Source organism: Onychostruthus taczanowskii, unplaced genomic scaffold, assembly GCF_017590055.1.
Source record: "Onychostruthus taczanowskii isolate IOZ18803 unplaced genomic scaffold, ASM1759005v1 scaffold20, whole genome shotgun sequence".
In the NCBI taxonomy this organism is placed as follows: domain Eukaryota; kingdom Metazoa; phylum Chordata; class Aves; order Passeriformes; family Passeridae; genus Onychostruthus; species Onychostruthus taczanowskii.
This window is the reverse complement of record NW_024499240.1, coordinates 4,464,913-4,536,323: the sequence shown is the minus strand read 5'-3', so window position 1 is coordinate 4,536,323 and position 71,411 is coordinate 4,464,913. Positions and strand designations below refer to the sequence as shown.

General features: G+C 43.5%; 3 protein-coding genes across 3 annotated transcripts; 1 reads left to right on the top strand and 2 right to left on the bottom strand.

The window, feature by feature from the left end:
- Positions 1–10,447: 10,447 nt before the first annotated feature.
- On the top strand, positions 10,448–12,021 carry DLX2 (distal-less homeobox 2). The gene is made up of 3 exons (XM_041403482.1): positions 10,448–10,820; positions 11,019–11,206; positions 11,476–12,021. The coding sequence occupies exons 1-3, from the start codon at positions 10,496–10,498 to the stop codon at positions 11,788–11,790; spliced, it is 828 nt and encodes a 275-aa protein (XP_041259416.1). The 5' UTR covers positions 10,448–10,495; the 3' UTR covers positions 11,791–12,021.
- An 8,381-nt stretch (positions 12,022–20,402) lies between these two features.
- Positions 20,403–22,467, bottom strand: DLX1 (distal-less homeobox 1). Its single transcript, XM_041403435.1, has 3 exons — positions 21,882–22,467; positions 21,174–21,373; positions 20,403–20,808 (listed from the first exon to the last, which is right to left on the bottom strand). Exons 1-3 carry the CDS (start codon positions 22,192–22,194, stop codon positions 20,554–20,556), a joined length of 768 nt encoding a protein of 255 aa, XP_041259369.1. The 5' UTR covers positions 22,195–22,467; the 3' UTR covers positions 20,403–20,553.
- A 3,512-nt stretch (positions 22,468–25,979) lies between these two features.
- Positions 25,980–69,720, bottom strand: METAP1D (methionyl aminopeptidase type 1D, mitochondrial). The gene is made up of 11 exons (XM_041403638.1): positions 69,360–69,720; positions 57,011–57,202; positions 47,438–47,604; positions 44,789–44,938; positions 41,278–41,426; positions 40,562–40,604; positions 36,648–36,811; positions 28,050–28,147; positions 27,368–27,415; positions 26,408–26,486; positions 25,980–26,274 (listed from the first exon to the last, which is right to left on the bottom strand). Exons 1-11 carry the CDS (start codon positions 69,718–69,720, stop codon positions 26,196–26,198), a joined length of 1,530 nt encoding a protein of 509 aa, XP_041259572.1. The 3' UTR covers positions 25,980–26,195.
- Positions 69,721–71,411: the final 1,691 nt, after the last annotated feature.

Sequence of the window (71,411 nt, the reverse complement as noted above, 5' to 3'; positions counted from 1 at the left end):
AATTAAGTTTTTCAAGCTCAAGTGAAGTACTAATTCAGGAAAAAAGCCATGAGAGGGAGGTATTTAAGGCAACATTTATGAATCTACAGTGCAGCCAACTGGGCACATTTAGAAAACACCAATCTATTAACCACCTTGTTACAACAGTAACAAGTTTGTTCAAGAGATAATGCCATGCTCCAGTGAAACACACCAGACACATTTGGTAATTGCATGGTTTTGAAATTTCAATTTCATGCAAAAGGAAGTTCAGGCATTGTTTTTCTCCTTCAGGCAATAGTGGAAATTCCTGATGCAAGTAGGGAATTGCCCAGGGATACTTCTTTTAATGAACACAGTGTGTATATTAAGTCCAAATACGACCTTCAGAAAACCTCCTGAAGGAACTGCATTAAGTGTACAAGATGGTTGCTATTCCCTCTGCAGGTTCTGTAGAAGATTGGCACAGATTTCCTGATATTACCCTTAAGTACAGCTTAAAGGTACTTGAAAAAATTGTTAAAACTATTTTTCACATTTTTCATGAAGACTGTTTTGGTTTATACTGACTCAAATTTCAATTATCCGTTTTCAATAATGCATACTGGAAGGGAGTAAGGATGCAAGAGGATAACCACAGTTATTGTAAAAGAGAGTTTTCTGCCAGCTTTCATAAGTATATAGGCATGTTTTTCACCTTCAGATACATCACCGTGGAAAAAGACCAGGTTTCCTGAATCTCCTGTTAAAATTGCCAATGCAAGCCCCACATTTGTGTATGTGGATGAACTGTGTATTGTTATATACACTGTGCAATTAAGTAACACATATGTTGCACATTTGTTCTTCACTGTGGTTTTAAATACAACTGCATCCTTGACAACTTCCGTGATAATGTGGCCCACACTTACAGTGCAAACAAAAACAAAACAAAACAAAAGAAAAAACAAACCACCATATCCCCACCAAAAAAATTGTATAAGAAAAAAATCCTGTTGCTGTGCTCATTCTAAGATTAACTAAAATTCAAGAGATTATGCATGACTGACTTCCTGGTTTAACAATAGGCATTAGACTTGTGTCCAAAACACCATGTTTACTCCATCAGGTGAGCTGCTGTCAAAAGAAAAAAAAAAAAGCATGAGAAGCAACAGGAGAACAGCTAGCTGTCAGACATATCACCTGAAAAAATAAAGGTCCAATTTATTTACCTACCTACAATACACTTAAACAACTGCTGGGGAGCATATGAAACAGGCAAGGCAAAAAGGGCAGAAGCTGGCACAGCAGCCTTACTTACCTTTGCTGTCAGTTCACTAAATCATCAATGACAATGTATTTGTTGCAGCTTGGTATTTCTTTGAAGAACTGCTAGTTACAATGCAAAGTTATTATTAAATATCTGCAGAACTCTAAGAACCTTAACTAACTAACTAACTAGGTCACGTAAACCAGAGATCAACAAAAACACGTTTTCTTTTAAAAGAGAGATACTCCCACAAACTCTTTACTTATCTCTATCCAGTTCTCCCCAGAACAGTGAGGACACTTTTGGAATCCAAAAGTATTCAATGTCTTCTTCACACATAACAAAACAGTTTAATAATAGTAAAGTAAGCTCTGGTTCAGCTTAACAGCAGCTCTCTGCACTTTAAAACACATTGGTCCCCCACCTCGTTTGAGAAACGACACTGTTCTCTCCTTCTCATTCCCCTCCCCAGCCTCCCAAGCATTGGTATAATAAAAGAATTTAACATGTACAGGTATGTTAGGTAAGGACCAACTGGCAGCCACAACTAGCTAACAGTTAGAGGAATGCTTCCTGTCATACCTATTTTACCATCCCAGAGTTTGCCAGGAGAGGTCTGGTTTCATTGATGGATTAATGAAAGACAGCATTTCCTTCTCAGACCCCCTAGGGGGCTGGAGTCTGCCTGCCAACACAGCTGTATTGTCACAAATCTAGTGGAAACGTGCCATCTCCTGGGAGAAAAATTTTTGTCCTGACAACATGGCTATGAACATACCTTCCTATCTGTCTCTGCTCCTGGGTTTTTATCAAGACTGGACCAGCTAACCTGAAGGCAAATCACCTGGACATGTGAGGACACACACATTTCCTCAGGTCAGAGACAGCAATATGCTAATCCCCATTACCACAGCAAGCTGAGAGCTGCTATACTCCAACCACTGCACCTTTGCAAACAAAGACACACACAAAGCTGAAACACAAAGCTGAAAGAGTCATGCCATCGTGGCCATACTGTACATAGAGGGCTTGAGATGACATTTCTTATTGCTGCCTACTCCTAACCATTTACAGGGACAAATGAGTAGAATGAGATGGGGAACATAACCTGAATCCACCTAGGGAAGTATTCCACCTCCTGCCTCATTCCTGCCAGGGAATGAGAAAATGAGAAAATTCAACCTCTGGGCAGCTAGCTCTCTCTGAAAAGTTGCACTAATTTCCCCCTTCCAGGAAGGTATGTGTATGCAGGACACAAAAAAAAAAAAAAGACAGCAACCAAGGGGACACAAAGAGTGTTATGAAGCAAGCATGCAATCCTTATACTGTATAATTTATGTCTAAAGGGCAATTATTCCTCCAATATGTGCTGTCTCACATTGTCCAAGAGCAACTGCTCACAGTTCTTCAATCAGAGCATAAAAAAATCCCGTTTGTAAGGTAGCCTTTTCCTTTGCTGCAGCGCACTTGGTAATGCAGCTCATTCTTCCAAGCACACAGATCTATACAAGATTCTTGACTGTTAGCACTGCAGGCTCCTTAGAAACCTGACCACTCAAAGCTTAAACAGCCCAGTCACCCATGCATCAATTCCCAGCTCACAGGTACCTTGCACACACTGTATTGCAACTGCAGCCTTTTGGTTCCAAAAGCACTGTGAAAGTTTTATCTACTTGGTAACCAGCTTTCATCACTGCAATGCTTCGCATCAATCAATGAAAGAGTTGAATAACTAGATCCAAGTCAGGATTTGCAGTCTCTGGACACTATGAGTCCCATTGTTTTGAACAGGGCTAACAACATAGCTACATATAGCTAATATGTAGCTATAAAGAATTCCTCAGGAAAGCATCAGCTTACACGTAACAGCACAGTCTTAGTAAAAGATGAAGTCCAAGCCCTAACACAGAGTTCCTTACGCTTTGTACTTTTTAGAGAATTATAGAATGGTTTGGGTTGGAAGTGACCTTAAAGATGATCTAGTCCTAACACTCCTGCTGTGGACAGGGACTTTCCACTAGGCCAGGTTGGACAAGACTTAGCAGGCTGTGCTAAGTCCTGTTCAACCTGGCCTTGAACACTTGCAGGAGTGGGGCACATATCCTTGTGCAGGATCAGCTGCAGTCTGATTCATCACATACTGTACATTCAGAGTTTTGGGACACATATACTATTCAGAAGCCAGGATGTAAGTTTTACTGCTGTAGCTATTCTCTGCACCAGCTTCCCTCTTGGATGCATTTACTGTGCAGAACACCTCCCTTCTGCTTAAATTAAACCATATCTAAAGTAATCTATCCTAAGAGCCCACAAACACTACTTCTACTTTCATCCCTTAATTTGATGCCACCAATGTTGTTCAGACAAGTTCTTAGATAAGTATGCCACTTTACTTTCTTGGTCAACACTCAAACCTCCTGTAGCAGGCTTTTAAAAGTGAACAGAAAACTATCTTTCTGAATAAATTCTCATTCTAATTTCAGCAACCAAACTGCACTCACATGTAATGAATAACTGTTTAGAAAAACAGTCCACACCCAATCTTTGGAAGTTAAAAGAGAACTCAGACCTAAGCAAGCAAACCAAGAAAAGCAATTCCTTTTTTCCTGTTCTCCTTCCATCAGACTGGATGTTAATTGGTTGCCCTGACAAATAAGCATTGGAAATATAAAAACAAACGCTAAAACCTACAACATAGAAAATAGCATATTTAAGACGAGTCTCGAGCTTTGTACTACAGAATAAATGGCCTGTCAGGATGCATCAGCATGGAACAGTGGGGACACCCTGCGGCCACTTACATTCTCTACACGTTAATGTTCACATTATTCTTAATCCGTTTTTCAACGACTTTTGCAAATTACATGCAAAGACACATAACGACTGAGTCACGAGAGGACCTGAAGGCAATAGATTTGTCTTAGTTAACTTCCCACCTACCACTTTATCTCTGCAGTTGCCCTGCTCTCTCAATTTTCAAGATCTTTTCTTCTTAGATATTTTCTTAGCTTCTAAGCTGGAAAAAAAAATTTAAGCAGCTTGAGCTCCCTAGGTGACAACACTAACCCCTGACAGACATGCATACAGGTAAAAAGCAACATTCTAATTTAATTTATTTAGATTTACAGCAGTGTTCATAAACGGCATGTACTTCTCAGATCTAGGCATTCTGCCAACAGGAAAAATACTGTGAGATGAAATACACGTGCAAATCACCTGCCAATATTGCAAGTGAAGCAACCACAAGAAAACAAAAGGCCAGTAACTCTTGTGAACCTGAACACAGTTCCTTTCACCCCTTTCCTTCCAAGGAGGAGCAGCTTCAAGATAGATGTGTATGCAGATTATGAGACTGAGCACTCCTCACAGACAATTCACTGCCCAAAACTCTGGCTGTTTCCATATTTACACAACGGACTTCAGCTACACAGCCTGAAGAAAAGGTCCCCCAGCCAGTTCATGAGACAGCTGTGGCTTCACCAGTCAAGGTCATAGCAACACACTCACTTCTGATCACGTTTACTTCACCACTTTAAAAATTAAAAAAAAAAAAAAAAAGTGCAAATTAACCTCAAAGCCAATTAATTTTTAAGTTTTGTATGTGCATATTTTTTCACTACTGGAAAGAAGATTTTCTTTTAAATTTTCTTTAAATTTCCAAGTTTGAGCAATTAATCATTTCTGCTTAAGATGCCTACAAAGGCATCTGGCCAAATCCCAGAGCATATTATTCCCATGAAGAGGCTCTGCAGTTTGCATGGTTCACAATGTGAGTCAATTTAGTGCAGCATTCCAAATGGGAATGTAGCAATCTAGGACTTGTCCCAAGTACTTTGCAGCTGTATAATCCATTTACAAGATTTGTTCTTGTACATATCTTCTTTAATGCAAAACACACATCTCATCCTTCCAAGCAAGACATTCATGTTTTCCTTCAGGAACAGACTATTATTTGCCAGTCATAGGAGGTGTCAGCTCAAACAAGATCCTGCAGAAGAAAGCACACTCCACACTTCAGACAGTTCATTGGCACTACTAATCAAAATTCATCCAGTACACTGAGGTGATTTAGCATTTCTGAGCTCCAAACACCATTGTCCACTAAATTGAACCCTTCAAATAATCACATTTAAGCTAACACCAAAGCTGTCTAGGTTATTCTCAGTGTGGGAGTTTGCTTAAACTGTGTTTAGACTGCACAGGTAAAGGTTGTACATACGTTACAGTCAAGGAAAAATAAAATGTTCTCTACTACCTGTGCAAAACAAGAGCTCAAAATGATACAACTGATCAACTCAGTTTAAATCTGCTCCCACAAAATACGCCTCTCAGCTTCTCTCACACTTGCCATCTACAGCAATATTAGAAATTATCTAATGATTCATCTTGAAAGCATTTTTCATGCATGCTCTTACTAAAGACTTTTGTTTCATCTAAATATTCACACACAAAACCCTTTCAACAAAGATTTTCCTATTGGCTGAACCTGAGTGTGCTCAAATCCACTATAAAGTGGGCTGACAAGCACTTGCCCTGTACCACTTGCCTAGCCTCTGGCCAGTTAATATTCCCACAGAACACTAGTGAAACTTAGTTTCTAGCTATTCTACCAATCTCATTCTATTAAGTGAAAAAAAAAACACTTGACAAAACCACCATGAAAAAGCACATAGTTTTTGGGTTTTGTCAGTAGTATTACTTACAATACATCTGGTAAAGAAAGAAAAAACGGAAAGCCCCAGAGATGATCGGAACCTGTCCAAGGGCCCTACTGCAGAACACGGTGGAATGTCAGTCTTAAAGGAGGCAAGAGGGACTGTCTGGGCCTGCTCTGCTTTATTCCCAAAACCCACAAGGACTGCCGCTCTTCTGCCTTCACATTCTGCACACAGACCTTCCTTCCCACACCAAGCATCTGCAGCAATTATTAGAACCAAGAATGTGCTGATATTAGACATTCACCCCAATGCATCAGGCTGTGCACTTCCTCAACATTGTACAAGGAAACAACTGAGAAACACCTGTGCTAAATAACACCAGACTAATCCACTATTAAAAGTCACAGTTTGTGCTCCAGTCTGCTAAGGTTTCTGCTGAAGAAAGGTGCTGAGCTGCCAGTGAATCATCACCGAGAAAGATAATCTGAGACCAAGACAGCTTAATAAACAACTCTGAAAGGATTTTACAGAACCCATGTCTCATGTCACACTTGCATAAGCTGTTTACAACAAGGGGCTAAGAAAGGAATCCTCAGGGAGCCACACAAGGGGGCACATTCTTCTCAGAAGAGTTGTGTGATTTTTGGAACGAAGTAATCTGATGTACAGATGAATGAGACAATAAACAGTTTTTAGAGAGGAAAATGATAATGCTGGATTGTGAAACTAAGCACAGCAGGTAGCAAGCTTACAGAAGGGTGTTGAAGAGATTCGTACAATTCCCAAAAGCTGATACACTTAATCCCTGAGAAAAGCAAGACTGAAGTGTTACCATCACTCTCGAGTGTGATACCAGATTTCATAGGTGCAGTGCAAGCATAAACCCTCCTCGTGGCTTCATCTGGCACATGATTTATATTACTCATCAATTATTAAGGCAAATACTCAGGACTACACCATGCATTAAATCACTATAAATCCACTGAAAAGCATTTTCCTTAGCCATGGAAAGAAATCCATACTTGTTAACATGCCACTGCAGTAGAGACTACTGTCCAACTACTTCTGTGCAATATTATCAGAAATAATAGGCCTGTCTCAGGATTCACCACATTTCTGCTGAAGTGAAATGGTTTGGCCAAATGTGGATCCTAATGGGTAAAACAGAATTTAAAAATACAGCAGATTAAAAATTAACCTCATTCTTAATGTTAAGTGCTGTTCTCTTCAGGTGAAACTTGAGATAAAACACTGTGTAACAACTTGTTGCATTGATCCTTATGTTAAATCTATACCACATATATAGAGCCAGAATACCAGCCCTAAAGTGTTTTCACATTTTTCTCAGATGAAGCCTATTTCAGGAAGAGAATCATAGGAATAATAGTTAATAAAAAAAATTAAATAAAATATACCAGCCTAGAGTTACCATAGTAATTTCTATTAATCATATACAACTGCCTTTTTAAAAAAATAATAAAAAAATAATACAAGCTGATCAGTTGGAGATGATGATTTTGAAGACTGATGGTCCTCTCTTGTGTTTATGCACACTGTGTTTACCATACTTCATAAACTAAATATGTCCACAGTCAGCATGAGGATGCTTCTAAAACAAACAAGTCAACAACAACAAAGCCAGCTCAATTGTTTTGTTGCCTCTAGCAGTGAGTGCTGTATTTTCATATAAACTTCATGACCAAAACTTTTCACCACTGAACTGCTCTGCAGCAAGAAGGCAAGCATCCTTCTCCCACGTGCAACTGAATGACCAGTGTGTGTAAGATGTATATTTTGTATCATGCAAACTCACGGGATATAAACAATAACACATGATCTATTACACCAAAACCAAGCAGCATTGCCGAGTATTAACAGCAGGTACACAAAACACTCCTACTCTCCTCCGATTTTTCCCTCACTCCCCAGTCTCTCTGTGTCTCTTCTAATTACCCAGCCATGTAGCATTCACAATCCTCAAAGCAAGGACAAAAAAAGACAGAATTCAAATTATTAGCTCTACATGAGAACATGAAAACACATAAACACTGGGCCAGCCTAATGCCATTATTTTTTTTAACTCCTGATAATACTATGACTGATTCAGAGAAGTGTGCTGTAAAACATTCATGGCAGTCAAGTTTTCTCTCACCTAAAACAAGCCTTTCTCCTTCCTTCCTGCTGCCTGATGTCATCTCTCCCTTAATCATGCTTTTATTTATACAAGTTGGTGTTTAAAACAACCATGTCACAAGAGAAGTTCAAGTAAGTTAGAAATAACAAAATCAGATCTACAAGATCAGCCGTGTGAATAAATGCAAAGTAAATAAAGGCAAAATAAATGGCAGCAAGTCTGTGCCTCCACATAGCAAAGCAAACTGCAGAAGCAAAGCTGTAAGACTTTGGAGCAGCTATCATTTGACAATTCACTTAAACTTGTGAGCCCTCCAACAACTTATGAGGAACAACAAGCACAAGAAAGACTGTTCATATAAGCTGAGGCAAACAAAACAAAATCACGCCCTTTATTTTTTGTACAGATCACCATGTACGTGCTATATAGTACTATTTAATTTCATTAAAAAATAAAAATTGCCACATAGCAAGACAAATTCCCAAGTAAGTCCTTTGCTTTATTAAGCCCTCAGTATGAGATGAAGTGTCCTTTCACCTCTGTATTTTTTAAACTATCTCACACACTTCAAAACCTGACTAATGAAGGGTAGCCAATTGCTCTGCTTCTTGCTGATAGCCACCAAAAGCTGTCTGCCCCCTCTCGTGCCAACCAGCGGCTTTTTCAGACTGCCGGCCTTCAGCCAAAGATGGACAGAAACAGCCCTACAAAGATGTCTTGGGATCACACTACCGATTGCAGAAACCGGTTTTCTTTTGCATTAAGCACCAGCTATACCTGGGAGAGTCAGCAGCACGAGAGCGGGCACCGAGCTCTCTCCGTGACCGCCGCTGCTCCGGCCCCTCCGGGCCCCGCTGGCCAGCGGGGCCGGCCGCCAGGTTCCGGAGTTATCACGCCGGGTTCTGGGCACGTCGGTTCCCGCGGAGGCCGCGCCCGGGCTCACCGCCGCCTCAGCCGAGCGCCCCATCTCCCGCAGCCCCACTCACGGGCCCACCTGCCGCTGGCAGACGACCAGGGCCAGCCCCGCGCACCTGCGCTCGCCGCAGCGCCGCCACCCCGCAGGCACAGACTCCAGAATCGGGCTCCAGCCACAGTCCTCCTCAAAGCGGCCGAGACCGGGGCGAGGCCGGCCCGGGGCGGGAGCGGGATGCCCGGGGCACGCGCGGGCTCGTGAGGCAGGGCGAGCTCAGGGCGCGCGGGGATAGCCAGGTACGCCGCGTACCCCGCCCGTGCAAACAACACGACGGCCGACGGCCGCTATTTTTTTTTTTCTTTTTTGTTACCTTTTAACCAGCTTTTGGTGGTAACATTTGCAGCCTCCCTCGCAACAGGGCCGCCTCCCTCCCTGTCCGCGCTGAGCACACGTGAGACTCCCGCAAGGACGCGGCCGCACCGCGCCGGGCAGCCCCGGCAGCGCGGGGTGCTTCTCCCAGCGAAAGGAACGCGCTCCCTGGCAGGCGGCCCGGCTCCGCGGCGGGACAGTCGAGCGAGGAAAATAACATACAAGAGCAAAAATCAGTTCCGAAGCGCCACTCAGCGCACCTGAGACACCATTCCGGCTGCTGCCCCGCGGCGCTGCCCCCGGCAGAGGGCGGCCAAGGGTAACGCCGCCGTGCCCGACTGACAGCCGGCCCCGACGGCCTCGGTGCCACCGCCAGCGGAGACAGGCGGCTGCTCGCGGGTGCCGGGCACCGCCGGCCCCGCCGTCGTGCCTGGGCTGCGACAGGCGCCGCTGGGGGCTGCCGCGTGGAAGGACGTCAGCAGCTGCCGTACAAAATACGCGTGCTAGGCGAAATGTCGCCCCACCGCGTGTAATGTTACGGAGATTTCACTGGCAAGCTCTGACACTCTCGCACAGAGAGCGGGTTACTGACCTCCCGCGATGTGCGCGCTCTCCCGGGGCCACAATAAATGAGAGGGACCCCAAACGCGGCCGCCCATCTCCACCCGCAGTCAGGCGCGCCCGCGTGGGGATGCCGCTTAGGGGGAGACCGATGCGCGGATCTTTGCCCGGGGTTGCCGGCCAGGCGGGGGCACACACCAGAGACGCAGCACGGCAGAAGCGGCCGGGTGAGCCGCGGCCCCGAGCCCTCGCTGGCGCGGATCGGACTGGCCCCTCCAACCAAAGGCGCAGCAGCCTGAGCCATACGACGGGGAAGGTCCCGGTCCCCGGCGACCCCGCGGCCGCTCGTCCCCACGCCCGGCGCCGCTCCCGTCCCGCACTCCGCGGGGCGCCGGCGCGGGCGGGCTCCACATTGGCTGTTGCTAGGTGACGTACGCCGCGCCACGTGACCGGTGTTAAATGCCGTCCCGGCGGCGCGCGGCGCGCAGAGTCCGTCCCGCTGGCGGCGGCGGGAGTGCGGCTGCACCGCCCCGGCGGAGCGCGGCGAGCATGGTGGCGCGGCTCTGACCGCCTGTCCCCGGTGGGGACGGCCGCGGGGCGGCGACCCGTGCCCCGGCAGGCGGGGGCGCGGGATGACGGGGGTGCTGGAGAGTCTGATGCCGGACATGCACACCAGCCAGATCTCCGCCGGCAGCTACCACCAGCACGGCGGCCTGCACAAGCCGCAGGAGTCCCCCACGCTGCCCGTCTCCACGGCCACCGACAGCAGCTACTACACCAACCAGCAGCACGGGGCAGCGGGCGGGCCGCCCTACGGCCCCGTGAGCTCCTACCCCTACGCGGGCGGCGGCACCGCCCCCTACTCTGCCAAGGCCGCCTACGACGTGGGTTACGGGGGCGCCTACGGCTCCTACGGGCCCTACGGCAGCAGGGCCTCCCCAGCCAACAATGACTCTGGTACGTCCGAGCCCCGCGAGGGGGACGGCTCGGTGAGCCTGGCGAGGAGGCGATCGGGGCTCTGGACACGGGGTGGGCCGGGAGAGCGCTCGTTCCCGGTGGGTCGCCCCGACGGGGAGGGCGGTGATGCCGAGCTGCGAGCAGGGCCCGAGGTGGCGGGAGCGCCTCGCCTCACTGGGGTTGCCGTTTCTGCCGCAGCAGAGAAGGAAGACTGCGAGCCGGAGATCAGGATCGTGAACGGGAAACCGAAGAAAGTGCGGAAGCCCCGGACCATCTACTCCAGCTTCCAGCTGGCGGCTCTGCAGCGGCGCTTCCAGAAAACCCAGTACCTCGCCTTGCCCGAGAGAGCGGAGCTGGCGGCCTCCCTCGGCCTCACCCAGACGCAGGTAAGGCTTCCGCCGCGGGGCCCCGGGCACGTCCCGCCCCGCCGGGGCCTGTCGCCCTCCGCGGAGTCGGGTGCAGCGTGGGAGGAAGGCCGGCCCATGGCGCCTCGACGGCCCGGGGTGGGAGTGCAGGCGGAGCGGCAGCGCCGCTGAGGCAGCGCCGGGGGCGCTCGGGGCTGCAAAAGCTGCGCGTCCCTGCCCCGTCGCGGGCGGTCTGGGCGCCGAGAAGGCGCCGCAGAGGCAGCGGCCGCCTGACGCCCCTTTCCCCGCAGGTAAAGATCTGGTTTCAGAACCGCCGCTCCAAGTTCAAGAAGATGTGGAAAAGCGGAGAGATCCCAGCGGAGCCGCCTCCCCGCCGCAGTTCTTCACCACCGTCTCCCTCCTCGCCCCCCGCCTGGGACTTCGCTCCGCACACACGTACCGCGGGCGGCGCCGGCACCGCAAGCCCCAGCCCCGCCGCCGCCTTCCTCGGTAGTTACTCGTGGTACCCGCCGGCCCCCGGCGGCCCGGCGCCCCTGCCGGCGGCCGCTCCCCTCCCGCAGCCGACGCAGCCCCCGCATCACCACGGCAGCGGCAATATCTTCTAGGCGCTGCAGCAGAGACTTGAGCCCGCGGGCCGCACCGGCAGCCGCGGGGCACCGACGTGCAGCACTGGTGTTTTGCTGAAGCCTGGCTCCGGCCTCGGCCATCCCGGCGGAGAGGAACTGCTCCGCGCCCCGTGCCGCCCCGTTGCCGCCGGCGGCGGGGCCCGTGTGCATTCGGCCCCGTGGAGTTCTCCCTCCCTCCCGCCGTGAAAACAACCACGCTGCGAAACAAGTACTCACCTCCCTCCCTCCTCTCCGTCTATCTTCCTCCTCTTCCCCGGCGTTTTCATCAAACCATCGGTGCAGAACTCTGGTTAACTTTTTATTTTTTTAAAGTTGACAGGTGCCTTTGCGGATAACCTCACTTTGATGTTGGGGATTAAAAAATAAAACGATTAAAAAAAAAAGATAAATAATTTTTATATGTAGATTTAAAACAGAAGCCTCCCGTGTTTAAGGTATCCGTTTTAGCCGTGAACGAAGCCGTCCGGCGGGGGCGGGGGCCGGTCGCAGGCGGCGGTGCCGGCACGGCTCCCGCCCGTGCGCTGCCTCCGGGCTGGTTCGTGCCCCGACGGGGCTTCCCCGCGTTCGGCGCCAGCCGCAGCGAGCCCTCCTCTCCACCCCTCCCCGCTCTTTCCCCGCCGGCAACCCAGCCACTGACATGCCCCTGATCTGTTTGATGTCTAGCGTCGTGAAAAAAAAAAAAAAAACCACTGTATTTTTGGTTATTTATTATGGAAAACTTATACACTCGTTAATGTTTCTTTTACAATAAGCAGAGAGTATTTAAATAAATTATTGTTTCCATGGTGCCCACGCTGAGTTTTTGGGTGATGGGGAAATTTGAGGGTGTCGATTCGGACCCGGGCGTTCGCTGGGAGGAAGAGACGCGTCCCCTCCACCCCCTCCCCGTTGTAACAGTTGCCGCAAGCCTGCAACTTCCCTCCTCCTTCCCCTCTTTCCCGTCTACAATAAAATCTCGCCCCTGACAGTCTTCTTGGCGAGGCCATGAGTCACTCAGCGCTGCCTGCAGCAGCCCAGAGCTGCCCCCCTTCCCCCTCTCCCGCCTGCTGGCGCCAGCGACATTTCACCCGGGACAAACTGCTGCCGTTTCACAGCTTCCCATGGCTGTCCGGAGGGGTTTGGGGCAGGGCCGTGCCCGGGATTCATAGCAGTCCTGGAGCTGCTTCTCGGGCGCAGCCCTGACCCAGAGGCATTTCGCCTTTTCCCTCTGGGAATGGCAACCAGGCCGGTAACCTGCATGGGGTCTTTGCTTGGGCCAGAGCTGGTGGCTGCCCCAAGCCCCTCTGGGGTACTTCAAGCGCTGGAGGCACGGACGGGACTCTCTGAGATGTGCTCCTTGAGGACAGGACCCCTCAACATGTTCCCCTTTAGGATGCAGCCCTTCAGCTTCATCCCACCTAGCTGAAATCCTCTGGGATGTACCTCGTAAGGGCAGCATCCCTCCAGGCTGAACCCCTTTCCAGGCAGCACCCCCTCCAAGTCTTACTTCATGGGATGTATCCCTCGAGGGCTGGACCCCTCCAGGATGTAACCCTCTGGAACGCTCCTTTGCCCCTCTCTGAGCTGAACCCTCACTTTGATGATCTTCGCTGCACCCTTCGGGGCCGCCCCTCTCGGGATGCCCCCTCCCGGCTGTGCCCCCCCAGGCTGTAACCCCGAGGGCATACCCTGCGGGCTGCATCCCTGGAGGCACTGTTGCTGGAGACGCAAAAGCGGGTGAAAGAAGGGTTCTCTGGCCTTCATCACCAAGAGGACCCCGCCATTCTTGGAGAGGGCACGGAGAGAGAGAGCCGTGATGAAGATCCCATTGCAGACAAGAAGGTTCAGGCCAGCTTGCCTGGGCTCGGGGATGGCCAGCCTGGCCGAGGCTCTTCCGAGAGGCCTTGGCATGAGGAGCCCGGGCGGGGCCGTGGGAGGCGGAGGGGGGCGGCCTCACAAGGAGACACGTCGGGAGGAGGGGGGAAAGAAGGGGGAAAAGAAGGAGGGGGAAAGAAGGGGAGAAAGCGGGAGGGCAGATTGCTTCTGAGAGCTTGGGGAAAGCTTGGGGGCAAGGGGAGGCGGGGGTCGAAGGAGGAGTGAAGAAAAGCGAAGAATGACGGGGGCACGTTGGAAGACGAGAGTCGGGTGCAAAGAAAGCGAGAGGAGGGAGTGGGAGAAACAAAGGGGAAAGAGGCAGCTGCCCTCCAGCGCCGGCGCTGACCCGGCGGCGAGGACGGGGACGAGAGTCCAGAGCCGTCCCAAGAAACAGCGGGGTCGACTCACCCCATATCTTTCCCCTCCTTCACCCTCCTGCCGGCCGCGGGCCACTGGTGGCAGTGGCCTCAGTCGCCCGCTCGGACCGGGGAGAAGAAACTTCCCCACTGGCGGACGGCGAAGCGCTGGGGCGGCGAGCACGGAGCGGGGCGGCACGCGTGGCGAGCAGCAGCGCGGAGCCCCACGCCCCCGTGGTCCAGCAGGAGCTGTGTTCCCGGCAGCGCGGTGTTTCCGCGGGCTACGAAGGGGGGGCGGAAGGGGAGGAAATGGGATGCACCCCTTTGGCAGGTGACAAGTTTTGCTAAATCGGTCGTCCGGGATGCACGAGGAAGCCGTGGGCGCGGGCCACGGTCGGGACGGAGATGATTCCCGTTCCCTCCCTGTCCCTCTGCCCCACCGCTTTCACAGGCGCTTCTCGCAATTAAATAAAGTTCCCCCCAAACATCTGCGCCCCGGTCTCTCCTGGCCCAGTGTCTCCAGTCCGATGTAGCATTGTGGCTCTGGGTGTTGCTCGGTTCCGTGGGGTCTGGCAGGACGCCGACAGCTACGTGGGGTCCCTGGGACAGGGACTGCCCAACAGGGGAACGCTATCATCGGTCGGGGAGCAGAGCACACCACACCCAGTACGGGAGCCTCCGTGCTTTCTTTCTGTTATTTAGTATTTTTTTAATATATTGATTACTATTTATTTGTTGTCTGCTGGTAGCAGTCCTCTTTGGGCTGTCCTCACATGGTGTATGTGATGGGGTTTTTCGTCCTTCAGCATCCCCGTATGTCCCAGAGCCCTCCCAGGGTCCGCATTTCCCCCGCTGTTCGCATGCCAGAAGCGGCTCACACCGTGCGGGGGCCGGCGGCGGCAGCGGACGCAGAGGCGCAGTACTGCAGCTCCCGCGAGCACCGCAGATGCATATGTATAGAGACATGCGTGTGTTTGTAACCTGTTTTCTTCTGCTCTTTTCCTGTCCCATGGGACGGGGCAAGCACCGCTGAGAACCATAATCCCTCTCACAAGTTGCACCGGGATCGGCCTCCCGAAGCCGGCCAAAGTCGCGGGGAGCAGGGTACCCGGGGGGAGAGATGTCCCGACCTCCGCAGCACTCCGGGAAGGACTGATGAGGGGAGGAGGGAGCCTGGGGGTGGGGGGGCTGGGACCAATCCACCCCACGTCCCAGAGCCGAGCTTCCCCCTTCCGCCCCCCGTCGGGCCTGGTCCCGGCTGCGGGCCGGGGGAACGGCTGAGCGGGGCCGGTCCCGGGGGGGCGACCGGGGTAAGTGACGGTTCCGCGACCAGCCTGGTTCGGGATGGCGGCACGGCAGCCTCTCGGCCGAGGGGGCACCCTCTGCCCCCCCGGAGCACGGGCGGGGCTGGCCGGGCTCGTACCGTGGGGAGGCAATTTACTCATTTGCCCGGTGAAAAGAGAAAGCACGAGAAATTCAATTAAAGCGGCTCTGGCAAAAGGAGTTATTTGAGGCATGAATGTCTCCCCTAAAGCTGCAGCAATCATGTGGCATTAGACACTTCCGGAATCCTATAGCCAACTTGAAAAATCCCAGACCCCTTTTTTCCCTAATTTTTGCTCTGATCTGTAATTTTATCCACATTTGCACTAGTTTGAGCATTCTGGCTCTCCCATCTGAAAGCCTGCAATTACTATATAATTCTTCGCAATTTCACATGTCCTAATATGGACTGTAATTTTTGCGCAAGACAATTTCCTGCTATTTCAAGCATCAACATTGTCAAAGTTGTATGTACATAATAAATGGGAATATCAATGCATAGTTTTTAGCATAACATCTTGACTCCTCGATAATTATATCCGTTCGGAGCCTACGCAGAATTAGCCTGAATTGCATGGTAACTGCTGCTGCTTTAAAATTTTTAAAAATTACTCATAATTTTCCCAAAGATTACCAAGATCTCGAGTGCACAATGTCATCAGCGTAATGAAGAGTAAACATTTATGCTAATAATCTGCAATTTTTTTCATCAGCTATAAAGACAGAGGCTATATAGCAGAAAATTTCAGTCATATTCTGCAAGAGCAGAGCTGCAAAAAGGCTGCTGCGCTCAGAGGCATGTGCATCTCTGGGGGATCTCAATCCACATTTGCACTCTCAGGATATTATTATTGTGCTCGGCTTCTTTTTTTTTTTTTTTTTTTTTTTCTCTCTTTCTTTCTCCCTCCCCGATCCTCTCCCTCTCTCTCACACTCTCTCGTTCTTCTAACTTTCGTAGCAAAAAGCCGCCTTCGGTCCTTTGGTTTGTTGTAAAGCAAAGACTTGTGCCCAGAGCCTCAGGGACTGAGGCGGAAGGTAAGGGTGGCGACACAGGCTCCTTTCTCCCGGGGGTAGGTGAGTGTACGGGGCGCGGGCCGGGAGAGGGGGGAAATACCGGCGGCGGCTCCGCAGACCCAGTCTCTCCGCAAAACCGCCCGCCGGCGGCGCCGGGGCGAGGAAGGGAGCGGGGCGGCGGGCCGGGAGACGGGGGTGCCGCGCACAGCCGAGCCGCGCCGCGCCGGAGCATCCCGCGGGCCGAGCCGCGCCGAACCGCGGAGCGCAGCGCGGGCGGAGCGGCGCGGGGCACTCGCCACTCGGGACCGCCGCGCTGCCGGGGGCTGCCGGCGCCGGCGGGCGCTCGTTTTCGGCCGTGGTTTCGTGGTGTGCGTTTGTCGGTGCCTTGCGAAGGGGAGCGTTACTGCCCGGTGCCGAGCCGGGAGGCGGGGGGGGGACGGCGCCGGTGCAGAGGGGGACATGGCACTTTTTCACTGGCATGAGAGTGGCGGTGGCGGCAGGAGCGGGGTTAGGAGGGCGGCAGCGGGAGAGCGGAGCGGGGATTTCTTATCCCCCTCTGTCAAACGAAGGGAGCAAATTCCGAATGCAAACGGGCTTGGGCTCTGATATTTGATTTTTTTCTAGTTTCAGGGGCAGCTCTGTGCTCTGCAATTAGATTGACACATGTACAACATCCCCGGCTATTCAAGGGGGTTCGCAGGGACACTCCAAGGGGATTTTTTTTTTCCTTTTTCTTTTTGGGTGGAAGATATTAAAGAGGTATCTGTTGTTTGGCAATTTTGCTAAGTCTGTCTTCATTACTTCAACATTGTGCATTTGCTAATTTGGAAGCCCCTTCCTATTGACAGCTCTGCTCCATACACCTGCAAGCAATTTGCAGAGCTCCAATATAGGAGAATTGCAGAGATGGCAGCTCGCACCTATTTTATTTTTTTTTTTCTTCGCTTTTCTCAATGCACAGCAAATTTGGCTTTCAGTGCGTTATCTCTTTTGTTAATGCAAAAAGATTCCCTGGGCGAAAAAATTGCTCATAATTACCAGAGAGATGGGGAAACTGCATTAGAATAAATAAACCTGAAATTACTGTAATTATGTTGTGTTTGATGGGCTCGGCTTGTAATCAAGAAGAGAATACAGTGAAATGATGCTGACCCTCTTGGGTTTGCAGCTGTACGCGCACTTTGAGGTCTTTTTTTGCAGAAAAGAGTCATTTTGATCATCATTAAGCTGTGTGTAACCTATTTCAGAAGTGTTTGAAAATGAGGGGCACTTTTTTTTTTTTTTCCCCAACAAGGAAAAATATATCCCAAAATTACATTTTGCCATTTACGAGCACATCCATAAGGTTGTATTTGCCGGGTGACAATTGGTAAAGGTATAATATTCAAAATCAGGGCTTAATCATTGTAATGAGGTATTGTTTCAATATAAGCACCTTTGGATTATTCATAGTTTAATTAATATCCTCATTATGAAAATCTTCGAATCAGATATTTGATGAACTACTTGTCAGCAACAAGGCAGAATTAATTAGGCCTGTATTGAGATTAACATTTTCAAATGTACAATTATAATAGTCTCTAACTCAAGACCGCCTCGCTGTGAGAAAACTGATAATTTCTCTATTTGAACTGTTAGCAAGACGTTATTGAATTAGGAGACGCTAATATATCTTTAAAGCCCTTCGAGCTGCTTGACCACCCCTCTTTGGCCCGGTCAAAGGCGTTCGGTCCCCGGCAGAGCCGCCGCAGGAGCTGTGTGGGTCCTGGGGCGCTGCGGGGCCGCGGAGCCCTCCGGCTCGCTCGGGACTTCGGGCCGCTGGGGACCAGACTCGGGCCGTGGCACTGCGGGAAATGCGGGAAATGCGGGAAATGCGGGAAGAGCTGCGGAGCGTTTGCCGTGTCGGATCCACACCCCCGCGGGTGCGCGCTCGGGCGGCTGCTGCGCCGCCGCGCATCGGGGAGTGGGTGCGTATCGCGGGGCGAGTGAGCGTGGCCCCCGGGGGCTGCACAGCCGATCCCCCGCGGAGCCTGCGCGCAGAGGTGCGCACGGGCAGCCGGCCGAGCCCAGCCGCTGCGGGCTCCCTCCGCTCTGCAGCGCGTTACCCTCCCCAGCGTAGCCGCGGGCTGTGCCGGGGCTGCGCCAGCCCGGGGAGCGGGCACGGCTCAGTCCAGGGCTGGATGACCGCGGCGGTACCGGCGCAGCTTCGCCTCCCGTGGGATGCGGGGGCAGGCAGCCGGCTCGGCTGTTGGGACGGGGGCCGGGGCTCTCCCGGCTTGACCACATGCCCATCCCCGTCCCGGCAGCTGTGCCCGTTTCCCCCCGGCTCCGAGCGGCCCCTCCGCCGAGGGTCCCCCGATCCATCGCGACGGCTGCCGCCGCCTAACTGGGCCGGCTGGGCCCACGGGGGACAGGCTGTCCTGTCGGGGCCGCGTCGCTCCTCCGTGTCGCCTCTCGGTTACGGCCACCGCCGTCCCCTCTCGGTTACGGCCATCCCGCTGCCGGCCGCGTTGCGGGACAGGGAGCACGCGCGTCTCTTTTTCCAAACCATAATTTTACTGTCTTAAAGAAACTTTATAACTTATGTACAAAGATTTGTGTGGGTTTTTTTCCATTTCCTCCCCCAGATACAAAGCAATAAGTTAACATTCTCAATATAAAACTAAACTTTGACATATAGAACACTAAACACAGCCGAGCTCAGTTTATCACATTTTCCGAATTCACAAGTAAAATGTCAAGATCTCAGTACACAAAGCATCATGTTTTACAGCCACACGAAACAGAACAGAAATAATAATAATAATAATAATAATAATAATTAAAAAGGCTAAATTTGTGCAACATGTTTACAGAACAATAATAATAATAATAATTAAGAATAAAATATGTACAGCGAGTAGCTCCTGCACGTCGATTTGTGCATTTCAACTTCGGGCCGACTTTGCGCGGGGAGGCCACGCCGGGACCCCGCCCTCCCGTGGGTCCCCCCCGCCGCCCTCCGGGCTGTCGTGCCGTCCTCTGCGCCTTGCTTCACCTCAGCAAAGCGCCGGCAGCTGCTGCAATTCCACTTCAGAGTACCAAACAATGTGCATTTATTTCCTTTGTTAAATACTTGAGAAATGCAAATCATTCGGACCAAAATTTTCCACATCAGCGAAGTATAAAAGTTACTGTAAAAGTTAAAATCGCATCCTTCCCTCGTGGTGATTTACTCGGGGAGAAGGAGGGGGGAACGGGACGACGGACAGTCTGTGGTTTTGTTTAAACTGTGCGTCCAAGCAGTACACTCAGCGAGCTGAGTTTGTTCCTAGCACTCTCATAGTGGTAATTTAAAACAATAAATAAACCCCCTGTCTTCCCCTTTTAACAACAACAAAAAATATACAGATGGATAGTGAAAGGTACAGAAAATGTCGCGGGAAGGAAGCTCTGGTATATTGTACAGATTCCTTCCCGCTTGCAGTTTAAAAGACGGTCAGATCGGGGTAGTAAATAAATGACCTACATTTCAACAGACACAGACAGACAGACAGGACAGAGAGGGCTTCCCCGCCCCCCAGACATCTTTTTCTGATTGTCCCACAAAGCCGCGGCCGGCGCTCGCTCTGCTCCCAGGCTGTTGTGCGGTGCTCGGGGCCGCTCCGTCAGCTGTCAGCGGTGGGAACCGGCCCGCATCACATCTGTGCTCTCCTGCACCGAGCTACCGTGCAGCGTCCTAATGGCTGGATGGGCAAGAGACCTCCTGTTTGTTTGTTTGCTTGGGTTTCTTTTGTGGGTTTTTTTTTTAATTTTAATTCTCCCCCTCTTTCCCCCCCTTTTTTTTTTTTTTTTTTTCTTTTTTTTTTTTTTGGGTTTTTTTTTTAATTTTAATTCTCCCCCTCTTTCCCCCCCTTTTTTTTTTTTTTTTTTTCTTTTTTTTTTTTTTGGGTTTTTTTTTTAATTTTAATTCTCCCCCTCTTTCCCCCCCTTTTTTTTTTTTTTTTTTTCTTTTTTTTTTTTTTGGGTTTTTTTTTTAATTTTAATTCTCTCCCTCTTTCCCCCTCTTTTTTTTTTTTTTTTCTTTCCTTTTATTTGACTTAGTGTCTTTTTTTTGTTTTGTTTTGGTTTTTTTGTTGTTTTTTTTTTTTCCTGTAATAATTTTAATTCTTTTCGGGACCGATAGTGCTTGCGTTAGGGGAAAATGTATATATAATCACATCAGTTGCGGCTGCTGCATAGCTTCTTGGTGGGCCGAAGGGTACCACGACGTGTAGCTGGGGATGTAGGTGCCCGGGGTCCCCGACGAGGCCTTACCGGAGGCGGAGGTGGTATTCCACACTGGAGGCACGGGTGGCGAGCTGCCCGAGAGAGCCCTGCCGTTGGTCAAGGCGCTGCTCTCCAGGGCGGCCCCTCCTTGCTTCATAAGCTTCTTGAATTTGGAGCGCTTGTTCTGAAACCAAATCTTCACCTGCAAAGGGGAGCGGAGCAGGGTTCAGAATCCCTCGGTACGGTCCAGCATCCCTCCATCCCTCCCAGGGCACGACGGACCCCCGCATCCGGCGGTCCCCCAGCTTCTCTCCCTCATTTCCCCCCCACTGCTGTGTTACTTTGTGACGCCAAGCCACCCAGCAGGAGCCCCCGGGCCCACTGCAGCGGCCTTTGCGGGGGCTTCCACAGCACCGGGAGCGCCCCGCGGCGGGACGGGTGCCGGCGCCGCCCGGGCCCCGCTGCACGGGGCTGTGACCCGTGCGCGTTAACGCGCGTGGCCTCCCACGCTCACGGTGGGGACACGGAGGGGACACCAGAGAGGGGCCGACTCAGTCGGAGCTGTACCTGGGTCTGGGTGAGTCCCAGAGAAGCTGCGAGCTCGGCTCTTTCGGGGAGAGCCAGGTACTGAGTCTGCTGGAACCTCCTGTTCAAAGCCTGTAGCTGCAAACTGGAGTAAATAGTCCTGGGTTTGCGGATTTTTTTCCCTTTCCCATTAAAACGAACTTCCCCTCCTTCTACCACAGTGCTTTTCTCCGATTCGGCCCCTACAAACAACAAACGATGCAGAATAAATAATAATAATAGCAGAGATAGCAATAATAGCAGTAACAGTAATAGCAGCAGCAGCAGTAACAATAACAACAGCAACATCGACAATAACAATAATGAGAAGGAAGAAAAGTGAAGCTCGAGTAACGCTAACAAAGGCTCCGGACGATTATGGCAGCCCAGGCTTCTTCCCAGCGAAAGTTTGCTATTTTTACAGGCTGCAGTTTAGGTTTAATTATCCTTAATTGCATACATTGTTTATAGCGCTACGCAATAAATAATTACGAAGACTAATACGTGCACATCTGGGTTGGTTTCTTTTCCAGCCAAGCATTGTGTGCTCTGTGTATTGCTCCCCTGTGATTCTCAGCCTATCTTGACTAATATTTTGTAATTTAATTTAATTTTTTTCCCCCGATAGATTTTTTTTAATACAACACCCTCCCTCCCTCCTTGCCTTCCCTCCTCCCCTCCCCCCCCCTCCCCAAAGCCGAGTGCACCTACCTGTCTCCTCTAACCGGGTCTGAGTCAGGCTGGAGCTGTTGGGGTAGGACTGCACTGAACTGATGTAGGGGTTGGTCGAGTGGCTGCTGACCGAGTTCACATAGGGGTAGCCCAGCGGTCGGGAGAAGGACGAAGCTGTGCTGTACGAGCTGTCAGGCTGAGAGTGGCCCGCGGAGTGTAAACAGTGCATGGAATAGTGTCCGTGGGACATGGGAGAAGGAGACATTTGCTGGCTGGGCGGCCCAAACTCCATAAAGACAGCCTTCCCTGAGACGGGGCTATTTAGACTCTCTGGCATGGTAGTCATGGTCATTTCTTGTCGCTTGGTCTGTGTGTGTGTTCTCTCTTCAGCTTGCCTTTTTGGGGTCTGTTGTGTTTCTCAGGACAGGAAAGAACCCAATTTAAGCGAAACAGGGTTTTTCACTTTCCATTCATAAGAAAATGGAGTTTGTCCCTTTGAAAAGTCTAAGCATGATGCTGTAGATCTACACAAACTCGCCTAAAAGCTTTGACTCAGCCAAGTCTATGAATATTCATGAGACGGCGGAGCTGATTGGTCCGCCGTCTTGCATAATCGCTTTGGATTGGTCCGAGGCGCTCGGGGCTCGCCCGGACCCCGGTGAGCGCGGAGAGCCGGGCTGGCAGCGCCGCGCTTGCCCGAGGCCCGGGAACCCGCTCCCATGGCAGGCCGCCCGCTCCCGCCGCCGGCCACCGAAGGCGCCGATCCGGACTTTGGCGGAAGGCACCGCAACCCCCCTCCGCCCTTCTCCGCCCCTCGCCGCGAAGGATGCGCGGAGGGGACAGCAGCCGCGCTCGGCCGGCCTCGGCGGGCTGCACGGGTTTTGCAGCTGCCCGCCCCGCTCCGGCAGACGGCGGCGGGACCCGCGGACAAAGCGAGCGGCCCCCGCCCGCCGGGCCCCGCGCTCCCCGGGAGCGAGGGGCTCTCGGGCCCGGCCCGCGGGGCCCAGCGCCGTCCGCAGCTCCAGATCGCGCCGCCCGGCTACTGCCGTTTTCGCTTTAAAGGGAAAAAAAGCCATCCAACCAACCAAAGTCCCCCTGAAAGGGCCCAACGGCGCATTCGAGCTTAAAATGAAAACTTCCACGTGCGTGAGCAGTAAATGAGGTGGGACTTAGGAGATCCTCCCCAGAAAGCCTACGATGAATCCCAAATTACTTTGCTAGATAATTAGAAAGTGTTGATAATTATTTCTTTCATAATTCTGCGGTGTGACTGTAACAGGAAAATGATCTTGTGAAAGTTCACACGTGCAGATGTATTAGTTACTGATTCATTTGATTAAATGCTAGTCTCAAGTGCTCTGATCCACAGCTGAAGGCGGCCCCATTAGCATAACACTGATGTTTAATTTTCATACGCATAATTAGCCATATATTTAACACTAATAGCAACATGCAGCCTTCCAGCATTAAACAGCCTGGGATTTGATCTGGCCTGGGCTGAACTTTCCCGGTTACACCTAGGCTGTCTAGGGTGCGCAGTTATCACTGCACTACATCTATGTAATCAAGCACATTTTGGCAAAGGGAGAACACCAATAAAAATGAACATTCAAAACAAATCGCAGCGTTGATGTCGTTAGAGGTACTAGCGCCGGCAGCGGGGCTTGGGCACCCGCGGCGGAGCGCGCACAGTGTTCAGGCTCCTTCGGGCAGCGACGGCCCTTGGAGCAGCCGACCCCTGACTGTGCAAAGCTGGCACAACCGAGCCCCTCTGCTCCCTTTTTTTTTTTTTTTTTTCTCTCTCTCCTTTCATTAGTGGCTCTGTCGGTTTTAATTGCCCGTTTCCTCACGACGCTTTTACCTCCTTGCCCCCCCGCCCCTTTTTTTCCCCCTCGATGTTTTGGGTTACTTTTTTTTTGTTGTTGTTGTTTTTTTTTTTTTTTTTTTTTTTTTTTTTTAATTTGCTCGCAATGCGCTAAGTTCATTCTCACTAACTCTCCGAGGCTTGGCGCAGAAGGGGCAGGGACGGTGTTTCCGTACTCACACGGTGCCCCCCGCCAGCCAGCTCTGCCCTCCTGGCCATGGAAGTGACCACCCGAGGCGGGTCAGCGAGCGTGGCCGGGCAGGGAACAGGGCGCCCGGGCAGCTCCGGCACCTTCGCCGGCCTCAGCCTGACAACTGCAGAGAGCCGCTCCGCGTCCGCCGGGACTGCCGTCTTCTCCGATCGGCCGCACACAAGCAGTCCCGGGGCGAGCCACAGTTCCCCCACCCTCGCCAAAACCCCGCGGTCGGTGAGGCTCTGCTCGCCCCCGTCCTGCAGAGCAGGGCCCCCGCCCCTCGGTGGTCCCGGTGAGCGCGGCTTCGGCGGGCGCCGAGGGGCCACGGCCGCAGGGCGTCCTGACCCCGCGGGAGCGACTGCCACGTCGGGGCTCTCATCGTGCTGGCCCGGCAACACCTTCTGCATGATGGGCTTGTGCGAGGCCCTGGCTGTCCCCGAACAGCCGAGACATCTCTTCAGTCTCGTTCGTAATTAGGATTACAAAGGTGCTCTATCAATGCCTCCGCCTGGCCGCCAGCGCTCCGCAGCGGCCGGTAAAACTCGCAGTCCCAGCAGAGTCACCGGCGGGACTTCAGAGCGCAATGATTACCAGGAGCTGCCGGCAGTCCCCCTGCGATGGGCTGCGGGGGGTTCCCTGCTCCCGGTTGCCCCGTTCCCGCTTCATCCCACGCCGCGGTAAGAGCAGGACAGGGGCAAAGGGCAGAGGATGGTGAGAAACACGGCACCTGCGGTGCCATCCAGGGGCTCCCGGCGCGGCCAAAATCCACGGGAGGCACCTCTAGTGCGCCTCCCGGGACGCACCGGACACCCTGCTGCTCCCAGTGCCCCTCAGAACCGGCAGCGCGGCTGAGCGATGGAACGTAAGGGAGCAAAATACATGCCCCTCCAGGCAATGCTGTCCTTCGCACTGTTTAATCTCTGCGTATTTGTAAACTTGGCTGCATTGTTTGTTTTGCAGGTTTTATGGCCTTCCAAGCTCCTCTCGGGGAGGATGAAGCTGAGTGGCTGCCCCGCAGTGTTAGCTGTATTCAGGGAGGGGGTCCCTGCTTTTTGAAAAGCTGCTGTTAGAAACTATTAGAGCTGAGAGCTCACTGTACTTGAACGGAAGTAAACAGCAGAGTAGAGCTGTAAGACAGCAGCTTACTTCTGTCCAGGACCACTGAGGGAGCCAGTGCTGAGCCACTCTGGTTGCCCGAATGTGCAACCGGCCAGCCCTCAGCATGCGACCTTCTCTGCCTGCAATGAGGGCCAAGTCACTTGTACCAAACAGCACAGCACCACTGTTGCCATAGGCCTGGGGAACTTCTGGAAGTCCTTTAATTATCTCCAAGGCTACCCCACATTTTACAGTCCCAGGTCCTGCTCTGGTAGCCTCCAAATATCAGTGCGAGACTTGTTTGGTCCCACGGGGCGGTCAGCAACTGGCTAAAGTGCAAACCAACCCCTGCATGCCTGGCAGGCCCAGAACAGGACTGCAGAGAGCACAGGGCTGAGTGAGACCGCAGCTCATGAGGTCCGTCGGTTCCAAACTCTGTGCAGGAGTCAGGACTCATCTTCCAGACTGCAAACTCCTCTGCTTCCATAAAATGCTTAAACTGTAGAGTACCTCTCCCTTAACCAACATGGGCACCACAGAGCAGTGATTACCCCAAACTGGCTAATTTTTCAAGCAGGGCAATTATTGATCCCTAGAGAGATGTGCTTTGCATCTCATTTTTAATCACTTTTTGTGCTGTGTAAAAAGAGGCAAGAAGCAGGGGATTGCTGCTGGGAATGATGCTGGGAAGAGTCTGCTCCCTCTGCCTGACACTCTCAGGAAACTTTTTTCCATCCTAGTAGAAGTTACAGCCTGGGAAACAGCACTGTGCTAATCACAATGAAGACAAATTGACTCCATGCCTCAGCTATAAAGGGAAAATGCCATGTTTCTCTGTCCTCTCAACTGCTTAAAGACTGTATCATCTGATATCTATTTGCCCCACATAGGATTTGGAAGAAAGGGGTGCCACTTTCTGCCCCTAACCCCAAATAACCCAAACCCTTTGCCACTTGCAGACTGGGCATGGCTGCTCCTAGGGTCACAAAAAAAACCTAAAGACTTTTATTAAATACTCACCAGGTAATACACAGAAAGAACTATGTCCAGAGCCAACCCCTCAAATTGCTTTTTCTGTCCCCTGGAGTGACTTATGCAACAGCCATTCCCCTCAGAAATTATAGAAACCTCTTCTCTGTCCCGAGTAAAACTTGAAATCCCAGAAGTACAGCAAGTCTCTCCACTCCTTGCTCCATCTTTAGGCTTCTTCCACCAGTTTAGTGAGGATTTCTGCTCCCTCTGAGGTAATCACCAGGGTATGCTCAAATTGTGCCGATCTGAAATTCACATTTAGCAGTCATGAGGGGGAAAACACATGCACCATGCCTGGAAACTCATCTGTTTGGGTTTTTTGGGCTGTCAGTGATGAGTTCCATGTCTTAGGAAATACCAAAAAATAAAATCAGGCACCTTTTATTGTCGACAGAAATTGCAGTCCATTTGTCCTCCAGAATCTTAAATTCAGGGGATCCTTCCATTATTATTGGCTCTGCAGCAAGAAAAACAAAATGTATTCTAAAGTTAGTTGCACTCCTGTATGGATTGTGAAACAATCAAGAAAAGCGGGGCAAGTAGCTCCCCTTCCACACAGGTCCCATCTCCCTGGGCTGGCATTCTCTTGACACACTAAAATGTGAACTAAAAAGGAAGACAAAATAGCAAGGTAGGAAGTTGCCCATTTCTCTTTTGTAAAAGCATGGAATTTTAATCAAGCTTTAATTAAGACCGTGAGGATAATAACCAAAGCAACAACCACATTTATAAACAACAGATAGTTTTAAATATTTGAATTTTTAAAACAGGCTTAAAATGTTCATTAAATCAGCAAAACAACAATTTTCTTATTTCCTTCTAATTGCCGTGCCATTTAGCCACACAGTGAGAACGAAGGCTTTCCCCTCAGCAGTTCTCCACGACTAGAAGTGAGCACGATCAGTCTGCGGGGCGAGGCTCCGGCTGGTTACCGCCGCCGCAGTCCCCAAACCCAACAGCAGCTCTGGAAGGCAGCGAATGACTAAGTGCCACCAGGCTGCTCGGCTTCGGGGACACGATCGCATCCTTCTCACCCTCCTCAAATCAAGTGCGCGGGCAGAGTCTCTGCCTTGCCAAAAATAGGAGTCAAATATTAGCAAAATTTATAATTAACATTTCATTCTTTAAATCTTGTAATTTGAAAATTATTTAATCCTAACAGTTTCTAATGCGTTTTTAAAAATTGTATTTTAATCTGTTTCCTAAGAGGTCAATCTCACCGACGTCCCCCTGTCTGCACGGTTATTTCTACATCCCAATAAAGAAATAGAAATGTTACAGATCTGGGCTGCTCCGTGTGTGCTTTTTAGTAGAAAACCATAGCAGAGAGTTACTAACCTATTGTGAACGCCATTCCCTCTTCCATTAACAAATCACTGTCATTGGCTACAAAAGGAAAAAAAAAAACAAACCCGCGTTTTTGCATCTTGGGTCTTTTTTTTTTTTTTTTTTTTTTTAGAGAACGCAACCAAGCCCTTTGTTTAAACCCCTTTTTAGCTCGCAGGTACTGTGCACCCGAGCCCCGTTATGAGCCGGAGCACCCGCCGAAAGCGATCCCACCCCGGCCGCAGCGAGACCACCCCGACGGCGGCTCCGTCCAGGCCGGGAGCCTGAACGTTTTAGCAGAGATTTTTCTTTGCCCCGTGACAAAGTTTGCCGGCGCGGCTCGGGCGCGGGCGGGATGCGGAGCGGGACAGGGCGGCCGCCGCCCGGAGCGGGCGGGGGAGGCGGTCCGCGGTGCTCGCTGCCCCGGCAACTCCGTTAACGAGCGACTTGTCCTCATAAATACCCACGCGACCCTCAGAAAACGAGGCTGGTGATGTCCTCCAGCTTCCCAGCGATTTAATCTCCCCACCGGCAATCCCCCGCCCCGCCGGACCGGCAGCATGCGTGGGGGTGTGTGTGTATGTGTGGGGCTCTGCTCGCTTTACCGCCCTCCCTCTCCCCCTCCCCGGAGCCCTCTCACCGCCCGGGCGGAGCGGAGCGGGCAAGACGGGCCCGGCGGGCGGGGGCCACTTACCGTGGTGCCACACCTCGGGGTGCCCGTGAAAGTACGACCCGATGCCGTGGCCGACGAAGAAGGGGCAGACCTGGAAGCCACCTTGCCATGCCAGGGAGCTGCGGGGGCAAAGAGGATCTGTCAGGGTGCGTGCCCCCACCACCAGCCCCGCTAGACGGCCCCAGCCCCTGCTACCGCGTTGCTACCGACACCGGGTCACCACTTTGCCACCGTTCCGAAAGAGAGTCATTGAAGGGAGCACGGCTGAGCCATTGTTAGGTTTCAGAGTTAACATGCCTGCCAACAGAGGCTGGTAGCTCCTGTGCCAGCCCTGCTAAGTAAAACGGCAGTGTGTTGTCTCCCTGCTCGATGGAGGGTAACCTTTTCCACAAGCACACTGAGAACTCATTTTAAGATGGCACAGCTGAAGTTGCCAAGTTGGGCAGCCAAGGCCTCAGCATAGCACCAAACCACAGCCTCTGCCGAGTTCCCTGTAAGTGCAGAGTCTGTGCTGGGCTGCATACCCAAGGCCTGCACTGGGTTTCCTGCAGGAGAAGAGGCTCCTGCTGCCAACAGGGAGAGTTAAGAGCCCCTCTACTTCGCTTTCATAATACTTCAAACATTTAGTATAAAAATGTATTGAAAGTTCAGCAAATAGATGTATGCTAAATAACAAGGTATTTCTAATGAATCTATTGCCACAGAGGCAAAACCAAATAATAACAACTACCGTATTTCAGTTCTGCCTGAGAGATGTGCCCTGCCTTTCATGGCCTGCCTCAGGGAGAAGCATCTCTGAGAACAGCCTTCAGGACCATGGCTGAGCACTGATCCCTACCCATGGTAGGAAAGCAAATTCCTATCCCAGTTCCCCAAAACTGGAGGACCTGGAGATACATGGGGTATGCTCTGGCTGCTGGCGCACCCCACGTCTGCAGGCTTCACTTTCAGGGACTCGCTGTACTCAAGCAGTGATGGAGGCAGTGGTGGACACAGTGATTTGAGGCAGCTCAGCCAGGAGGCCTGCCCATATCCAAACCAGAAAAATGCAGAGATTCATGAAGATCTGGAGATGGATTAGAAGTGACAAGAAAGTTATCCTTGTCCCTGCATACCACCCCCATCTTATTTCTAAAATCAAAGCAGGACAGGAACACCCTTAGCCTGAAGAGATTTTGCCTATAACATTAAAAGCTTCATTTGCTTCTTTGAATGAAGGTAGGCACTGAACAACTTCAGGTTTGTCTGTATTTACATCTTAGGAAATGCTCTCTCACAGTTTCACTACAGGTAGAAAGCTGGAAAAGTTAGAAAACTCAACTAAAGGTAAAGCTGTTGCAGAAATTAAAGCCTGTTAATCCCCACGGGGTAGCTTTTATTCAGGTGCAAAGTGGCCTCAGCTTGCTGTACAAAGTAATCACCTTTGCACACCAGGCTCCACAGACTCTGCAGTGCTGGCTCCAGTGCCCATGGGTCATCGTCCCAGAATTTAATGCCACTCAATTGAGGGACATGCTGCTCCACCACAGTTAAATGGCAATGAGAGACTAGAGTTGGTTAATGCTGCAGTGTTCAGACCTTAGAACGTGTTTTAACAGGATTCGTATATTACCTTCTACCTTTTTATTGCTCTGATAAAAAGACTCATCACATTTCTTCATTAACTCTGGAGAAAAATAGAAATTTCAGGTTTAGGTACCCCCAAAGTACTGGCAAAGTACTGGCAAAGAGGATTACCGATAAAGCTAGAAATTGGGGGTTAATTTGTTTGCACTCGAAGTCCAGGCTTTATAAACAATTTATATATACATCAACTTTATACATCAATTATTTTGAAAAAAAACTGATAAAGGATTATGCAATGAGAAGTCCTACTAGAGACAGAAAACAAAACTTTCTTCCCTGCCTTTCTATCATGTTCCCCATATCTGGGTCAGAGACTTGGCCTGCTGGCTATGATGCTGCTGAAGGTCAAGCAAGAAGTACAGGGAATGGCGATGAGTTAGAAAGCCAGATTCCTCAGAAACATACAAAAATTCCAAGATCTCCAGTGACCAAGCCCAGAGCAATGCAGATGATGATTCCCATATGAGTGAAGTGATTCTCTGAAGAGAGAAAGGAGAAACCATTCATGCAACATGTGATAAAGTTTTTTTCATCTTCTTCTGCCAGTCTTTTTGCAAAATCATAAAAAATCACACTAACTGTTCAGCTTTGCTGATGTCCTTACATGGCATCCCTGACCACTGACAGAGCATGGTCAGTTTTTGTATTACTACAGGATTTTTTCTTCCAGAAAAATCCATGTTCTGTAGCAAAACAGAAATAGTTTCTCTCTGTGCATCTGTTCTTCGGAGCACCATGGCTGGATACTTTCCAGTGAGCAGGGGAAGCTCCAGCCTCAGCATTCAGCTGCTGCCAAGGAGGGTGGCAGTAGCAGCAGGAGCTGTGTTTGGCACCAAGTGCACAAGCACCGGGGCACACAGAAGGCAGTGTTACAACAGTATCCCGTCCTCATGCAGTCAAAGAAATGGTTCACATGCATCTCAACAGCGAATTCTACCACTTTCTTGCCAAACAGCTTGAAAACAACTCTGTTAGCATCAGTACTTCAGTGGTTACTGTCTGTCATCAAAAGAGGGGATCCCGGAGCTCACAGGGCTTTGACTTCTACACTGATAGACACTGTGCCCCTCCTTCTGCCCTCTTGTTCACATACATAGCCTTGGTATTCTCTAAATAAAACATAACACGGTCAACAGACCTGAAGTAACACACAGAAAATAAGCTGCAGGTATGAAATTCAGCCATTTTCAATCTGGTTTTAGTATTTGCACGTGCTTCAGGCGTTTCTCTCCACAGCTACTAGCTTTACTTTGGAGTTTTTAATAAATCCTAGTGAGGTTTTACATCCTTGTGGAGTTACAGTAAAACATGCAGCTTTCATAACAAAACAAAGCTGCTAATCCTAGCTACAACTTGCAAAGGTAATCCTGTAAATGTACATGTTGGCTGTAACTTGGAGAGACAGCTCTGAGAAGAGTGAATTGAGCTAGTGGTCTTGGTTAGCCTCTCTGGTCTCCAGGATTCTCAGGCTGTGGAATCTGATTAAAAAATCAAGATGCCAGAGAGTGGTTCTTGCTGATAACAGCTCAACATTTTGGTCTTGCTGTCTCACTGCCCAGCTCAGGACCTGTCAGTGGTGGCCTTTCTTTGCAGCTTTCCCACAAGACAATCTTACAAGATTGCAGCCCCAACTTAATCAGATGCTTCTTGCAGATAGGCAGCGTAAGCTGAGGCAGCTGGAGGAGCCCTGATTGCAAGTGGGGAAGCAGTGAAGGCAGGAGGCAGAGGTTGGCATGGCTGAGCTGGGCTGCCTGGCATCTGCTGGGGGAAAGGATGTGCCAGTCTGCCAGTTTCCCTTGGATGAGGTACATCCCAGCAAATCATTTCCAGAGCAAATGCTGGGGCAGCAGATGTACACCTCACAAGACGGCATCAACAGAAAAAAAAATGTTCCTCAAAATAATCACTGTTAAAAATACCCATTGACAACATTTATTATCACACGTATTGATCTTTGTTGCATATTTGGGCAGAGATGAATTGGGCAGGATTAAAAGCATAATTATTTAGTGAGCCCAGTACTTGATTTTATGTTTTGCTGCCATGTGTTCTAGCACATGTGTTCTAGTGGCTGAGGAGTCAAGAGTAGCTGCAGTGCTGCTTTTCTTTTGCTGATGGCAAAGCCAGGCCAAGTGTCTGGCACTGGCATGGATCAGCAGCGACCCAGCTGGTAAAGGAACACCACTGAGGGCCCAGCTATCCTCCCGAAGCCATTGGCAGAGCCTGTCAGATGGTGGTGTCATGCTTCAGAGAGTGGAGACAGGAGAGGTAGGTGTCAGTTGCCATTTGAGCATCCTCTTCCCATGTTGCCAGACAACAGCTAATTCTCTGAAAGGAGGGATAAGTGTGGAGACATGCATTGCTGTCCTGACAGCAGCCTAACAGGGAAATTGCCACAAAGGAGGAACAGGCAGGACTGACTCTCTAGAAAGCTTTCCCCTATACTCAAGCTTCCCCTCAAAGGAGCTCTTGGGTGATAAATCCCTCCTGTTAAGCTGAAAAGCAGGTTGAAAGAATTTCCTTAGGGAGCTGTCCCGTGTAGATACCCTCTAGGTGCATCTAGAGGAGCATTTCCTTTTTTTACCAAATTTTGTCACTTTTTCCTCAGGGTAGGTCTGGTCTAGTATTCTTAGCACACACTGAAGAAAAAAAAAAATCCCATTTTCAGCACTGATTCCTACTGCTTCTCTGGGCTCTGCGGTGGCACAAGGGAAGAAAGAATTTGACTGATTGGACAAGATGGCACAGACTGCTTTGCTGCCAAGGATAAGCATCCTGGTGAACTGATCCTCAGCCAGGGATGCTTCTCCCACAGTGCCAGCTTCTCTTACCAGGGATGAAACCTTATCCAAAACAGTCCTGCAGAGCAGCATGACATGAATGGCTGAAGTTGTTAAACAAATTTGTCTTACACTTCTTGGCAGTGAATATACTTGAGAAACACTGAAACTGGTAATAGCCCCATGATAATTGTGTTCTTATGTAGGGATCTCATGTTTTTTTTTTTTTTTTAAATTAGAAGTAATCATGTTTGTCTTAGCTATATTAGTAGCAAATTGGCCACTGAATGGCATACTTGTCTTTTTTTTTTTTTTTAAAGCATTGAAACCAGACTCATCCTAAACTATATTTATTTGTGATAAAAAAAAACCCCTATTTTGAATAGTACCATAGTATTTAATTTGAGAAATTATAAAATTCTACTGGGAAAATATTCAAGTGGGTTTTTTTTCTGAAATAGTAATCCTAGACTGAGGGAATGCACAAGTTCAGGGATTCCCTATAATGACAATAAATGTTGAGGTATAATTAGTAATATTTTTGAAAGCCAACAATTGTTTTTTGAAAGAAAGGTACATTTTAGTTTCAAACTGGAACACAAATTACTGTATTTTTCTTACAATAGTGCTGAACTTTTATTTGAGGTTCTCTGTTTCTGAAAGCAGACATGATGGATTGAAATAAAAGATAATTTATTGCAATGCTTACTTTCAAGTGCAGAGAGAAGCAGTGTAATTGTAATTTACAGTAGCTGTCAAGGAAAATCTATCACAGATGACATTAAAATGACTTATTTTGCCTGAGCCACTTATTGTTTAAATGTGCATAATCTGAGAGAAACAGATTTTTTTAAAAATCTGCTTTATATTGTTCTAAATTAATATCAAAACATATACTTACTAGTTAAACATTTTAAACCATTTATTAATACTTTCATCACTACTATTTTTTGTTGGAGTTGAAATTTGATTTATTTAACAACATCACTTTTAAGTTCTTTAGCTCTCTACACTCCTAACACTTTCATGCACTTAGACTCACTGTCTAAAAAGCAGATTTCAAACTAGATATATTTTTGTCTGAAAATGTCAGAAATGGTAGAAGAAAATGGACCATAGGGACCAATTCCTTTTACACAGGAACTGACCAATAGTTTTGATATGAGGTAAACAAAGATCCAAATTTTTCTAAACAAAGTAACTCACAAATCCATGCAGTATTTTATTTGCAACTTGTAGCTGATGGAAGAATGAACTGCTATCAGTGAAATAACTCAGTGTCAGCTATTGAGCTTCCATGACAAAGACTGTGTTAGAATATTGACTGCAAACTTACTCCGAGATATAATTATTCTGAAACCTACTGTAGAAAGGAAATATTCTCATTATTTGTGCATAAGATGCATTCTGGATATGACTGGAGCACCTTTACAGAAAAACTGATGAAAGAAACTTAGACACATATCCATTCTGATGGACCTAAATGTTTTCAGCTCGTAGGTGCTTGTTCTCAGGCATTTATAATATCTAACTATTGTGAAACTTGAGATTTTTATATATATATATATATATATATATATATATATATATATATATATGTCTGTCTGTAAGCAAATGTCAAATGACAAATAACTTGAAACACACAGCTTCACCAAGCCAAGGTGAGCTTTCAGCAGAGGGAGTGTTAAAGTAATTCTAAACAAATCAGCACATTTAAATTGTCAACACGATAAAATCTTGAGAAATAAAGTTAATGACCTGCTATTTCATATGCAGTTTTGAATAGCTACTAGCTTCAATTAATCTGCTTTGCAAAGGGGACACTGACTATATATTTACATTTTGCAGGGAAACTGACCTCTGCAACAACACAGCAAAAATCCAATGTCACATTCAACTCTGTTCTTTTTCTTCTTCTTCCTTTTTTTTTTTTTTTTTTTTTTTTTTTTTTTTTTTAAAAAAAAAAAACAGCTAGAATTAATGTAGTGAATCTGTAATGAAATGCATTATCCTGCATGGAGATTTATCAGATTTTCCAACTGAATGCCATGCTTTGCTAGCACTAGCTGGAGTTCACCTGCATGTTGGTGTGGCGTGTGGCTCTTTTTTGTAAAGAGTTAAGTTGAACACAAAAAAAGGGAACAAAGGTCAGCACCCAGCCGCCACTTGAATGTGAGATTTTTCTTTTTATTCCCCTTGATGTATACTAGGCTCTGTGTTATTAGTCTTAATGATGGAAAATTGTAGTGTTGATACAAATCTTTTTTTCAAAGTAGTAGGCGGGAGCTCCATTTGTTAGTAAGTTTTTTTGTGACTAAAAGCCATGGACAGTACATTTATGTAGCAGTAAAAGGCCTAGATGCTCTTTCCATAGCAGAGCTAATTATTCCTACTGTGACCTTACTGATCTACCCTGTTCCTAGTACATCTCATCTGCACGCCTGTTCCTCTGTGTAGATGGTGTCAGAGAATATGAAAAACCCTATAATGAAACCATTTTCATGATGGAGAAAGGCTACTGGAGTTGCACTTGCTACAAAGAGGCTCAATTATATGAGTAATTGTGATAATTTTCTACATTCATAGCCTTCAATGGGGAAAAAAGAATGAGAGCCACAAAAGAAAATTACTTTAACAAGAAAGTACAGAGAGTAAAAATGGAAGAAGAGACAAAAAGGGGGAAAAAATAACCAGAAAAAAAAAGTTTAAAAAATAGATCTGGAGGGAGGAATAGCAAGACAGGGAGAACAACAGAAATGCTCAAAAAGCCTATGTGCAGCTGTGTTGCACAATTAAATTGAATTTTTTTTCTGCAGTTGATGAATGTGACTACTGCAAATGTGCCTCTGTAGTTAGCTATCATTTGTTGTTCCGTGACAGGAAAAGGATAATTACCTCTCAGAGAGAATCAAAGGCTGACATGCCCTTTAGACACAGCCATGAATGCAGAGCTCGATAGAATGCTTGAATAAGAATCCAGTGTTCTGTGCCCCCTTCTACTCAAGAATAAATTTTGTTAAAATGCAAGAGCACCACCAGTAAATTTGTTGAACCCTAGGTGTTCAAAAATATGAGGTGCATCTATCGACTCATCCCATTTGCAAAAATAAAACTACATTTTGAATTCACTTCTATTATATTCATGGACAGTAAGATAGTGAGATATGCATTAAATTTCTTTTCCCAGTAGGGGTCTGATTCAACATTTCCTATGAAAGAACAGAAAGACACTATCCTTTTTCTCCAGGCTAGTTAGCCTATAATTTAAAACTGTCAAAAACACAATTTTATACAAAGTCTTCAATAAAAGCTTCTCAGATATAACCCAAAGAGGTTTTACTAAAGTTTGATTCAGACTCTGTTACAATATTTTTAAAGCTATAAATACATCTAACTGATATTTTGCCGTTCTCTTTTTTTCTTAAAGTATTTCAAGATTTACAATGAAAAAAAAAAAGGCAGCATCCTTTCAAGGTGACTAAGCCTTGCAGCTTTTAAGTAATCAGAATGAATTCAATAGCTTGTTGGGACCATTAGCAGTCCGAAGAAGTATTGCTTAATGAAATGTATATGATGTATGTCTATTTCTTTCTTTTGGCAAACATTTTAAAATAATCCATAGGTACCTTCAAAAAACTAAGACATTTTTATTTAAAGCCATCAGCAGAAGAATCATGACTGCATTTACGCGAAGGCTAGAAGAGATGCAAAACAGGGAAAAATCTCTGGATGTCAGCTCTTTTTTCCCTATGATGTTAGCAGCCACTGCTCTTTGTAAGATCAGAAGCTCTCGAGTTAAATATTTTTGTAGTTTTTAAACAAAGAGCTTATTTATGTTGACTAATTCCTTTGTAACAGTCAATGAAAACAATGGTTTCTAACTGTCTTACACCATTAGATGGATGTGGTGTAGTATCACATACAAATAAAAAATAAACAAAAGCCCACTGCAAATTACATATGTTAATTTAAATCTACTTTATGAATATATTTGTCTTTTTCTACAGTTATCTTTGCTGACCCTAGTGTAATTCACTTAAAAAAAAATACCTCTTATCCGAGGAACAACATTATAGCTTGGCAGTTCACATACTGATATCAGACTGAAATGATGGTTTTGAATCATAAAACATGTCATCAGCTTTATACCAAACCACCAATAACCTTTGTCCCATTTGCCAGCCCTCCTTTTACTTGTCAATATAAGGCTTACCTGATTGTGTTTCCAATTACAGAGAAGGGAGCCCCTGGTCTGCAAGCTGCAATTGCTTCATCTCTACATTTCCTGGCAACCTCCACTAACTTTTCACCAGATTTATCCACATTGCCCACCAAAAAGGTTTCAGAAGTGTCACCATGGTAGCCATTGTAATACACCTAAACATATACAGAAATGCAAAGACATTTTCTCATTTTGCATCCAGAAACAAATCATTGTCTTAATTAAATCCATTTTTTCTAGGAACAAGCTATATTTTGCAACAGATAGACAGGTAAGTCATATTTGCAAGACTGGAAAAGCAAAACATTGCAGAGGAAAAAAAAAAAAAGCTTGAAAGGATGCAAGGTGCCTAAGGGTTGCCAACGTTGCCAATTAAAAATTCAAGCAAAGCAGAAGCTGTGCATCAGTGCCCAGCCACGCACCAGGCTCAGCCACAGGACATGAGGATAACTGGGCTGCTTGGGAGAAGATGGGTGGGGGATGTGGATGGGCTGAGGTGGGCCCTGGGGGCTGTTGGGTGCCCACCCATCCTGGCACCCGCTGCAGCCAGGGACCTGCTTGCACCCCAGAGGGGCAGGGACTGAGCCCCAGCGCTGGCCGTGGCCACGGGGATCCTGTTGGTGGCTGGCAGGGAGGTGAGGGTCCGCAGGCAGCAGCCCCCACTGGAACTCTGAGCTGAGAGCCATACCCTGCTACCAACGGCCAGAGGAAACCCCACGGACCAAACCCACTGTCAGCTGTTGCAGGTTTTCTTTAAACTCATTTTTAAGCTACAATATGGCATTAACATTGGATTTTACTTCTGATTTCCAGAGATGAATTTTGAGACAATAAATGTACTGCTGTGGCACTGAAAAATTTGATGTTCTGAAAATGGAACATGCTGTTGAATTAATTACATATTGTTTTTTTTCTTTTCTTTTTGAAATTTCATAGGTTTTAAATGTTAGCCCTCCTGAAACCCTCTGTTGGGCACATGAAATCCTGGCTATGCACTACAGAGATCTGCAACATACCATTAAAATGCACATGGCAGGCAGGCCCATAATTGTAAGACCAAGCAATATTTCCCTACAAAAAGACAAATTATAATGGTGCACAGTTTTGATCTTCTAAAACATTTTTTCTCCCCCAAACAGTGGGCAACTATCCTTCTACAACTAATTACTCACCGAGCTTGAACCACTGAACTTTTGCCACTGGCAAGTTATTTGTGAAAGACAGACTCACATTCTTTTTGGTTGATTCCAAACTAAAAAAAAACCCATAACCCCAAAAACCCCACACTACAGACAGTTTATCTCAAGGCCAGGTTTGTCTTCAAGTTGAGATATAAAGAAAATGCAGGCCATTAGGAGCAAGGAGTATTTAAAGGAAAGGTGAGTGCCAGCAAGGGCACAACTTGTTGCCACTGCTCTGGCAAAAAACAGCTGCAATCCTCTGCTCTACACCTTCCTCTGCCAGTTCAGACTACCACAAAATAATTTTTTATTTTTTATTTAATGCCCATTCGGCAGGTTTTAAAGCAGATAGTTCACATTTAAATTAAACTAATTTGTTTTTAGCTCTAGCAAGGAAAACACATAAACTCCCAACATTAAGCATCATCATCCTGGAAAAGCAAACACAGATTTAAAACACAGGAGAGTAAAAAAAAAAAACAAACCCACAAACAACAACAAAAACACTCAGCAACAAACCAAATAATAATATTTACTGCAGCCCATCAGCCGCAATTACATATTTCTGATCTTAATAAACTACAACCACAGCAACTCTAACATACTATTTCCTTAAAATTCAGTGAAAGAACCAAGTTGTAGAAAACATTAACCTGGTAACAATAGGCTGAAAATTGCACTATGCTGAGGATCCAGTAATGGATAACACTATTGTCTCTATACTAAAACACATTTTCAAGTCCACATGATTCAAGCCTATAAAATTTGTATTTCATCTATGAAATGCTACCATCTTAACTGTGCTAAAATAGATTTTTTTGTTCAGATAATCTGCACACAGTGCTAGGTATTTACACTTAACAACTTGAGTATTATTTAATTACTTTATAGAACCTGTACACAATTATAAACAATTTGTTGTGCAATATTTACTTTGATTTTTATTCTGTCCAGCTGTGAAATGTCCCAGTTTTGCTCATTAAAAATAAGCTAAAAGATCAGTTAATAATGCTGAAAAGTAGTATTTTTTCCTCAGCTGTTTTAGACTAAGCAATTATCACACACAGCACAGTTCAGTTTTAAATGATGAAAAAAAATCTTACAAAGATAGTCAGCAATTCCCATCCTTGCAGGAATCTTTATATTCACAGAAATGTCAAAATTTATTTTCTTTTATGAGACTAGATTAAAAGGAAATAAATATATGTCTGCAAAAAGGCCAGTAACATTTAGTCAGACATTTATGAAGCAGAGTGGACAAGATATGCACACTATTTTAATATAAAATATTTAATTTAGTTTATCATGGAAAGTATCTGTGGTATGAGTCTATACTTTTTTTAAATCTAAGGTATCATTATCATCCTGACAGACTGAACAAAAAGTAAAATGAACCTTAAGGCGGTACAAAGAAATATGATTTAAATCCTTAGTTGTTGCAAACTGATTTAGATTAATAAACTGAGCAAAGTGAGACCAGTTCACCAAAGTTAACATGAAGGCCAAAAATAAAGTTTAAAAATGCTAGATTGCACTGTGTAAACCTGATAGTCAGAATTCTACGATTAGAAAGTATGGAGATGGGAAAGAATATAAAAAGATCAAAACCCCAAGCCAAACCAAATCCAGTTCTGGATCACATGTGAGTATGTAATGGGAAAAAGGTCATTGACCCTAATTTTAATAGAAAAAATATTTTAGAAAGCTTGAATCTCATGCTCAGAGGTAGGTCTGCTGAAGATTTCTTCACTCTGCCAGTATGAACACAGTATCAGGTTACCAATAGGTTCTTTAATGATTTAAAACCCTTGTTTTTACAAGATTCTACTCTCTTGTATGTGACATATTATTGCAAAATAATGGAGGGACTAAAAACATCTGTGTTCACACTAGAAATAAACAGCACTTCAGAAAAATAAAAACATGCACAGCAAAAAGAAAAAAACTTTAGTAAGACACAAATATTTTTTATTTCATAAATGAAATGAGAATTAGGTTTCCAGTTCCTGTGCTTTCTTGCTCCTAGGAAAACCCAGCTTGTGTTTATTTAAATAGCTATAATTGATGATTCCCTGAAAATATTAAGTCACAGTTATATCACACTATTTCTGTTTCTGCTCAAAAGGTTCAGAGCTTCTATACCAGAAATGGAACACAACACTACCTTCGGGGATTTTAATAAATGTAGGGAACACTGCTAGCAAAAGAGTTGCTGTCCAAATAGACTGACATACCCAGGCCAATGCAGCCTCTAATGACAGAGTAAGATAATGTCAGGCCCCACTCAAAATCAGCAGGAAGAGGAAGATCAATCTTGGCAGAGTGAAGGAAAAATGCTGGCTTTCTTCATGTTAGCTCATCTCATACATATCTATCTTCAGCTGCTGCCCAGTACTGTGGTGCTCTGCATTAACTACACAGTGGATCAATAACAATTACACCTTCTCAAAAACATGACACATAGCAGGATTGGGTTGACATTTCACTTAGGCCAACATTGATCTCAGTGCATCTGATTCCAGTCCTAAATTCAAGTCAGGCCTGAGTCTAGCTGGAATAAACACACAGTTAAAAACAAAAAAGGAAACCAGCTGCTTGTGCCTTGGCTCAGAAGTAAACAGCACATCCATCTGTGCATCTCCCACCTCCAATCCACTATTCTTCCTGTTGCTACTAGTGATTCTAAAGTTGATCAAAGACTATTTTTTTATATGAATTACTCACCGTGACATCAATGTTGATAATATCTCCATCCTGAAGAGGTCGACTGAAACATAAACAGAAAAAAAAAATAATGGTGACAGACAGTCCTCAACAAAGGGAATATAAGAATAAACACCTAATGACACATACATAAAAAATCATCATATTTTGTGATGGAGGAAGGCAGAAGCAAACAGAATAACCATTTTTAATGTTCAGCTCTGACTATTTAGAGAACAAGTGTAGCTGAATATAAAATAATGAGAAACAACTACCAGAAAAACATATCAACACCTGAAAAATCTACCATTATATTTATTCTTTTTCTCTCACTAGGGTTCATATTTTACTTTGTGAGTAGTGAATGTATTGAGAATATAAAAAAAAATCCCACATGAATTCAAATATATTTATTCCTTAGCCTATACTTATTTTTCTGGATGAACAAAAAATCAGACCATACTGGGTTTTTTTTCCCTAACACATACTAAATTCAAAATGCAATATGCTATTTTTCTTTAAGTGACTGGAAAAACAGGATAATATATTTTTTTTCATATTTCACATATATTTCTGTAACAGCTATCAGCATCACAGGGTAACATGTTCTGCATCTACAACACATTTAAGTATGACATTTAGTTAAGCTGAAGTACATTCAATATTAAATACAATTTATTAATTCCAGTTTAACATTTTAATTTCCAGTTGTAAAATGTACATTATTGAGGAAATACCTGTCAGGAATACCATGACATACCACGTTGTTTACAGAAGTACAAACAGATTTTGGAAAACCTCCATAGCCCAGAGGTGATGGATAGGCATTCTGTCTGATTATTTCCTGATGAACAATGGAATCTATTTCTTCAGTTGTCATGCCAACCTAAAATATCAAACATAACATCCTGTTAAAAAAGCAAAGAGAGTTTCTCATATTTACTGAATGTGATTGCAGCCAAGCTTCAATGAAATATTGGATGTTTCAAATATGCTGCTTTGATGCAAAACACGATACTGTCTGATATACTTTATTGATCTATGGAGGCTTTTTTTTTCTGAAAAACCCTCCAAAATACAGATTTTAAATAAAGCATGCAGTAGAAATAAGCACTCAAAGGTTCCCAGAAAACCTAAAATCCTGTCTACTTCCTTTCTGTTCCCTTTTCCTTATCTACTTTCTCAAAGACACCAATTTCCCATGTCATCATTTCAGTAGCTACTATAGAAATGTCTTGATTCAATGCTTTCAGTCGCTTAAAACACAACATTACTTTCCTCTTTTATTTGTAAAAGAAAGGATATTAAGCCTTGTAATTGCCCAGTACATTCATAATGTATTTAAGCATTTTAAGAAATTGTTTTCCAGGTATTCCTAAATGTTATAAAACATTGAAATACTGAGATGCAAATTTTAAGGATATTTTACGTAAAGTTGCCATAGCCTGGATGATCATAATGAATCTACAAGTCCTGACCCATCATTTTTAGAAATCTTCATTTTTATGCTTGATGTCTTCTAGATTCATCTTTTCCACAAGATTTTTACATATTAAAAAATCCCTCTCATAAATCAGTCAACCATTTTCTGGGTACCCATGGAGTGCAAAGTGCACATGCTTAAAATAATATTATTCTTGCTTTTCTTTTGGATCAACTCTGGAATGGTTAGAGCTGAAATTTGGTAGGGAAACCTCTCTAATTGAGAAGTACTTTTGAGGGTTCCGCTGTAAATTGATTTTGCTTTGAATGAGTTCTGAGCCTTTGAAAATCATACTTTGTAAAGATACAAGTATCATTCTTGGCACACTGAAGGAAATGTCACAGTGGCTGTGATTTTGAAGTAACATGTGGAATACAGGTAGGCTGTGGTGCAGGAGACAGTAACATAGTGAAATACTGCGTGGCCATGCCCAGCCAATACAGGAGAGTGCACTTGTGTACTGTGCTGAGGATAAAACCAGGTCTGTTTACTCAGCTGAATTTTGCTCAGCACAGAAACATAGTTGGGCAGGTGAGGAGCAATGAACGAGGGTTCAAGACCAGGATTTGGGATTACTGCACATGCCCCTGTGTTGCAGCCGCAGCCTTGGCAGGCTCTCTGGATTGGATATGGCAGCCGTTGGCTCTGGATAAATACAGGTTTGTGGCTCCTGCATCTGCTCAAATATCTTCATCTTTAGCCCACAGACAAACCGAACTGCCGAGTACCTGACTGGCTGCTGTCTGCTGCTTCTCTGCTCAAGCAATTTGATGTGGTTTGTGGATACTCAGCAGACAGATCTCTGGTCTCTGCATGGATTACACTCTGTGCAAAGTTCTGCTTTTAACAGTATGTGCTTTACTTTTAAAGATACTTTTGCTAGCTGGGCAAGTCACTGGTGGCACCTGCTGTGGCCCTAATCCTTTACTCAGAACAGGGCAATTCAACAGTATAGAATAAAGTATTTTCATGTCATAGAATCTGTGTTTTTATTCCCAAATCTATAACTCAAACTCAGGAAAGCTATCATATATAACACTGTATCATAATTTGAAATCCCACAGGTGGTAATGGCAACATCAAAACCAGGTTCAAACTCTATCTCTCTGTATCCATGGATTATAATGCACCTTTGTTATATTGGGGGATCTTGACTGCCACTAGCTAAAGCACAGGCAAGAGCCAGGTTGGAGGACTGCGTGCAAGGTGGGTTCAGCAAGATAACAGGAACACGTGGAGGGATGGGATTCTTCAGGTTAAATAGGAGTGTAGTGTTTAGCATATGAGATGAGGCTAAAAGAGCTTGGTTTGTTCAGTCTGGTGCACAGCTCTATTCCTGCATGAAGGGGAAGACTCACAGAAAGGCAGGAAACTATTTAAATTAAAGAGCAGTGTTGGCACAAGAACAGATAGGCATAAACTGACCACATGCAGCAATAGACTGGAAAGCAGAAGATGCTCACTGTCAATAAGGGAGGGTTTTGGAGCATCCTCCCAGTGAGTGGAGTCTTGAACAAATACTTAATTGTGTAAAACAGAGCTCACCACCAGTCTGTGACTGACCTGGACCATGGTTTTAGCATTGCAACTCCAAATACCAGCTTTCTTCCAGTACACAGGTCCTGGTTATGTAATTATTACCTTATACACCTTTTTGCTCCAAAACATTCATTATACATGTGTAGTATTTTGCTTTATGTATGATTTGGCACATATTATGAACTGCATCATAAAGTACACCATACTGCATACATGTGTATTTACACATGATAACAACCAAAGAGTATTTGTGAAAAATTGCTCTCATTCAAAACCCACATTGCACCCTGATCCTTTGGAAACATGTATATGCCTTCAACTTTAAATGAGTAAGTTTTATTGTGCTGAAAAACAATTGCACATTAAAATGTTAAACATGCACAAAACTATGTAAGATGAAAGCTTCACGCAATTTTGTTATTTGCTGTTCCAGCTCTGGAACTATACCTTTGTGAAAGAGTGATGATAGCTGAAAGAAAAATCTCCTTTTAAGTCAATGGCATTGACCTACAGTCCCCATCTATCTCTGCATCTCATAGCTACTCAACCCATTTCACCTTATCCAATATGCTATTACATGAAATACCAAGGCAAGGCTAAAAAAGCATTTCTTCATCTACAAAACCTGGTAGTAGGCTCCACCCTCTACATTTTTTCTTGGGAGGTATCCTAAAAAGCATACTCTAGGAACATTTCTGGAAATCATGAAGCTGTACTATCAATGCACTCTGGAAAATTGTGTAGAATTTGGCAGCTGTTTATTCCAGCGCAGCTCTACGAGCTGCATTGGACCCCACAGGACAGTGAGGGCTGAAGGATGGGCAGGAATGGAGAAGGCACACCAATTGTGGGCTTGTACACATGCAGAGCTGGAAAGCATGACATATGATGTAGATGGGCCATGAAATGAAAGGAAAAAATGTAGCATGTGCCTTAGGAGAAGCTCACACAATTTGACACAATCTGAAGAGAGGGAGATGACAAACACAGAGATATTACACCTGAGCCAGTAACTATGCACTACATAGGTCCAAAGTACAGAAATAATTAAACAGGCATATCATGAACTGAATAAAAAGTTAATAAATCCTTATTTTTTCAGGATCAACCTTAAAGTTGGACGCACACAATAGGAAAGTTAAAAGAACAAAAAAGTAGGAAGAAAACCCAAATAAGTGAAAACATAAAAAACACCCAAGCAGTTTTGGGACTTCTGTAATTGTTACCTTTAAGCCCTTTCCAGCCAGAAGCAGGACATGACGGGCCAACTGACAAGCCTGACGAAGCCCTTGAATCTGATCTTCATTCTTAATTTCTATGTCGTCTCCCCAGTCTGGTACAATGCCTGTCGTCACATAGTCTGGCTTCTTTATGTGCTTGGAGAAAAAGGATTGAAAATGAAGATCAGAAAACTGAGCATGACAATGGGATCATTTTCTCAGATATTGCCTCCTGCTTCATGGCAGCTTGCCCTTTCTGTCGTGGTATCGACCTTCCTAAGCCATCAGGGCAAACCCTCAAGGCTGCCTCAGTATTTCTTCCACTGCCCTTTTGAACTTAACATTGCCTGTTACTACTGACTTACACAGTCTGTTAGCCTTCCAGTGCTGAAACGCAGATACTGCAGCTGACTTCCAGCACAGACAGTCTCAAGTTAAGAAACTGGGAGAAAGACTTTAAAACTCTTCATTTTCTTTTGCAAAGAGGGGCGTTTTCTACAAAAGGCATCTAACACTGGAAGTGACGGGACAAACATACAAAATTAGTCTCAAAATTAAACCTGATCAAATCCTGTGTTTCTCATTCAAACAAAACTCCTATTGAAAAATCCATGAGATTGTTTTTTGACTAAGAATCTTAGGATTGAACTGATTTTAATTTAGAGGCTTTTACACATTAATCTAGTTCATATGCTGTGCCTAAATTTGTCCATCTACAACATTACACAAAGGTATCCCAATTTACTATGTCAAGGGAAGAGTAATAAGCCTCATTTTTTCCACACAATAACTTCTCAGCCCTTGTAAGAGGTGAAATTTAACATCAGATTTTTTAAAATCCACAACAATTTAACAACTTTTATAAACACGAAAGCTAATAAGAACAGTAATGTCTTGCATAGAGTTGGAAATTAACTTTCTCTCAGAGGGTCTTGAGTTGTTTCACTGGCTGTGGAAGAATCCCTTTGCCCATGACAGCCAGGCTGATTTTCTGCCATGCTGGCCACAGGGTGAGTTTTGCACTGACTTTACAGTGTCAAGCCAGCAGGCAGAAAACAAAGTAGGCATTTTGGCTGTACACAAACCAACCATACAGCAATAGGGTGTAGGAGTAAAAAAGAGTGAGGCAACTGACAAACTCTATTGGGACTTTAAACAGGAAGACTACTGTTACTGTTACAGGTATTTTATGACTAATCTGATAAAAACTATGAAATTATCTTTAGCAAACTTATGTCAACAGAATTTCCCATTTTTTTAACAACCATAACAACGTCCTATTGCAGTAGTTTGGGCCTTAGTGAAAAAAAACCAAACCAAACTACCAAAACAATGCCATTTGTTAGATTAGCAACTCCATACACAGCATCACCCTCACTTTCCCCTTGGAGGGCACTCACCTAATAACTGAGACATGATCCTACTGACCTCTAAGAACTGTGAAGGGAGAAGCCCAAAGCAGAGTAAATATAAATGTCCATGTGGACAGTTTCACACCAACATCTTAAAAAACACTGTTATTTCAATGTGATTTCTGCCATACTCTGAATAAAAGTAAAAACTTTGCCCTCAACCTTTCAAATTTCATAGATGTGGACTGATTTTTACATGTCTGAGAACTCTGATCTGGGAAGAAACCTTTTCATTATGACAATATATTTCTTCCTCTTTATCCTAAAAAGAAGTATCTAAATACAGAAAATAAAGTTTTTTAATTCTGTGATTTTAAGCTTTTGAAAATATATAGAGCATGTAACCCTATGTTCTCCCTGCACACAACTTCTTAGGGCTAAGAGCCCTACTTCCATCATTCTTCTCTGTTTTCCTATCTAATAACTTTTTAGTATATCTGGCCCATGGAAATGCCCTACATTTGTCATAAGAAATCTATATTAAAATGAGAAACAACACTGTAAAAAGTACTAATTCACATCCTGTGAAGCACTGTTTAGAAGGGTACTTTGGTTTCTTTTGGCCAAAGGAAAGATACTAAACAGTTAATCTGTATGCTGTAATTAAACAGGGGAAAAAAAGAAACGGAAAAAAAGGAAACAAGAAGTGGAGCACATGTTAAATTTGCATTTGCATCAAAAAGTCCCTTTTGGCTTTAAAGTAAATAAAACCAAAAATATATGTTGCAAGGAATAAGAGCAGTCAGGCACAAAAAAGACAAGTTTAAAATGTGCAGCAGGGTTGTGGGACAGCTACCAGCAGGTATTGTATGTTCTCTTTCTGACATAACCAATGTATAAAATCATCAGCAAAATACAAGCATTTTTATAATTTGCTTGCTAGAGATTTATATAGAAGGGGACTCAGATGATCATGAACGATTCCTACTGACTTCTGGTAAGACAGTCTACAATTGCTCCAAACAAGAATCTGGACCCAGAATTGTTGACAGATGATTATAATACTCACATTTATTCTACTATAACTAAACAAGCCCCAGGTTTGAACTCCCTCATAGCTAAATACATCATTGTGTTTAACATGGAAGACAGCTGGACATCAGTTCTCCTATTTCAAATACCAGAACAAGCAACAGGACAGTGATCCAACCCCCAGCTGTTGGACAACAAATACACTTGATCATGACTGCAATCAAACTCTAGACTGGCTGAAGAACAGATTAGGTAACAGAAATTGCTGTACCTTAGGAACTTGGTGAGCTGGAGAAACCACGGCTGGCCAAACTACACTATAAGCAGCATTTCTTTGTCCCTGAAAGAAGAAGCATCTTTGCTGATGATTGCTTGAGTGTCTGTGCAGGTAGTTATGATTGCACAAAGAAAAGATTATATGGCAGCCAGTCACAGAACCTGTTAACAGATAAATTAAAAAATATTAACTTTTTTTTTTTCTACCTGCACACTACAAAATGGAAAATATGCAAAAAGAAGGGCATAATGTAAAATAAAGCACAGAACTCATGTAGTTGCTGAGGGTAATTAAAATCTTGTACTGTTTAAGAGAGAGCAGAAAGAACAAAAAGATATGAGAACAAGAAACTTCCCAAACAATACTTTGAAGCTTTATAAAATATCAAATCTGTTTTGGTTTGATGCACTAAAAAGCAGTGTGGGTAAATTCCCCACAGTTTACAGACAGGAGTGATGCTCTAACAGGCCTCTGCTTGGAGCAATTTGCACTGTTCAAGGCTTGGCAAAGCAGTTAATAAGACACAATAGCAAGAAAAGAGAAGACAAAAAAAAGAAGACAATGTTATTTCATACAATATTTTCAGCTGTATTTTTATAGAATTAGTCACAGATTTCAGCATAACAAAGGTAATGTTGCTCTTTGTCTTGTTGCTCAAGACACAAAGAATAGTTCATTTTGTTCAGGGGGTAACAGAAGAAACTTCAGGAGGTATTTTTAATCTTGGCCATAAGTAATTGAAGGGATTAAAAGTGCAATTTATTTGGAGTATTTCAATCAGATGTCCATTTAATTCACATGGGAATTTGGGACGAAAGTTTCATAGCTCAAACTTAGTTGTTGGGCAATGACACATTTTGCCTCTGCAAAACAAGGAAAAAAGGAAAAAAGGAAAAAAAATAAAAAAAAGTTAAAAAGGAAAAAGAAAGGGCGATTGAGGCCCAAAGGCTCTCAGAGACATCAAAACCAAAATAATGCACCACAAAAGACAATGCTAGCATCAAAACCAGGAAATTCAAAAGGATTATTGACACTGCCCAATAACATTACAATTACACACAGTGTGTATTTCCACTACTCAAATGTTCTACAATATAAACAGGGCTCTTTTCTGAAACAAGTTTAACATAACAGTTGATCTGCTTCTGAAAAATGTCATTATGTATACAAACACAAGAGCAATCTTGTGGCAAGTAATCCAGATGAATAATTATTCTTCAGTAAAAAGTTTTTGTTTAAACAGAAGTAACTAAACATTTTTATACCACAGAAATTAAGAAATTAATCCTCTGCATATTTTGTAACTATGTAAAAGTTTATTTCCAGAAGAGTTTCTTTTACATCTTTCATGTTTTTTATTCTACTGTACCTTCCTTCCTTTCTTTTGGATGCATTTATCATGTTCAGATGCAGAAATTATCCTTCCACATGTGCAATCTTTCAAAGACAGCTCTTTTACAGTACTCTATGACATACAGAAGATTCGAGTTATGCACTGTTTTGGAGCCCCAAACCCAGACTGAAATAGTTTCATCGGGTTTGCATCAGATGTTTCTGACTGTCTCTTTGCACTGGTCAGGGTTACATATAAGTACCAATACCTGAAAAGTTAAAACCTAGGTGTAGAAACTTTCACTCAAGCCAATTCTACTGGATTTTTTTTTGTTTGGTTGTTTTTTTATTTTGTTTTGGTTGTTGGAGGGTTTTTTTTTGTGGGGTAGGTTTTTTGTTTGTTTGTTTTGTTTGGGTTTTTAGCTTGGTGTGTTTGTTTGTTTGTTTGACTTGTTGATAAATAACAAAGTGAAGCTGAAGGGTGAGATTCACCTCAAGCTCTCAGTATAACCTAAGTACCCAATGGAAGCTGCCTGCTTCAAAACAGAAGAAAGTGTCTCCAAGGAAGTGGAGCCGCCCAGTTAACAGAGGGCTGGATTGATGTGGCAGTCCATTAACTAGAATTTGAACAGCAGGCTCATAATCTACTTTCCTAGAATCTCCTTCACAAGGAAAAAAAAAAAATCATTGTCCAGTTAACAAAAACCACCTAAATATACCCAGAAATACCCAGAAAGTCACCTAAACTACAACTGTAAGCACATCCGAAGAACCCAAAGCATCCTACAAATTCCCCGTCTGATTTATTCTCATTTCTGGAATTTGGAAGCACAGAATCTGCTGAGGCAGCAACTTTTGGGCCATCAGAAGTAGCAATCAGTCTGACAGTGTAAGCCAAGTTGCCTCTTTTACAAAGTGCAGTTGAAGTACCTTGCTTTTAGCCCAGCTAAAGGTACTGCAAATATATTGAAATCCCACACTCACTGATGTGGTTAGCTAGAGTCCACATGGACATCAATATGTGAACTTGTATTTTAAATGCTCTCCTTGATGCCCAGAATGCTCCCTGGGCACTTGTTGATTGTGTCACAATTTAACTGGGGAAGAATAGGTGCAAGTGTGCTTGTCATTTATTCCCAATGCCTCCCCCAAACCCACACTCTTAAATATATTAAACCATATTCATGGGTGCATGTCTATTGGCTAGCTCACATTCAGAAGGGATACCTTTTTATTCAGAATAAAATTTTTACTTCTATTCTCCCAAAGATACACTGCAAGTGTTGTCACAAAATAACAGGATAATAAGGTACTGTAGCCTGTTGTTATTCTACTAACTACTCATTATAAAACAGATGCATACAAAACTATCTACTATTTGAACAGATGAAATGAGACAAGCAAATAAGTATCACCATTCTAAAATACAATTCCTAAATTATATTACAAGAATTATAAACACAGGACAACTAAACCTTTATTTGAAATATAAAAAATTATAAGAGAAAACATTCTCCTACAATGTAAAAATAAAATTAAATAAAATGGCATTAAAATACAATGAAGTTACTGGTCTATAATGAAAATCAGGACTCCATCCACACACTTCCTTCCTTAAGAAGGCCTTCTAATGCCTCCACAGTGCCTTTTATTTTTCAAGCTCCATATTCCCAGCTAATTTGATATAGCAACATCATCAATCACCTGAGACAGGAACAACTGTCTGTATTCTCCAAGTCTGGCTCAGAGATTCCCTCCTCCTCACCCCTTACACCCATCAAAGCTTTCTCAGTGCCTTTATTTACTTCTACAACAGTGATGCTCAGGCACATCATTGTTAAGCTTTCTGTGTATACTAATTACTGTAAGACAATTCATACACGTGGCATTTATGCATCTTCCAGCAGAAACTGCAGTGTGTGAAGCTGGCTAGGCTGGTAACAGACCAGCACTACCAGGATATAAAGTTGACCCTTAATGTGTTTATTCTGTACCCCAACAGCAAGGCTACGTCACCTGCCACGAGCAGTAGAATATTTACTGTCAGCTGCACTAAGGAGAACGATCAGCAGCGTTACCGAGTCCCAGCTTGGATGCATCGAGCACAGAAAATCCCTGCCAACTGCTCCGGGAGCCACCAGTGAATCCCACTGTGCAATCCGTGTGCCGCTGGATTCCTCAGCACACCTTCCAGACCTTCCTCTGCATTAACACTACCAAAATGCACTGTGAGCTCTTCTGAATTACCAGATGAATTTATCTTGTGTGGAAATTACATTTCTTTTCCTTTTAAACGAGTCAGTCAGAGCGGCTGAATATTGCATTCAAGAATTATGATGGGTGGGAGCATTTTTAAGTGACTGATTTTGCAGCACAGTGTGCCCTATATTTATTAGCCTTTTACTCCAGGGCTATTTTAATTGTTATCTGTTCATGCGTGTTACACTATATAATGAAATGCTCTCATTTCACTCCTAGAGTGGAGAGTTTTTTATGTGTATCTCTATTAATGACCCTTAATTAAGTTGATTTTAGTAATTTAAATGTGATTTTCCTCTGGTCAAGAAGTATTTTTAACAGGAGATATTGAAAATGAACTCTCACATAAGCCCTTTTCTAATGCTTCCTGTTTAACAGTTACAGCAATTTATCAAGCTATGTTTCCAATGAATGAAGTGTGGGGTAGCTGGGTAAAAAACTGCTAATTTGCATGATTCATCAGATGTGATTGTTAGCAACAATTTTTTGGTATTTATTCATTAAAGATTTCAATTTTCCAAGCAATTAATAAAAATATTACCAATGGATAAACTTCATGACAGTTCTGAGTTACAATAAATACAAGGGTGCATCTTAAAAGAGACAAGAAATAAATTAACATAATTTAAAATAATTTAGTCATAGTATCAACAGAAGCAGAGTACCAAATTTAGTTAGGATTACAAGAATTAACATTCAAAACTATTTAGAAAATAAAATCAAATTGCTCTTGATAAAGTTAGCATCAAAAGCACTGTTCTGAGAACTCTTCTCAAATTATGCGATTTAATCTTTGTTTTTAAACTGAAAAAAATAATGACTGTGGGGATTTTCTTAATATGTATTCATTTGGAAGTAAAACACTAGAGATCCTTCATTTGGCTTGTCAGGTAATTTTAATACTCTAGCATAATTTAGGTTCTTGTGCAAATACTCATTTTGCTGAAACTTCTGAGGATTAAAGCTTAAAATGAGGTATTAAAAATCACTAACAGGAACAATATGTGGAATCCAGCCAATGCAACTAGGTAAGAATACATAGCTTCTTACTGCTAATTACCAAATGTTCCCATTTTTCAATCCAAAATAATGGCTGTGGTTTGAAAGACCTTTACTGGTAATTGTAACTCTAACTGTCTAATAAAACACTGACTTTGTAACCCCCCTGTTGCAAAGGTATGTCCAAGCTTCAAAAATAGGATGGGAAAGATTAAAGGTTCTTTCCAGCTCTGTGTAACCTGTGTAGCAGAAGACCAGCTCACATTTCACATGCAATAACCTGCGCATTTGCTAAAAAAAAAGAAAAAGAAAGAAAAAAAGGAAAAAACCTCCAAGAACAACATAGGGAAATGCCTGAGGCAGAAGTTGAAACTGATTGGGCAAAGTAGAAGGACAAGAGCCCTTGAAATTAAACAAAAGCAAATTCATTCTGTTGACAGATGTTGATTACATCAAAGCCATGAAAGAACTTTTTTTTTGTTTCTCTTTTTTTTTCCCTTTTTTGCAACTAATACCTTCACATTTTTGTACATTACGGATATAACGTAACTTAATCAACATAATCCAACACATGATAATTCTCAAATTTGGTAAAATTATATTATAAGAAGGTCTTAATGACAGGCTTCTCCAAACAAGAGTGTATTCACATGGTCATGTCTGCATACCCGTGCTGGTCACGCCATCATCAGCCCCTTACTTCCAGGGGTTAACTGCTCTGGCAGCCAAATAAAATACAGAGAGCGCTGTGTAATTATGGAGACAGTCAAAGGGCAGACTCTATTTTGAAATCTATTTGCACAGACAAGGTCTTCCAATTTCGCTTACAGGAAACAAGCTGGTAAAGGGGGTCTCCTCCTCTCCAGATGCTTTCCACACGTTTTTCCCACATCAGGAAATCGTGGACATGGACACCATGCAGGACTGTTTCCTGGATTGCAGAACTATGTCATTACAAGGAGAAGAGCAAGTCCCTGCTTGTGAGAAATATTTCCTCCTAATTGGATGTATTAGGGGAAAGCAAAACCCATAAGGACTACTGAAAATGTGACTAGCAGCAATTTGTAAACAGGACGCAGCCACAGCTGTCACGATGGTACTGGAAAAGAGAAAGCAGAAATGAAAGGGTAAAAACACTCTGTTTTTAATAGCATGATTGGGGAAATGAAATATTCATCAGGATAGATGTGACTTCAGTTACAACAGCAACACATTGGTGAAAACTTCAACAACAGCACGCTTATGATCCTACCCTGATAAACTGAAACGCAGGCCAGTATCTTGCAAACATTATATTCTAATTGGTATTGTTTTATTTAATTTTTCTGGAAATTAACGACAGAATTTGTTTAGTTAATAGAGGCATTAACAGGACTGTTCTTGTTACTCTCCTAAGAGGCAATGAAGCATAGCAACGGTCGAATGGGGACCGACTCCAAGGGAGAAGAGTCAGCCCCTCTGCCAGCATCACCGTGACTCCCCCATGTCACTGAAAAAAGTCTGTTTTGGTCCTCAGTTACACTCCTTGCTAATTACAATTCTGCCCTTACTTCATGCAGAGTGGAACTGGGCAATTTGTTGGCTGTATGCCAATATAAATGAGTTTGTAAATTTATAAACTATATGGAAACAGATTTTGTTTTTCTTTACTTACTATGATTTAGTCTAGACTAACAGACTAAAATGATGAATCAGTGCCTTCTGGAATAGTGCTGTGCTTCTAATTCATTATTCAGTCAAACTTAGGGCAAACAAAATAGCTGTTCTGCAAGTTGGTAAACTGGGAAACCACAGAGAATCAGAATCCCTTCTATTTACAGGAAGGATGACAGCCTAAGGGTACTTCATCCCAATAATAACAACATTCAAGTACCGGTGCCCAGGTCATGACAAGCCATGACCCTCCCCATAGCTCCTTCAGGAAGCTGGCTTGATGCCACCTTTTATCAGCAGCAACTGACAGTGCAACTTTAACAAACAAGAAGAAAAAATTAGTATTATATTCTTAAAATCTCCTTTGACCAGTTGAGCAAGTTACAGAACTGCTCAACTGTATATACATATACACACACGGACTCACACCAAGGCAGTATAAGAAATAAATTAACTGACTGAGTAAAATTCTGGTACCATTAAACAGTACTTCCCTCTTTTATTATAGGACTTAAAAAATACGGAGTACAATCTAACTACTGCTGAGTGATATTCATGACTATACCAAAGGAAATGAATTGTCATTACAGAACACGGGATCAAACTGGACAGACACTGGGAACAGAGCATCGCAGTCCTCCAGCACAGCCTTCCATCCCACTGTTATTTCTGCTACATTTTCTCTCTCTGACAGAAAAACGCAAGAAGAAAATAAAAAGACAGTGTTGTCTAAAGCAATATCACTCCAAAATGAGATAAGTCCAGTACAAAAGCTGCACAAAGCAATATTAAGGGTTTCAATCACAGTTACTATCAAGGGAATTTAGGCTCCAGATCACAGCATCTGGCAAGTTTCAACTTCTCTGACTAGCAGAAGAAACATTCCTCTTATGTTACTGCATTCCTTTATTGAGTAAATTAATTTATCATAAAATGAATAAATTAGAATGAGAAACATATCTGTTCAGCCTTCCATACTTAAATACATTTTCCAAGTACTTTCTATCTATCTTTAGATTTTTCAAAAGATCAGAGAAATTACTTTTGCTTGAAAGACTGGTTATTGTATTAATGATTTTGATTTTGTAGGGAAGAAACAACTATTGCAACAAGTCAGTTTAAAAAGTAGCACTTGTTTCAGATTAAAAACAATAAGCTATTCAAATAGTCCTTATATACAGCACAATACCAAATCTTCTTGTTTATATGCACCTCCCCACAGCTCTAACATTCACCGAATCCTACCGGGTTAAAATTTTTTCAGGTGCTCTGTGAAACAACTGTTTTTCAGCTGGCATGTTTATGTCCTATATACATGCCTGACACAATATTAAATGTTAAAAATAAATCCTACTTTAACCGCTAAAATTTCCACCTGAAATGGAAAAAATACATCTGGATCACCATAAAATCCATTTTCCACCCTTTCAGTTAGCAAGCAACATTGCTGAAATAAGAGTAATCTTTGCATAGGAAATTTAGGAATGCTCCTGAACATTGTATCAGGATGTTCTGTGTAGCTTGACACATGGGAAGAGAACAGGCAGTCAGTCTTTTTCCTGCAGTAAGTATTTTCCATACACCTACAGCCAAATCTCTAAGGACACAAGATGACTTCTGAATCATAGGTCAGTCTTATCTCAAAATTAAGGAAAAAAGTGCACATGGTCAACAACTTTGGGATGAATACCTTAATAAAATAAGATTACATTACCACTTATTTGGTAAAATTGACAACTAGTAGTATTTCTTGCCTTGTGTTAGAAGTTGTTAATTACTTGTATTGTCCTGTTTTCACTGAAAACACAAATGATGTTAGGAGAGTAATTCTTACTGAGAAAACATGTATGCTTCCTTTGCTAGAGTGCCGAGTCTAAGGTTGGGGAGTTACATCCCATAATCCAGATTTCAAAGTATAGGAGCAGAGAGGTCTAAGAGCTTACAGCTTTTTCTGCTCAACTGCTGTGGTGGCAGTAGAAATAAGCTCTTATTTTTCTTTCAAGAAAATGCTCTGCACAAGAAGATGTACTAATCAAGAGCTTGCTGCAGATAACTTGTAGCATCCTGATTAAAACATTTATTTTTAAACCTGTCAGTCATTACCCTGTGCTATTAATGCGTAACTTGGAAGCTTATTCATAAATGTGTGACATTTGGGTCACTGAGTGAATTATAATGATAGAATTACAGATCAAATTTGGAAGAGTACATTATAATGTTTGGGAGATGTTTTAAATGTTTTTTAAACACCTTTCACTTATCTCCTTGCTTAACATTTACAAAGACCTCTTTTTAGCATAAAAATCCCTGTTTCTCAAACAGTGATACAGGAAGAAGTTGTTTACATTTCAGAAGTACCAACATACATCACTTATGACAAAAAAACCAAGCACTCCATAAGAAATGCTCAATCACTGTCAATCATACACACTAAAATATACATAAACCAAAGCATGTGGTATGAACTGTATTAGATTCAAACTGAACACAGAATTACAACTATAACAAACAAAACCCAAATAATTACTAGTGACTCACAGGCCTATTTACACATCTCACCAAACTATTGGAAAGGTAGGTAACCATAGAAACATGTCAGCCTAAATTCAGCACTTAAAAATTTGTATTTAGTTTAAAATGCTCACAATTCTGTTTCTATTTAACAAAATTTATATTTTTAAAGGCTTCATTTTTTGCTTTGGTACTTAAATAAATGCTTTAAATTATTTCATCTGTTGGTTACTAATAATTTGCCATTTATATTTGATTTTACACAAGTAAAAATTGCAGTTTACTCTCAGTAATACAAAATGCTAATATATTTTAATATTGCAAATTATTTTCTAGCATTTCTTTAATGACTGAAATTAAATAACAATATAAAACAAACACTTCTGTGCTTACCATTAAATGGTTTGCATATGGACTTTTTAAAGCTACACACTAGCAGAAAAAAGAAATTACTGAAATTAACTGTTAAAGCTGAAATGCTAATAGCCTTTTCAACTTATACTTCTTTTTCACTGACAATTGCAATTTGCATGGCTTAAAATTTAATACTATCATTAGTACTAATGTCCTATATTTTACTTCATAATCTAAATGAGTAAAATATTATTTTTGTAGTTCCCTGGCTCTTATACTTAGGCTGTAATGTTCAGTGTGTATTTCATTATGTAGATGAGCAATGGAAGTTGTCTAACATGATTTAAATGGGTCAACAGTATTTTCCTATTCCCATTCATCATCCAGACAGCCACACACACAAAAAATAGCCTTGAAAACTAACCTAGGAAATCCTTTTTTATCAGCGACTCTTCCCACCACTCCAAGAGCAGCGAACGCACGCTGCAGGAGGCGGGAGCGGCGGGAAGCGGGAAGCCAAGGCCGGGCACTGCTCCCCCGGCCAGCGCACGGCTCCCGCCGCCGCCGGCCGCGCTCCCCGGGCCGCCCGCGGCCCCGTGCCAAGAATGATTCTCGTCCCGCCACGTTCAATGGGAGCTGTGTGTTGACAAACTGAGCAAATGTGAATCGGCAAAATTCATTCTTGGCACGGGGACACACAACTGCGCTGAAAGCAAAGGCGCGCTGCCCGCTCTGCTGCACTGGCAGCCCGCTTCTTCTGGCGTAAACACACTTGTCAGAGCTCCCACGGAAGTCAAAGGACACAGGATGAGCCCGTTTATTGCCAAGTGTTTATAAAACACATCAAAATTAAGGGTTCTATTCTTAAGCCATGTAACTACCATCTACGGCCCACTTCATATACAGCACATGGCAAATAAAAGGGCAATTTATAAATAACATAGCCCTTCTGTAGAAAGGGAAGTTGTTCTAATAGATGATAAAGGGGAAGGACATAAGTATAAAACAGGCAGAAAGTAACAGAATTACTGTGTACCAAACATTCAGACTAATTTATTCAAAAATATATTATTAAGCTAAAACAACAACAACAACAAAAAAAACCCTCAACAAAACAGATAAACAAAACCCCAAAACAAACAAAACCAAAACCAAAAACCAAACCTCATTTCTGAACTATTTCCACCAGGTTATTCACTCACTTTGTATGGTTTATTGGATTATTATACTGTCTGATTTTCTAAGCCAGACAGAGTAAGCAAGGAGTCTTTGCAAGAATTTAAGTCTCAAACTCCTTTTTGTAGACTGGAAAGGGTTTACACAGCCTTTTCTGCTCAGACAGTAAATCCATAATAAGAAATAAATGTTTTGCTCTCCACAAGGTGAAGATAATCTAACTTGCCAGCAAAATATGACCAGGCAATTCTCCCGAGCATGTTTAGCTACCTTGTCTGCAAAAGTGGGCAGTAACATATGAAATTCTCTATAGAGACATCCATTTAATCAATTACTAATCTGTAAACTCAACTCAGAACTTCTAGATTCAGACAATCACATGCTAAGAATCCTGCTGCATACTTTTTTCACATGGAAAATGTGAAGTCTTTCTCAATCAATACTCATGGCCTATTGAAGTGATGTGACTGTGAATTTGCATTGTACAGCCCTGGCCACAACTTCATAAATGTCAAGGCTCCTGATCTGTATTCAGCAGGCAAAGAGCTACAATGAAGTTGATTCTGATGTGGCTGTTCCCCTGGCAATGGCACAGCCATTGGAAGTGTTATGCCCATGCCTGGGCCATGCTTGCTCATCCTGTAGTGGTTGGTAGTCCATTGTCACCCCTTGTCACACCGGAGGGGACGCAAGACAACTGCTGCCTTTCCCTAGACACCCCAGCAGATTATTTTCATCTGGTTGAATTTTCAGCTGCCAACACCCCACCAACCCGTTTGCAACACCCATCTGGTTTCCACAGCTGAGGATACTGTTGCAGCAAGCTCTGCCAAAGCCTTTCCATCAGGTACCCTACTGTATACCTGATTTTGTGAAGCAGCTTTTACAGAAGAGCTATTTGGACAAAACAGCCCCCAAATGAACAAAAACAAGACTGTCTTTATCAAGGAGATTTTAGAAACAGCCACTTCTGCAGTCCTTAGTTTGCTCCGCAATTACATTCTTGCCAGAAAATATGTATTAGTTAAGGAGAGTACTCTACAACTCAAAACTCTTAGACAACATAATGGTACTACGCAGAAAGCTGCTGGTACAGTTATACCAGCAAAATAATTCTTGCTGGTACAACTTGATCTTTTGGAGCAAGCTTTGATTTAAGCTTTCCCAGAAGAGAACTATTCTCATGAGATGAGCTTCTGCTGATTTAGCAGGGTGTGTTAGAGCATGAATAAAACTTTATAAACCCAGACAAGACCCACTACTGTATTTACTTCTTTAAAGAACACCCATTTCTATCATGACTCATAGAATTATGTTAATAATAATAATCAGTGCAGAACAACCAGAAATGGCTTGGAGAGGTCGGACCTGCCTAGTCACCTCACAGGTGGTAGTTCAAAAAGGACATGGCAATGCCATTAAGCCTTGTCATCACCTATCACTCCATCCACAAGGCACGAGCGTGATTTGATGCTCAGATCTCCACAAATGACTATGGGCAACACCTCCTCTCAATGTCAACCCAGCATGTCTTTGTGAGATGCCAATCCACTTTATCCAGTGGAAAAGGACCTCAACTCAACAGCTCTAGATGAGTTTACAAGCACACTCAAGAGCTGAGAAGTCAAGCAGAATACAAGCAGATCTCCAGTTACTGCACCATTTCTTACATAAAGCATCTCCATTTTATATGGAAGGAAGCTAGAACTTGACTGTGGCTTCTGCCCAACTCCATCTTCACCTGTGTCTTTCAGTAAATCTGAGACTGAACAGCTAGAATTTATATGACAAACAAACTTGCCACCTTCTTTCAATGTTATGTCACATCTGTTGATTTTCTTTTAAAAAAAAAACACATAAGGCAGGATGTAATTTAAATTTATGTACAAGAAAGCATGAAACAGATAATCTGAGAAGTGTACAAAGTTCTACACAGAACATCTGATATGCTGTAAGTATTAATGTATAAATTCAGACTGTGTTTTTACTGCAATATTTCTTAATTTCTTTTTAGAAAGAAATGACAGGTTCAAAATGAGCTTGATCTAAAATGAAACATAACTTTGAACAGGTTTTAACAATGAATACCTGAACATAAACATCTTTAAAATGTGAAAGCTGGAGACTTTCTAGAGCAGGTTACAGTGGCTGGTTATTTATTACCTAAACTCAAAAGAGAACAGAGCCACTTTCAAAAACATCCATGGAAGTTTTCTCAGGCTGCACGCTAGAGAGTATGTCTGCCAAAAGACCTCCAAGGAGCTCTGAAGAGCCCTTTATTCTCCCTTCTAAGGCTTCCATGCAGCAGAGCAGCTTGTTGAACACTTGGCTTTTAGCATTCCCCTTTTTCTTCAGAAATTACAAAGGGAAAGACATTAATGATTGGGAAAGGCCATAATCTCTAAAAGGACAACGAACAAACTTTCCATATCTTCAAATCATACAAAGAGGGTAAAAAATTACCAACAGAGAAGAAATCTTTATTATACAACAACACAATATTAATGTTTTGAAACAGTTCCTTTAAAAAATCTTCTAGAGTCTCTTTTCACCCTAGATAACACTAAAGGCCAGTGGTGTGACCTGAACTGGTGAATACAAAAGACAACTTTTCTTAAAGGGAAACAAGAACTTGATTTCTTGAAACTAGAACAGTGTCTTCATACTTAGTGTGTTACAAATTGCCTTAAATACTGGCAGGCAAACAGCCATTATGCACTCAAGAGCTCATATGTAATAATACTTAGCTTTTTGATAGAGCTTTTCATCTTCAAAGTGCTTTACAAACAACTCATTAATCTCAACCAATGCACCTGCAAGGTAGATAAATATCTGCATTATACGTGGAGAAAGACACAGAAAGTTCAATGACTCATCCGAAGCCATGCACACTACCAGCCCCAAATATCCCTACTCCTGGCTCCTAGTGCCATGAAGGGCCTGAGCCCTACTGTGTGTTGAGATCATATCTTCTCTTGAGCCACAGAGCTGCAGGAGAACTTATTTTACTGCAAGGCAGTGGCAGAGTGCCAGCCTAGCTGGAGACCCTCCTTTTTCCAACGTTGGTAAGTTCCCAAGGACTGCTAGCTCCCACCAGGATCACCAACCCCAGGAAGCAGGAAGTCCATGAGACACCAAAGTGAGACTCACAACATAGATTCCCAAACTGATTCACCATCAAGCAGTGAGCTGGAAAAGTCTCTGTGTTGGCAGAAGCCTTTGCCTCTCTCCCTGATTGTTTCTAGCTGCTGCATAGACTCTGGAGCAGCAGATTCTTACAAGTCAGACAACACAACCCTGAAGTCTCTGGTCTCTGAGGACTGCCAGGATTCAAGAAAACAGCTTCACTCCTCTGGTATTCTCTATTAAAAACTTGTCATGAAATTTTGCCTTCAAGAGTAGTAATTCTATTTCCTGTTAGTGACTGGAAAAGAAATCTTAACGTGATTATGCTGCATGATTGTACTTTTAACTTTCTGAGTTTTAAAAGTATCAGATACAATTCTTCTTAAACCCCAGAAATACCAGGAAGTCAAACCTGGAGCAGATGAGAAACGTGGAAGGTGTAAACAATACAACACATGTACTGTGCTACAGCAGATTTTATATTCCCTTACACAGAGAAAATGAATAATGAACTTTTAGTAATAACATATTTAGTTCAGATGTTTATTAGTCACTAGATTAAAAATATAAATCTGACAATCCTTATCTGTTCATTCTTCACATTTGTGAGCCCAGAGCTTAGCAAGTTCTCCAGCCACTGTAGTTCCTCCCTGGGTAAACCACTCATGTTTAAAAACATAGGTTAGTCATACAAACTGGTACAATAACAGAAAAACAAATCCCACTTTTTCTTAATATAGCAAAGAAAAAAGTCTCTCTACAAGTAATGGTATATATAACATGTTAGTTAAGCAAACACAAGCAGCAAAAGACAAATGAATGGCAAAAATGCATGTAGCTAGAAGAGCACTACCAGCCTGCCCAGCTGACCTGGGTATAAAAGGCAAAATAAGAACAAAGAAGCAGCCTTTAATTACTCTTCCCACCTTAATGTTTTAAACTTATAAAGAAAAAAAAAACCCAAGCCCACATAATTCAAAACAACACAAAGAAACAACTCCTCATCGTTAAACAGAAACTACAAGTTCCCCACATTTAGAAGACTTTTAAGCTTATTATTTCATTGATTTATAGTGAGCTTGTGTCTGACTGCCAACACCATGCTTTTAAAAAAAGAAGTCAAATCTACAACTTCCAATGAAAATAAGGGCACATAAGAGCAAACTAAAAATATAATATCCAGGAAATAAAATTAGACTTAATTACATTGAACACTAACATTCATTCTGCAATCACAAAAAAATTCTAAAAGCATTTTCTAAATTAAAAACTCCACCATAATATTCTACAGCCAAAATAATATGCAATCTTTATATAATGCAGTTTTTCCAAAAGAATGAAACAGATTAAAGAGCAGCATGCAACAACAAAATTTAAATCTGCAGTTGTATCCACTAAACTCTGCAAGCCTAACAATGATGATGCAGGAAAAAACCACCCAATGTCACAACAGTAATGCCACAACATTTTTTGCTATTTTGTTTAATAACTCATCACTTTATTTGTATGCAGTAATGAAGAGATGTCACAGCAACTCGTGTCTGTCTCTGTGTGCTCTATTCTTTTCTGCTTCTGTTTTCAGGGTAGGTTAAAAAGAATCTTTTCTCCTAATCATCAGCAAACCAGTACCAGATTTCACTTGTGGTTAAAGTATGCTACCCATCAGTACAAGGCAATGCTCCATAAAAACAGCAAAGAAAATAAAAAAGCAAGAGGCAAGGTCTGAACACATTTTTCTTTCAATTCCCTTGGGAATCATGGTTCTATAGGTCTTGAATTCCCAGGCAGAGGGGATCATGTTCATCAGTTACGGCAGCTCCTCTGGGCCTAAGTCCAGGTAGACTGCTTGTCTAAACTTGATGAAATATAGGCGCCATCAGGTAACAGCAGTGGTTGGGGAGACTCCAGAAATGTGAAACTGAAAACTAAAAAATGAAATTAAAACAAGGCTGTAGCCAAACAGCCTCTTTCTACAGGATGCAATAACTGTAAGGCAAAGAGTTTACAACATACAGACTGCTCCTTATATATGTTCTTTTGCCTCTTCACATAGATAATATGAAAGGTGGATTGGGCAGACAAGCATATTTCAACAAACATTGATTTTAAATAGAAATGCTTAGGAAAGAAACCACTGTGACAAATACAAATGGTTTGAATAAACAAAACATTAAAAAGAAGTCATTGCCCTGTAACCCACTCTCCCTCCCACTACATTACTTCAAAACATTTTCAAATTAAATTTTCATGCTAATAAGTATTGCTAGATCAACAGCACTGGGATGTGGTGTCTAGAAGCACTGCAAGCTACCCATCATGGCACATCACATGTCAAACTGTCAAAAGAGAAGAGGAGGCTGCAAGACTCTCACTACATGTGCGTTTTGAAATGCTGTAGGAATGTCCTTGTTTGGGAGTGGGGAAGGAAGGAGGAACCAAAAAAAGGAAAATTATCAATTCCCAGTTGATAAGATCATTGTAACTGGGTGTCCTAAAGGTAGTTTTAGCACAGAAAAGGCCTTTTCAGAATGCATACATGATCAAATACTACTTTGAAATCACAAATTGCAGTGGACCAGCAGGATTGTCACTGAAGAATGCTCAAAAGCTCCTAAGCTTTTGTTTAAATTTCACCTTGATTCACAACTGTCACAATCAGAACATCATGTCTACTCTATGCAAATATGATGGAGAGGAAAACCAGCTTAGATTTCATGACACAGACGTCCACTGCAGCTTGAGCATCAAAATAGGTTCAACACCAGAAGTAGCTTGTCTTCAAGGTGACTTCAGCCAAAGTCCACATCTCTTCAGAATAAAAAAACAAAAAGAAAATACCACAACGCCACAGAAATATTTTTTGGTATTCTCAGCCTTACACTCCAACTATACCTAAACACAGAAAGCCACACATGAAATGAGGTTAAGTGTGCCAGACTGGCTCAGTAAAGTTTCCCCTGCACAGCTATAGGACACCCACAACACACAAATCCCAAACTTTACAGATATGTGGCATGTTGTTTTTATGTGCACCTTAAATTCAGCTTCTGGTCTAGGTAGGGTAATTCAGTGTAAAAACTTGTGTACAAGAAATTCTGTATCTAAATTTAGAAAGCACTTTATCTATGTCCACTGTGAAACTGCATGTTTGCCTGGTAACTTAGAAGCAGCAGGCACCAGGGCAGGCTCAGGCCCTGTTTCATTCTGCTGATGCTGTGCTGCCACAAAACCCTCCAGAAATTACTCCCTCAGTGCTAGAGTTTCTCCATCCATCAGCTAGTGCTCATGATTTCAGCCCCTTTTGTCTGCTTAGCTATCTGCACTGTGAGCTCTCAGAGGCAAAATAAAATGTTTTATTATATGTTCACAGGACATTTGATCCTGTGATTTTAGGGAATGAAGCTATCTGCTGTAAAATAAAAGGTAATTCACTATTTGAGGTCCCGAATTTCTTTAGGAAGATTCAATCCTTCATTCTTTCTCCTCAAACTCTAAACGAGCTTAGAGACCTGTCATATACTCTACCACTATTCTTGATGTTTTAAGTAACACAACATGCAAGGACCAAGTAGCCAGACACTTCACAGTTTGATCCTGCACGTAGCCTCGGCGGGGTCATCTTCCAGTACAGATTTTAGGAGTCTGTATTTTTCTTCCTTTTAATTTAATCTATAAAGATTGTGAGGTGGTATCCTTTTTTTCACTGATATGCTGTAGGAGTATAGAGGAGGTTAAATCACTTATTTGGTTCTTTGCAGAACATCACCAGAATTTGTGTGTGCTGGTTAACACTGCATTTGTGAGCCTGAAGAGTAGAAGACTGAAGCAACACCTAAAGGAGAGACAAAGATTGTCGTCTTTGCTGCCCAGAGGCAGCACTGAACTGAAGATCTTGAATTAAAATCACAGACATGACTTTCCATTTCAGACTTTCTACACTATTACATGGTATTATGTTGAACCTTTGCTTTTACATCTGCAGCCAGGTGAGGAAATGCCAGATGACAACAGGCTCTGGCAGGCAGTGCAGAAGTTGTGCATGCCAACAGTCCTCACTCCAGACATCCCCATGTCCAGCTGTGAAGACAGACAACACTGTAAAATACACCTTGGAAGCACAGCAGCAAGGTAACTCCCTACAATGGGGTATCCCACTTTCTTGCTAGAGTCATTCCCAGATCTTCATGGCATTTTCCTTCAGGGTCAGTAGCCTATGCACAAAGCTGGACAATGGCCCTTCAGCGAATCACCACACCAGGGCAGTGAGCTTCTGCAGATGGTGGAAAAACCTCAGATCTCTGCCATAGGAATGGAAAGAGGAAGTAGCTCTTTTCTGCTTAGAGAAAGCTCTAGGTGAGCTTTAAGGAGAATTCTGCAAAATTAAAGAGTGCTACATACAAAATAAATTTCCAGACAAGGTCAATTTTGCCTGAAGGATTATGGCTGGGCTTACTTTCCTTAACTTCTAGCTCGTGAAAAGGTAATACACAGACTAAGCACTGACAGATACAGGACACTACCTGGGACCTGGGCACCCAAGATATAAGGCAAGCAGAGGAGAGAAAACATTCACAAAAAGCTGAAACTAAGTACTCCTCAGGAACTCATCATTATCTTCGTCTCCATGTGGGTTTTAGCTGTAGCCACAATGGTGACGCTCTGGTGCCAGGGCAATGGGCACCTTCCTACAAAGGAGAAAGGACTTCTTAGTCTGAAATGAATGGCTACGGGAGTAGGGTCACTAAAGCTGTTGATGTGGCAGAAAATGTTGGTTTTCAGCAGCTGTCCAGGACATCTGCTAATGACTTTCCTTCATTTAAAGGCAACCTTAGCTAATGCTGAGAAACATAAGCTCACAGAGAAACCACACCCTACACATCCACCCATAGCCAGAAATGATAGATCTCGTAAGAAAAAGACACAGTGTGCTGCCAACAATACATTACCTCTCAACTGAGAGAAGAGAACGATTAAACACTTTATTGAAAGGGGAATATTTTTCTCTCATGCCTCAAACCATGAAAGTGCATGTCTTCCCCAGAGCTGCTGCACAGTTGAAATGGGAATAATTCCTTGCCTGCCTGATGATTTTCGAGACAGGGATGAAACTACCTTAGGATCATTTAAAAAATGTTGAAAGTGTACTACAATCAAATGGTTTGAACTTCCACCATGCATCACTTGCAGCTCATAATGCTAATGTCAAATTCTGGAGACATGAGTCTGTCTACAAATTAATGGAAAATGTGAATTAATATTTTCTTCCAGCTAATTGCCCAACTCATATATTGCACAGTGCAGCCAAGTACATTAGATCTTGAAAACTCTCTTGCACAAGTTTTAAACCACTTTTTTTCATTTGTCAAAAAAAAAAAAAAAATCAGAATTATAGGACATATTTAATTGTAAGTCTGGAATACCAGGACAGTCAAGTCTCCCCAAAACTGTTATCTGTATATTCTATGGTTAACTTTTAAAAAAACATTACATTAAAAGTACTGGAAGTTACTATAGGGAGTATTTATTGTTTGAGTTGTAAATTTCTGAATTGCTTTTTAACAGTGAGAAAAATACAAAGTGATACTTCTACCATTTGAATATAAATAGTGCTATAAAGATTTTTATGATTCATTCTTAACATGAGAATGGTATCTAATATGCTGAAATTTGTGGTTAAATATGCTTTTCAAAGAGCAAGCTATAACAATAAAAAAAAAAAGAAATATAACTCCTGTTTCAAAACGCATCATCAGAAAGATGGAAACAGACTGATTCAGCAGCTTATGGCAGCAAAAAAAATCTGAAATGAATACTTTGATTTCAGGGAAAAAAAAGAAAATAATCTAATTTTGAGTCCTTTTACTTCCTCTTAGAAATACTGAAAAGTTTGAATTTTATAAAACCATGAGCATTACCAAGGTCTGCAGATGAAAAAAATGCGAGAAATTAACTGTATCAGAAACACTGCTCAGTAAAATATTCAGTAAAGCTGGTATTTTATTTATTTAATCACTTCCCAGATGGAGATCCCATAGCACACTTCTGTACAGTAACATGCAGAGTCCAACATAAAATGGCAATTTAAAAGCTCATTACCAGTTTCACCATCCTAAATGTCAAAGCCGTGTCTGACCAGAAAGAACAACTATGTCAAATTACTTGTCTGTAATCTTATATCTTATCTAGAGCATATAAACCAGATCACTTCACATTGTCTCAGTTACTTGCTACACCTTCTTTATTAGTCCAACTAATGTTTGTAACTTGTGTAGTTCTTCAGGGTAGTTTGATGATTTTCATATAAATACCCTTTTGGAGAAGAGTTTATTATTCCTTTAATATACACAGTTTTGGCTAACCTAACTATGAAATATAGAAAATACTCAACCATGCATTACTGACAGGGCTTGTAAACCAAACTGGTGACCTATAGAGCCCCCCCAAAAAAAGGGGGGGGGGGGAAAAAAAAAAAAAAAAAAAAAAAAAAAGCAAAGCAAACCCCAACTTATTTGGCACTTCTGGGCAAACTTGAAAGTGTGAGGCTTTGAAGCTGTACTGCAACAGAATCAACTCCAGGTATGTCCCTCTGTTACTATAAAAAATAAAAAAGATGAAAGGCATTTCCTCCTCATTTTACTCACAGAGGGGAAAGAGTAACATTCTCAGAAAAATTTTGAAAACAAACATCTCTGAAATGCTCTGTAGTCACAGAAGAAGAAGGATCTCACAACTTCTCATATTCTGTGGTGCTGGAGACAGCTATAGTTCTGGGCAGGTGCAGTTTCCAGGTTCCCCACTGAGGAGCCTGTGGACAAATTCCCAGTTCCACAAGGGGCTGAACAAGGCACTCAGCCCCTCACCAAGCAAACAGCCAGCCTGGGAACACAAACTATATATGCAAGGGATGTATCACACCCCACCAGTCTACACTGAATTGACTTTAAAAACCTGGCCCAAATTAAGTCACACAGCTTAGCAGAGAATTCCTATTCATTGCTAGGGAAGCAAGATCAGAAATCAGTTATATCAGTATGGAACACAAAAGTAACTCAATTTACACGGGATGTCTTCTCATCAGTTACCTCCCTGTGGCTCTAAACCCTGAAATTTCATTATAAGAAATTAGGGGCTTCTACTCTACAATAATTCACCTGTATAAAATAAATAGATCTGTAAGAGATTACTATGCTTTAAATCATCTAAGGTACAATTGTAGATATCAATGCAGTTCTTTCATGTGTTCTACTTTATTACCAATAAAGTAGCACAGATTCAATTACGACCATACCTGTAACTGTGATAATATCTAATCAGAGCATTTACAAGCCAGTGAACCAGCACACAACCCACACTATTCCTAACTACAAACTGTGACAGTGACTTGGTGAGTCTGTGCTCTGGGTGCTTCCTAGTTTTCTTTTACAAAACAGTAAATTCAATTCACACTCCTGTGCATCACCTGTAAAACTTTTTTTTTAATACTCTTCAAGAAAAGGTGACTGCTAAAATGCAGTTCAACCCACTGCTAGTCTACTCTGAAATGCAGCATTTGAGCATACAGAATTTCACAAAGGTTTGTGGAAACCACTCACAGCCTAAAGAGTTGTGTGCCTTCTCCTTGGGTTGAAAGGGTTTGAATTCTGACATTAGCAAGGCAGAGACTACTCAAATAACTTCCCTATATAACTTCCCTATATATGAAAAGTGCTTTTTAATTCCTTAGTACTTTTCAGTCAATTTTCTTTTTTAATGAAGGGTTTTTTTAGGCTAGCCTAAGTCCTTCTGATATGTGGATAAAGCATTTAATCAGTACACAACTTCCAAGATCTCTGCTGCTCAAATGCACTTATGCAGAAACAATTCCATAATGAAGAAAACTTTCATCATTTATAAAAATGTAACATCAGATATATTAAAAAGAACGCACATAAGAGGCTATAAAAAAGTAATTTTTGTTCAATTAAGGCAGAACAGATACCCTTAGGTGAACAGAAACCTAATTTAAATTACTTTTGTCTTTCAGTATTTGCAAATTAAATTATACTGAACTGTCCGATTCGGGGGAAACTGGATTTCGTTTAATCGGTCTTGTCTTAACTATGACAGTTTCACTTTCTCAAGTCTCGGTAAAAGCATATCCCCTAGGGAAGCTGGACAAGGTCTGATGCCTGAACGGAGGGTATGAAGGCTTAACAAATGTAATTCGCTAGGTTCTTTTAACTGGATGACGGGCATGGGGCTTTTAAGTGCGCAAGGGGCTGAAGACGGATGTAGGACACGGGCACACGAGTTTAGCTTGTGAAAGGTTATGTGGCAGAAAAAGCGCTCGTCGGAGAACCTCAGGGCACGGGGCACAACGGGCCTGACAAGGCATTACACAGACGGGCGAGCCAGCAGCTAAGAAGCTCCGCACTTGAACGGGCTGGTAGAAGAAACACGTATACTTATGTCAGATTACTTCAGCAGCAGAAATCACCACAGCAGAAGCAGAGCAAAACATTCCCACAGCCGTCCCCCGCCGCGGGGTCCCCGGGAGCTGCCGTGTGCCGGCCCCACGCCGGGCACGGCGCCGGGGGAACGCGCCTCAACAGCAGCCGAGCCCTGACAGCTGCGGCCGCCGCCGCCAGGCCCGGGCGGGATCCGGCCCGGCGGGGCAGCGCTGCGCCCGCCCGCGGCTCCCTGTGGCCCGGGGTGCTGCTCACTGCCCTTCCGTACGGCCCCATCCCGCCCAGCTCACCGTCCCCAGCCGGAGTGCTCACTGTCCTTCCGCAGCGGGAGACACGGCAGCGGGACAGAGCTGCCGAAAGTGGGACTCGGTCCCGCAGGAGTGCAGCCATACTATTCCATGAGCGCTGGAGCTCTCTCATAATTTCTTGCCCTTAAAAATTAAACAAAACCCAACCAACTAAGCAAGCAAACACCACCACCTTCCTCTCAACTTGTACTTTTGTGAATAAAATATGAACTACTCTTTAGGAACTAATTAATGCAAAGGAATATCTCGAGGGCAGGTGCCAAGAGGATGGTGCCAGACCTTTTCCAGCTGTGCCAAGTGACAGGATGAGGAGCAATGCCCGTAACTATAACACAAGTTTCATCTTAACATGAGAAAAAGCTTTATGTTGATGGTGGCAGAGCACTGGAGCAGGCTGCCCAGGGAAGGGCTGGAGTCTTCTTCTCTGGAGACATTCAAAACTCATCTGGATGCATTCCAAAATATGGAAGTAATGCAAGTAATCCTTTCTTACATCCTCATATGCACTTAATGATCTTTGTGTCCTTACATACATTCATGTGTACACACACAGCGGTAAACTGCGGGATGAGTAAGTAAATTGCCAAATGAGAACTCGGGCTGTTTATCTCCAGATTTATTTACCTCCTGGTACAGCCATTAGTAGTTTTAGCATCCCATGTACAAGTTTTACGATTTAGCTAAGAACAGACTCAAAGCCCAAGGTGGATGGGAATGCTGAGCATACACATGCTTTAGAAAAAGCCCCCCAAAAGTATGAACTCAAAAGTTACACTTCAAGCATTTCTGATTTTAAGGAGCAAAGTCCAAGCATGCTCTAATTAAAAAAAAAAAAAAAAAAAAAAAAAGTGCTGTGATCCTCTTAAATTTTGCTAGTAAAAGTGCATCTCTTAATCAGCAGCCACAGCATGATAGGCAGCCTATCATATAGTTTATATCCAGACTACATAGTAGTTTAAAGATCAATACAATACCTTACCGTGCCTCCAAAAAAGTAAAATATTCCACTTCTTATAGCCACATTCTGCATGAACTGACAAGTTTCATCATCATTATTCAGTTAGGGGAGAATGGTAAGAAATAAATTCACAGAAATAAACATACAGAAATAAATCTAGAGAAAACATTGCTAAGCTGATCAGTTACACCTCGTGAGCACCATTACCCACTGCTCACTGCTGAGAGCTATGCACACATTTCATTTGCAGGGCCAAAATGTGCACGGCTTCACTTTGCTCCTGATTCTACAACATAGTATGGTCTTTCACAGGAGCATAATTTTATCCTCTTTTGTATCTTGGCAAGGCTTTAGGAATCCAGACAATCAACCACTAGTTCTGTAACATCCATGTGCAGTGTAAAGCAATCACACATTCTGCTGCTTGGCCTAAGCAACTGTATTATACTCTTGAGTGGGTGGGTGTCCTTGTGTGTGCTTAAAGAGAACAGCACACTTCACATGAAAGTATCCATGTATGATGAGTAATTAGCCACATTTTCCTCAGCTGTCACTGAAGGAGAAAAACAGAGAGCTCTAAGGTAGCCTAGTCTCACCTTTCTTATTTGAGTCAGCAAGTATTTCCTACTCAGTGGAATGAGACCACTGTTACAGAAAATGAAGTGAATGTTTGGCTTTTTTTCTGCATCTGTAAGCCCTAAATTCCTTATTGTAACAGCCTGAAAATTGGTTGATGGCATAAGAAAATGGAGGAAATTCTAGTTATGCTGCTACCACCTTTGTAATTAACTTGTCCATAAGTGTCAGGCTATTTCACAAATACTTGTAGGTACTGACTAGTGGTT

Excerpts from the sequence above, each read along its gene's own strand:
- DLX2 (XM_041403482.1), top strand. The coding sequence starts at position 10,496 with ATGACGGGGGTGCTGGAGAGTCTGATGCCGGACATGCACACCAGCCAG. Across the intron at positions 10,821-11,018 it reads CCCAGCCAACAATGACTCTG|CAGAGAAGGAAGACTGCGAG; the intron begins GTACGTCCGAGC and ends TTTCTGCCGCAG. Across the intron at positions 11,207-11,475 it reads TCGGCCTCACCCAGACGCAG|GTAAAGATCTGGTTTCAGAA; the intron begins GTAAGGCTTCCG and ends CTTTCCCCGCAG.
- DLX1 (XM_041403435.1), bottom strand. The coding sequence starts at position 22,194 with ATGACCATGACTACCATGCCAGAGAGTCTAAATAGCCCCGTCTCAGGG. Across the intron at positions 21,374-21,881 it reads GACCCGGTTAGAGGAGACAG|GGGCCGAATCGGAGAAAAGC; the intron begins GTAGGTGCACTC and ends TGTTGTTTGTAG. Across the intron at positions 20,809-21,173 it reads TGGGACTCACCCAGACCCAG|GTGAAGATTTGGTTTCAGAA; the intron begins GTACAGCTCCGA and ends TCCCCTTTGCAG.
- METAP1D (XM_041403638.1), bottom strand. The coding sequence starts at position 69,720 with ATGAGAGAGCTCCAGCGCTCATGGAATAGTATGGCTGCACTCCTGCGG. Across the intron at positions 41,427-44,788 it reads TGGCTGGAAAGGGCTTAAAG|GTTGGCATGACAACTGAAGA; the intron begins GTAACAATTACA and ends TTGATATTTTAG. Across the intron at positions 40,605-41,277 it reads TGTCATGGTATTCCTGACAG|TCGACCTCTTCAGGATGGAG; the intron begins GTATTTCCTCAA and ends TTTATGTTTCAG.